The sequence below is a fragment of the Hemicordylus capensis genome, chromosome 6 (genome assembly GCF_027244095.1).
Source record: "Hemicordylus capensis ecotype Gifberg chromosome 6, rHemCap1.1.pri, whole genome shotgun sequence".
Classification (NCBI taxonomy): Eukaryota; Metazoa; Chordata; class Lepidosauria; order Squamata; family Cordylidae; genus Hemicordylus; species Hemicordylus capensis.
In genome coordinates, this window is record NC_069662.1 from 144,858,468 (window position 1) to 144,930,556 (window position 72,089).

Below are 72,089 nucleotides of genomic sequence, written 5' to 3' on the forward strand. Positions count from 1 at the left end.
ACATAAGAATTTCCTCCCCAATTTAAATATTAAAAAGCCTCCTAGCCAATAACCTGCTTTTTGTTGTCACAACATGTACTAATCCTCCTGGTGGAGTTGCAGGTCTTTCATGAGCCTCAGCCAGTAAGGAAATGCTCAGCTATGATTGATTTACATGACCACTAATCAGAAGCATCTGGAGGCAGGCACAGTTTTTGAATGGGGCTGGAGGGAAGCAGGAAGCCCTATTTCAAAACAAACAAACAAACCCAGAAAGAGCACATTGTGTTGGTATTCTTTTTTTGTTGTTGTTTAAATTTTTATTGATTTTAACAATATCTTAACATTCACATCACATTAACAAATATTGACTTCCCGCTCACACCTCCTCGTGAATTACCAACTATAGAATTAACCCTTGCTAGAATAATAATTCAAAACATATATCTTAAACCTTACAAACACATTGTGTTGGTGTTCTATCTTTTATGAAACGTGGTAGTATTTACAAAATGGGGGCACTTAGTTTGCAAGCAAATCAAGTTCAGTAAAGGTAGGAGCCTGAGTTGTCACTCTTTTACATATTTACTCTATGGGCAGCTTCATATGATCGCCAGCAAGTCAATAGGCCAGGAACATGTTAGGTAAATGTCTGGAAGAGGCAGCACGCACCATGTCTGAATCCAACCAAGCCCTCTTCCTGTGCCAGAGTCCCAAGATTCTCCTCCCTCTTGTCACCCACATTTGAAGTTAGGCGGAGAATCCTGGGAGAATGTGGAGTGAATCTCCGGACTCTAGCATGGGAACTGGACTTGAGCAGGTTCAGATATCATGTCGGCCAGGAGCACACGCAGCTGGTTCCAGACATTAACCTGATATGTTGCTGGCTTACTGACTTGTCAGCAGTTGTGTGAAGGTGCCCTTTGAAATACAGGAGCCCCAACTTCTGTGGAAAACACTCATTCCTGTTACTTCCAAGTTGAGCTCAGTAGAATTGCATCTGTATTATTCCCCCCAGAATCATCTGCTATTACATCCATCATTTTTATTGGTATAATATCGCTGCATTAGAAAGTCTGCTTATTTATAGTGGAACAAAACATTCTATTTAGTGGTCATTGGTTATAAAATGTGTGTGTGTGGGGGGGGGGCAACTTCTGTTGCTCTTGTTCTTCTGCTTGTTCTTGTTCTTCTGTTGTTCTTGTTCTTGTTCTTCTGCCAGAAATCTTTTTGGGTGATTCAGTTGCAAAGATCATGACATTTACTCAGAAATAAGTTATCACTGAGTTCAACAGAACTTCTGAGTATGGATGCTTTAGGATCATTGCAGCATTGGGTTCATTGTCGGAGTCAATGCCACAGTTCAGTGCTAACAACTGTCGTGTTGCCCAATTATCAAACTAGGACATGTTTACTAGCATATGGATTCATCGCCACAAAAGATGATGACCACTTGCTTAAGATAAAATACTGTACAAGATTCTTACTCGGTGGCTGCCAGGGTTACTGAGATGATTGATTGATTAAGAATATATACCATTTTTCAACAAAAGGTTTTCGGAACCCTGGAGGTTTTGGTCGGCATTGTATATAAAGTTGTCTTGGTCTCATATAGGGATCTCTTGGAAGTGGTGTTGGAGGGTTTTCAGTTCAAAGGGTTGCCTGCCTGATAGTATTCTGGCTGTTCGTTTGTATTTGTATTTCCACACGTTTCTATAGTGGTGTGCATGAATGGTTCAAAATAAACCAGTCTGCCACGAATTATCTGGCTCGATTGAGAACTGGACTGGCCCTCAAGAAATGCCATTGTTTCATGATTGAACCAAATTGAACCCAGTTTGATGCGAACTGGTTCGAAGGTTCAAGTGGCTATGGCAGCTGCCATTTTGACTGCTTGTTTATTTGTTTCTCACCCTTGCTGATTGGTTTTATGCCACTGCCTTCCAATTGGCTTGCTATCTCTTTTCCACTGGTTGGTTTGTTATCATTCCAAATCAAGTGATGTCATGGCAACTCTGGCCCCATTGGCTGGGGGGTGTGGAATGAGGGGGAGCAAAAAGGAGGGAGTTTCAAAGCATATTTAAAGCCCATGCAGACTTTAAGTGCCTGGCTTCAGTCTAATTTTGGTACTGGAGGAAGAGAGCTGACTGCCTTGCTGTGCCTGCTGTGCCTACTGGGACCAAGAGCAGACTCATCTTATCACCTGGACCATTGGAGAGATGATGGCTCTGGACAACCAGCCATTCCGGGTGGTGGAGAACTCTGGCTTATCTCAGCTGCTCTGACAGCTTGCACCCTACTAAAACATCCCCTCACACACTACCTTCAGCAGGCAGGTGGTGCCCTTCCTGTACAAGGCATGAGTTTGTGTCAGGGCTTCTGGAGTGCATGCTGACAACAGCATGCCCTTCACTATGAATCTATGAAGCAGACAGAGTGGGGTGCACACTTCTTTCCCTGTCCCTCAAGGCACACTGGTAGGGGCAGGAGAAGGAGGGGACATCTGCTGCTGGTGGCCTGGCCAGCCCATCCCATGCAGCAAAGATCAGGAGGGTTGTTCTGTATGTGGAACAGATGGACACTGACCACACAGCAGATGAACTGTCAGCAGTCATTAAACGCCAGGTGGAGGAACGGCTGTCCGGAAAACCAGACCTTTTCCAAAGGTTCCTGGTCACCAGCAATGGTGCCAACATGTTGAGGGCAGCCCGCCGGCTGCAGTTTGTGTCCATCTGTTGCATGGCACACCCTCTGCACCTGGCTGTCACAGATGCATTTGGCCTTAAGGAGGCTAAAGCCAGGCAACGTCAAGGCTTTCCCCTTGAAGGCCCTGCTCTTGCCATGGCTGCTCTTGTCGATAAGTGCTGGAAGATAGCAGCCCACTTCCACTGGAATGAAAAGGCTAGGTGGATGCTCAGGGAGAGGGAGCGTGAGAGGGAGCTCCACCTGCCTTAATACCAGATTCCTCAGGATGTTTTGATCCTGTGGAACTCCATCTTTCTCTTGTGGAGCAAGAGGCAGCCATCTGCACCTTGGCAAGGAAGCGTGGCTCGGGAGTGTGCGACTTGTCCAACGCAGACTGAAAACTCATTTCTGAGGTTGTCTTGACACTCCAACTGAGAAAGCAATAAGTCAGGCTTTGCCTACCACTCCACCTGGAGGAGACGATGGATGAGCTCCATACCTCGCTGACCACTAGGGAAGCACACACCCTGGCAGGTTGGCTGAGGACTGGAGTGGTGGAGTAGATCTGCATAGCAACACCTTGGGTAAATTGGCAGAGCATGTTTGGGCCTGCCTATTTGACTCAACGATCAAGGGAAACCCTGTCACCTCTGATGAGCTGCCCAGGTGGAGGGACCTCCTGGTTCAAGTCATTAGGCAGGCTGAGGAGAGGAGGCTGGGTCTGAACCAGGAGGAGGGTGCTGGAGTGCCTACTTCTAGTGTGGATTCCACCCCCAGCAGCAGTGTCACTGCCACTTCCCAGGCCAGCAGCAGTTTGGTGTCCCTGGCAGCACCAACACAGCCAGCAGTTCTGCCTGGGCGTCCCACCCAGTGGTTCAAGCGGGTACCTTGGTGTTTTGCCAGGGGTATGGGAGGAGCCCCGCAGCACTGCAGAGCAGTCTGTTCTGCAGTACCTGCAGGAGCCAGTGGCAAACCCAGAGATGGAATTGGTCCAGTTTAGGGCAATGCTTCCCCAAGTCCGGCCGGACTTGGCAGCTTTTGCCAGACGGTTCTTCTCATGCTTGCCAACCAGCATCCAGAGCAAGAGGGTGTTCTTCATGGCTGGGGATGTGGTGACACCCCATCACTCACACTTGGATGCTGGCTTGGGGGGGCAGCTGCTCTTCCTGAAGGCCAGCCTCCCCCAGTTGGGCTATCCTGAGCTGGACATGGGCAGTGCGTGACTCATGGTCACCAAAAGTGTGACACCACTGTCAGCTAGCCCCACCCTGGCCAACCCCCAAACCAGATGTCTCACAATCTGCCCGTTAGTTTTGCTGACACATGCAGACACCCACCACCATGGCCCGGGATGATGATGGATTGGTGCCCTGGGGCCCAGCACCAATCGGAGGCCATGGTGGAGCAGACAGGAGGTTTGATTTTGTGTGTTACTGTCAACTTTCCCCCCTAGCAGCACAGACACGCACGCATCCCCCCAACCATGGCCCGTGATGAGGTGGACTGGTGCCCTGACATGTGTCAGCCAGGCAGTCTGTCAGCCAAGGCCCAGCCAGTCTGAGGCCATGGCTTGGCTTATTATCCAGACATGAAGAGAAGAAAGAATTCTTCTCAAGGAAGTTTGTGGGTTGTTGTTTTCTTCCTATTTTCAGCAGTTGCCTGTGTGCTTGTTGCTTTAAGTTACTGTCTGGTTGTGCTGGATCTCAGATGAACAAAGGCAGAGCTTGAGTAGCCTCCCTGCCTTCCTTGAGTTGTTGAGGTTTGGTCTCTTTGTAAGATGATGTTGTGGCAAGAAATGGACAGTGGCAGATCAGCACTTTCTACTGTGTGTAATTTTTTTGGTGATTGCTGTGAGATGAACTCCATGTCTGTCCTTTAGACTAATTTGTGCTTCACTCAGTGCTCTGGTTTGCTCTGCATTTTGCATTGCAAGGTGTACTCAGTCAAAATGTGGCTTACATTGAACTTAAGTTGAATTTAGTTGAACTTATGGCTGTGCTTGCTAAGGGTGCATGCTGTCATTGCAATGGAGTCATCATAACTGTGTGTCAATGTGTGAGAAAGCAACTTGTGCCAATGATGTAGCACAGGCACCTGGCACTGTGGCTGACAGTGGATTCTGGGCCAGTGACTCTTGTTTGGACTGTTTTTGAAATGCACTGTGTGTTCTGTGCTGGGAGGGAGATTGAGATGATTCCCCCTTTGCACTATGTTTCAATACTTGTGTGGCAGTGCGCCGTTTCAGCCTTAGGGAATAATGGTGAACTCAAACCACACAATTATTCCACATGGGTAGCTCCTGGGGACACCAAAGTGGGTTGGGTGGTAGAGCATGATGTGTGCTACCTACCACCCAACCCACAAAGCAATCGGGCAATCAGGCAATTTTTAATAAATGTTTGGATTTTTTCTAGGTCAGTAGGTCAACCTACAAGGCTGCAATGAAGGCCTTGGAAAGGATATTTAGATACTACAACATGTCTATACCTACAAAGATTAGAATTCTTCATACAAAGGTTTTTACTGTGACACTCTATGCACGCGAAAGCTGAACTTTGAAGAAGCAGGACAGAAAAAGTATTGACGCTTTTGAACTTTGGTACTCGATATTTTTGAGGATACCATGGACAGCCAGGAAAACAAACAAATGGATCATAGAACAAATCAATCCAGAATTTCCACTTGAGGCACAAATGACAAGGCTCAAACTATCATACTTTGGACACATTATGTGAAGACCCAGCTCCCTTGAGAAGTCCATAATGCTGGGAAAAGTTGAAGGAAAGAGGATGACCAGCAGCAAGGTGGATAGACTCGATTATGACAACACCACTGAGAGACGTTAAAGGCCAAGTTGAAGACAGATCATCCTGGAGAGAATCTATGTGGTTGCTAAGAGCTGACACTGACCTGACGGCTCTTAATCAAGCAATCAGGTCAACCCTAACCCTAGTAGTGTTAGGGGTTGACCTACTGACCCAGAAAAAAAATATTTTAAAATCGCCTGATTGCCCAATTGCTTTGTGTGTTGGGTGATAGGTAGTACCCATCATGACCTACTGCCTAACCCTCTTTGGTGTCCCTAGGAACTAGCCATGGGGAATAATAGGATGGTTTCAGGCCTGCTCAATTTCAACCCTCCTGCAGATGTTGGCCTACAACTCCCATAATCCCTGGTTATTGGCCACTGTGGCTTGGGATTATGGCAATTATAGTCCAAAAACAATGACGGGGGGGGGAGCAAAATTGAGCTGGCCTGGTTCAGGTTCTTCATTACTCGCTATGGGCAAACCACTTCAAACCAGTTCCAGTTGGTCCATCAAATGGACCTGACCAGATGGTCAGTTTGACCAAACCAGTTCACAAACCTGCAGTCCGGTTCGCATTCAAACCAAACTTTGGAGAACGGATCGGTGCATACCCCTACTTCTCTAGCCCTTTTTGTAATCTGCAGAAGATCATCTTTCACTAGCACGATATATATTAGTAGTAATACTAAATAATAATAATATCATTGGCCCGACAAATTCATGGTCGATAGCGGGACCAATGGCTATTAGCCATAATATGTCGCGGAACGTCCATGTTCAGAAAGAAGCAGACCTCTAATTAACAGATGCGAACAACGGAGGATCGGTGGCGTGCAGTTTTCTTCCCACGCTATCCAGCTAGATGCAACTTTAGTCCGCAATCAAGTAGAACTTGCTGGATAGATAGACCAACCTGGTGGTAAATATTTCCAGTACGTTCTACGTGATTACTAACCAAAAGTTGCAGCTAGCTGGATAACGTGGGAGAAAAACTGCCGGAGCTTTGGTCTGAGACTGAGTGATTACCCGCCAAGATGTAACTAGATCCTTCTGAGAAGAGAGCGCTTCCTGCTTCCCGCGAACTAGAAGCCGCTCTTCCCCGACCCAACAACTGCTGCTGTAAAGACGAAGAAAAAGCGCTTACACTTCCCACGCAGCACCACCTGGGGCAGTTTGACCCTTGCGTGGCCTCGTTCGGTCTAGTTTGCGTCATTCGGCGCATGCGCGCAGCGCGCTCTTCCTGCAATGGCGGCCCCCATCGGAAGGTTGCCTCTGCTGCTCCAGTGCCGGTGGTTCCGCTTCCCTCGCTGGGCTGAGGCAAGGATGCGGCTAAAGGAGGCCCGATTCAGCTCCACGGAGGTCGTTGCAGCCGCAGCAGCCGCACTGGGAGAGCAGCAGGCCTCTAGCAGCGAGGAGGCGGCGGCACCATCCCTATTAGCGCCTGGTAAAAGAGGAGCTTTCTCTGCCCCCACTTCGGCCCATTCCACCCCTGACGCTCCTTCCTTGCCGGCGTCGCTCCGTCCCGTCACCGCGAGTTGAGAAATGTCCTGAGAAAATCCTGAGCTGGGTGGGCTGGAGGAGACACGGGAAGCGCCTGCGGAATATGAGCAAGGAGGGGAAGGGGAGGTTTGCATCTCTTCCCCTACCTTGCGAGGACAGAAAGAACACGTGCTGAAGGGCTGCTGTAACTTCCCGCACACCGCCGGTGCCTAGATTCGCGTATAACCCCAGGGGTTCTCAAATTTGGGTCACCAGATTACGTTGGACTACAACTCCCATCATCCAAGGCCTTTGTGGCCAAGGATGATAGGTATTGTAATCCATCAGCCTCTGGGGACCCACGTTTGAGAGCCTCTGTCCTACACTGGTGCTTGCTGTGCACACTGAGATCTCTGCCTCTGGCTGCCACCTGCTAAGCAGACTACGCGAAAGCAGGTGTTAGAAGACATTTTCACATCTCCATCTCTGTCCAGCGAACATATGTAGGGGAGCCGGTTGTATTTATTTATTTTATGTGTTTTATTTCTATACTGCCCTTCCAAAAATGGCTGAGGGCAGTTTACCCAGAGAAATAATAACTAAAGAAGATGTCCCCAAAGGGCTCACAGTCTAAGAACTGTGAGCCCTTTTGGTATCCTTGCGGCAGGCTTCCTCCCAGACTTACTTCCTGCACAACTTTGACCTTGATCGTTGGCTGCTGAGGATGAAAGGAGTTGTAGTTCAACAAAGCTGGAGTGGTGAAGTTGTGCAGCCCTGTAATAGAAATCTGTAGGAAACCTGCCTCTTACCATCTGTGCACATCCATTGTGCAGTGATCAATGCCTAAAAAGAGTTATGCATGAAGTATATGTAGGCTGAGGTCTACACATTCAGAAGGAAATGATAGAATGGACTGTATTGCATTAGGTAGCTTCTGTGTAAAACAAATTTCAACTTCCTGCTAATAGAAAACTAGCACAGCTGGGAGAGAGATTCTGGTCCCAGTCCTTTGCCAGCTGTGGTGGTTTTTGGTTTGTGGTGAATGTTTAGGGAACTATTCTCTTTTAAAATGAACACATTCACACAGAAACATGTTCAGGCTTGTGAAACATTTCTAAGCAAAGCATGAAGGCAACAGCCCTCCTCTGGTGCTTCTCCTCAAGACTGGTACTTGAAAGCTTGCCACCTCTGAACATGAAGGTTTTATTTGGCTATTGCGACTGCTAACCACTGATAGATATTCTCCATAAAGCCAATCTGTTTTAAGACCATCTAGGCTAGTGGATATCACCATATATTGTGGTCAACGCTGGTGAGCTGGCAAGTGGATTTGTAGGTGTGTGATGTCAGCTGGTGATTACCTTTCTGTTAAAAATGAAGTTTATTAGTAGGGCTTTGTTGCAGGAATCTGTTTAGGTGATCTAATGATCTATTTCATATAAATCTTTTCCTCCTCCTCCCTAGATACTGAAACTGCCACAAGGAAGAAGACCTTTGGTGAGGTGCAAGCAGAAAGACGGGAACAAGCACAAAGGACAGTGTTAATTAACTGCCCGACCAAAATCAACGAAAAAAAGTTTCTCAAATACTTGTCATCGCATGGAATTGTTAAAAATCACTTCTTCTATGAAAGTTATGTAAGTACTTGGAGCATTAGCAACAGGACTCTGAGTTGTGTGTAATTGAAGAATAATGAATCCCTAGTAGAAGGGCTTAGGAGAGCATGTATCTGCTGTCTGTTACCACGAGCTTGACTTTTAAGAGTTCACTTTTCAGTTGTTTTAGAGGCAGAATTCCTGAGCTGTTGACTTCGGAAGAAACTTACATCTGGAAATAGAGAGCTTGAGAGGATTGAAACTTGTTACACACAGATGTGATGGTTTTCTTAATGTCTTCAGAAGCTGTAATATCTCCTGAAGGTAACATTAGTGCCAGCTCAATCCCCATGCTGGGGCTGGAGATTACCTGTAGAAGCAAGGATTGTTTAGATAATTGCCACTGACAAAGACAGTGTAGTCGAAACACGTTAGGCAAAACCACAAGCTCAGAAATTGGTAAAATCAAGACTGGACACTTTTTCTCTCAATCAAAACACAACATTGTGACTACTTGGGAACAATTGTCAACACTTCTCCCATTCATAGATGGCATGATATTTTGGTCATGAATTATTGGATTCAGTCTTCCATTGGTTACCCAGAAACTATTTTAGTGAAATTTTATTGAGTATTTTTCATCAACTTTATTGTAGCATATAGCTATATTGTACTGATTTGGATCCATTATATTTAACATAGTCTGGATAATTATTAGTAATGAATCTGAATGGTTATTATATTAAAATGTTAGTATATAGCATGTGCTTTTCCTGGTGCCTAACCTTCAACAACCTTGCAGAACAGAAAAAGGAAGCCCCACCTTGCCAGAATGTCAGAGGCTGGGTGCCAAGTCTGACAGACAGACAGACAGACAGACACATACCCCGCTCTCCTCTTGACTGGAAAGATAGATGGGGAAAGTCCCTTACTGGTTTCCAAACTCCAATAGCATGGCAAGGCAAGGCTTCTGTCCTTTTCCCTGCTCTGCCAGGCTGTTGGAAGTTGGACCCAGGAAGATAATTACAGGTCCTATTGCTTGGAGAAATGGTAGGGAAATATCCCCTACTGACATCCAGGCTCAGAAATGAGATGCAACATTTTGTTGCAGGTCCCACTTGCACTAACAGCTGCCAAGCTGCCTCATCCTGGCATGTACTGCCCTGGTCCCTTTCCCTGCCAGTGATGTTTTCAGTATGATGCAAAAAATGAAGAACCCTTGAGGATATTCAGATACTTGGTCTGGTCTCTTGATGATAAGATACGGTAGCATGCAGTCTTTTCACTTCAAGTCCACATTGTCTAGTTTTTATGTAGATGGGCAATTGCTGTCCAGACTTATATGTACCTTAACTGTTATTCTCCAGATGTGGCTGAACTACAGCTCTCATCAACCTCAATTACAATTTATTGGCTGGGGATGATAGGAGTTGCAATTCAGAAACTGTATAGGCTACAGCAGGGATTCTCAGCCTTGGGTTCTCAGATGTTGCTACAGGACTACAACTCCCATCATCCCCAGCAGCTACAGGCTTCAGCAACTGATGATTTGGCAGTTGTAGGTTTGCCTTCACTGCAGCCTGGTGTAGCACAGATGTGAACAATGCCACTTAATCTGTTTGCACCTCCTTTCTCTCTGTCCATCGGCCTTTTAATTTTAAAATGTGTGCTGTGTTTATGTAGCCAGGAGTGCTTCCTGGCTAAAACCGTTTTCTAAGTTTGGTGATGGTGGCTGCTGCTTGTACTCTATTGAAGGCAAGTTTGCTTAATCTCCTGACGATAAATTTACCCATGTACAAAACTCCTACCAAAAGGAGGAATCTTCTCCAAAGCCACCCTTGTGAAGGATCTGTGCATCCTCATCACCACTATCAGACCCCTTTGGATACATGGGTACAAGTGATTTTGAAGTCAACCTGTCTCAGGGACTGCCTCTACCTAAACTACCTAAACTAATTTGTTTGTTGACAAATTCTATCATGCCCCCAAGCAATATAGAGAAGACCTGTGTAGTTCAATGGATAGATAGTATATTCCACTTGTACCAGAATACCTAAATGCAAAATCCCACTCAGTCGTGAAGCTTACTGGGTGACTGTGGGCCAATCATCATCTCTCACTTGCCCTAACTCAGAAGATTGTTGTGAGGATACATGGGAAATCTTCATGTACACTGCTCTGAGCTCTTTGTAGAAAAGATATGATGCAAAAGTGGTTGTTATTATTGTTAACATTTCCCATTGCTTCATCACTTCTACAGTTTAAAAAAATTCCTCCTAATATCCACTCTAAGGCTGCAATTCTTTGTACACTTATTTGGAAGTAAGCTCTATTTAACTGATAAGCTGATAAGTGGGACGTACTTCTGAATAAATATACGTAGGATTGTGCTACTTCTCTCAGTTGTGCACATCCTAGGTTTTCAGATATATGCTCAGTTACGTCTTGTATGTAACATGTAATTTTTACTATTTCTTCTTTCATGTTGCTTCAGGGTTTGTATGCGTTGGTAGAGTTTTCTGAAAGAGACAGTATAGCTTCACTGCAGGAGTCCACGGAGATCCCGCGGCTTCAAGATGATTGTCCTGTTCCATTTAAATCTAGAATTTTTACTTTAACATTGAAAAATTCACCAAGCCAAGCTTCAGAACCAATTCACTGCCATAAACAGTCCACCATTTCATTTGGAGAGCTGATAAAGAAACTTTGTAATGCTGACAGTGTAAGTTCATGTTTATAGTTATTTCTACTTTCTTTTTATAAGAAATAAACCCCCATATTTTTGTGTTGCAAATGTATCTGGAAAATGTACCTGTGGTTTGAGATTGCTGTATCAGCAGTAGTGAACTGTGTAATCAGAAGAATGACCGTAGGCATGTGTATTAGCATCCTCTGCTAACTGAGCAAAGAGGCACCTTTTTAAAAATGGTGATTTTCTTTATCTAGCAGGGGAAGAGCAACTGTCCATATCCTTCCCCAGCACAGCATCCTTCCAGTAGCTGTTGCTGGTGTCTTATCTTATGTTTCTTTTTTAGATTGTGAGCCCTTTGGGGACAGGGAGCCATCTTATTTATTTATTTCTCTATGTGAACCGCTTTTGAGGCTTGTGTGGAAAAGCGGTATATAAATATTCTTAGTGGTTGGTAGGTAGGTGGTATGTGTGTGTGTGTGTGTGTGTGTGTGTGTGTGTGTGTGTGTGTATGGCTGGCTTGATAATCCATAGGTCTGAGATTAGTGAAATACATTAAAATTTGTGATCTTTCTCAAAAATGCTGTATCTTTTAGTAGAACAAAGAAGGCTCTTTCTTTCTGATTACACACACTTTGCATTTCTACTATTATAAAGCTGAAAGAAGAAGAGAGAACTTGTATGAAAGTTTGTAGTTACTAATGATTGTATATCATGAGAAAAGTTAAATCCACATCAGTACAGCTATTTAGTTAGTTAGTTTTATTTAACACATTTGTATACTGCCCAAAACTTACATCTCTGAATACTAAACTTCAAAAAACTGTGCAAATGTGTTTCTAAGAGAAGCCGCAGTAATGGGAAGAGCAGAAGGTTCCAAGTTCCCTCCCTGGCGGCATTTCCAAGATAGGGCTGAGAGAGACTCCTGCCTGTAGTCTTGGAGAAGCCGCTGCCAGTCTCTGTAGACAATACTGAGCTAGATGGGCCAATGGTCTGACTTGGTATATGGCAGCTTCCTATGTAATTCAACTTGACAGTGATTTTGCAAGCTTAGAAAAGTAACACTTTCTGAAATCTGAATTTTGGCAGTTGTGTTGGAACTCTCCTTTAGGAAACCCCTTCTACATCGAATTGTCTGCTGAGGATCCCTTGCATTTGTGTCTGGGAAACAATCTGCACATAGCAGATTTTCTAGGGCGTACATTTGGTTCCATAGGGAGTGCTTGTCACAGAGCTATAGGGCTCTCTCCTATATTTGTGTCATGACTAATTCCCTTCAGTTGGCTCTAAAACCTAAAGGCCTTCTCTGCCCTGAGCACTGTCACTCCCAGGAAGAAACTATCAAAGCCTCCTCAGCACATGCAGTCAAAGAGAACATGCCTCCTTAAGCATGTTCATGTGAGATTCAAAGCTTTTCCAAACAGCTCTACAAATACCCACTGCCTCATATAGCCTAAATGTATAGCAACACACCCAACACCCCTCTGTGACTGCATGTTGCAGTAGAAAATTGGTAACAGTGGGCAAAGCTGTCTTTCAGGAAAGCTTGTTTGCCACTTCTTGTTTGCTCTTTTCACTCAGGAACTTCTGATGAGCTTCTGAGTGTTGACCTGGAGTGGGGGGCTTGCTGGTCTGTGGCTTACTAGGAATTTCGCCCAAATCTCTCAAGTTCTGTTGAGTTGCAGACTCCATCATGGAGTGCATAAGCAGTTGGCTCCTGAATCTGCCAGTGTTTACCAACCTTGAGTCCCCAGATGTTGTTGGCCTACAGCTCCCTTCACTAGGATCATAGGAAGCTGCCTTATACTGAGTCAGACCATTGGTCCAACTAGCTCAGTATTGTCTACACCAGGCGATTCCCAACTAGGGATGTGCACAAAATGTGATTCGGATGCTGAATCACAGCACATCCCTTTAACATGGAGAGATTACACATCCTCTTTAACATGGAGGAGAGCAGATCGATACCTGCTCCTCCACCGCTCACCACCACTTCCTTGATGGTGGCACCCCACGCAGCTCTTGTCCACCGGCAGCGCTCTCCTTCAGCTGCCCCTGCATGATGCCAGCACACATATGGCCTCCACACATATGTGGAGGCCATTTGTGTGGTCATCATGGTTGCTGACCATGCAAATGGCTGCCACTCATGCGCAGAGGCCATATGTGTGCCGGTGTCACGCAATGGCAGCTGGGGGAGAGCACTGCTGTCGTGCAATGATAGCAGTTAAGGGAACGGTGGCCAGTGGTGGAGGAGCAGGTATGGACCTGCTTTCTGTGTTAAAGGGGATGTGTAATCCCTCTACGTGCAACAGATGTGCTGCGACTCAGTGTCTGAATCACATTTTGTGCACATCCCTCTTCCCAACCTGTGGTACACCAGATATTGCTGAATTATAACTTCCCATCACCCCCATCTACAATTTATTTTTGTCTCAGGATTATGGGAGTTGTAGTTCAGCAACATTTGGAGTTTCGCAGGTTGGGAGCCCCTGGCCTTCATTCACTGGCAGGGCTCTCCAAGGTTTTAGGCAGGAGACTTTTTTAGCCTTACCTGGAGATGCTGGGGATTGAACCTGGAACCTTCTGCCTACGAGCAGATTCTCAAGAGGAATACCTTACAGCAGACAGTGCTCACAAGGCATCCATCCAAATACAAACCCAAGCAAACTCTGCTTAACAAAGGGGGAATTCCATGCTTACTACTGTAAGACTGGCTCTCCATCTATTCTTCATTGTGGCTGGAGATGATGGAGTTGTAGTCCAGCAACAGCTGTGGGCCCAAGGTTGGGTAACTCTGATCTATGCTGTGACTCAATTCTTCTCAATTGGCTCTAATGCCCAGAAACCACCTCTGCCCTGAGCACAGCCCCTCCTGGGAAGAAACCATCAAAGTCCCCTCAATTCATGGAATTGAGGAGGCAGCTTCTTAACTTGGCATGCTCTTTGTGATTCAAAGCTTTCTCAAACTGCTCTGTGACGCCCAGACCTTCCTGAATCAATCAGCAGAGGATCATCTTTTGTTCAAGATGTAGCCTTAAATGAGGCTTTGTTCTCTGTATATAGGTGTAAGTAATTTATATCAAGTTTCCTTTCCACAAAGCAATTTTAGTTCTGCCCTAGCTCTTGGAAATTTGAGCCGCCTTTCTATACCAGAAGGGCTGGACTGTATGCCACTCCCCGGTCAGGACAGCAGTCTTATCCAGAGTGCAGACAATACACTGACGCTGAGCTAGCTCCCTGCCTCATTTACACGGATCCTGATTTCCAAATTACCCCTTCCTTGTTCCTGGAGAGTATTTGCTGACTCCAAGCATTTAGTTTTTGGGTCCTAAGAAATATGCCAAGGAATCCTTGAGTCCCTTAGAACACAGGTTGAAAACAGCTGTTCCAGTGTGAGTTTGCCATATTTCATACATGGGCAGGTTCACATGTAATGGCATCATCTGAGGTTTGCGTGAGCACCTGCATCCCTGGGACCACCCTCTCCCTGCCCAGATTCCTGCATGAATCTCTACTTCCTGTCCAGGTTCCAATATATCAAGATTGGTGGGTTCAGACATCACGACCAATCTCGGCGTATCCTGCCCTACTTCCATCAGGGACCCCAACATCTGTAACTGAGATTTGACATATGTTACAGTTGTCAGTTTCCCTGTTAGAAGGAGGACAGAATGTGCCGAGATTGATCGTAACATCTGAACCCCCACCAATCTCGGCATTACAGAATCTGGACAGGGAGGCTCACACAGGGATGGAGGAGGCGAGCACATGCACCTGACACCACAGGTGCTCGCATGAACCTGTGATGCTACCATTACATGTGAACCTGCTCTAAGTTTCATCTTGCTTGTTTCCATGTCTGGGTTGTGCTTTTAAGTGCAAGTGTGTGTTGTGTCTCTGGTACAATCTGTACAAATGTTTGTACAATGTATTGATTTGTAGAATCTGATAACTATAGATGTCAATGCTGGAGACAACCTGAACACAGAGTTTTATTAAGGTGAAGGTGTCAGATGAGTCATCTCTTTGCTGTGCACTGTATTTTAAACTGTGTCAAACTGCAAGAAAAATAAAAGAATTATGACCAGCAGGATTACCCAGTAGTCTAGGGGTTCTCAAACTTTGGTCCCAAGATGTGTTTGGACTACAACTCCCATCATCCCAAGTCACAATGGCTGAAGGCCATTGTGGATGGGGATGATGGGAGTTGTATTCCAAAAACCCGATAGGGACCCAAGTTTGGGAACCCCTGCAGTGTTGGTTTTTAAATTGGATAAGTGGGAATTGCTGAGTTCAGAAATTTTGTTTGCAACTTGTCTGAATCCATTAATGTTTCACTGGGCCAAGATCCAGAGTTTCAGTACAGAGACAAAGAATATTGTAATTGGGCTGTTTCTAACTTTCCAGGTTTCCAAATGTGCTTTGAGAATGAATTTGGAAACAGAGGGTGCATGAAACAGTTGATCTCTACTTCCTTTATATAGTAAAGATGTATCTTGTGGACAAACAACTGCTTAACAGCTCTTTAAGAATATCTAAGTATGCTGGATGCTGGAAAGCCACATAATTTAAGTTTCTTCTCCTTTTTTTGCTGTCTAGATGAGTGACCAGTTGTATATGCTCACAGAAGCATATCAGCTGACCGAAGAAAACACTAGGCTCCGGTTTTTGACCTGTTCTTTAGTTCAAGACATTGCGGGTGCTTATTTTCCAGACTGCTCTGTGAAACCCTTTGGCTCTTCTGTGAACTCCTTTGGCAAACTGGGATGTGATTTAGACATGTTTTTGGATCTGGATAAAACTGCAAAAAGCACTATCAGGAGGGTAAGATCTTCCTCTAATAGCTTAAAAAAAATTAACCTAACTGATAAAAGTAATATTTCAGGAAAGCTTGTTTTCACACCGAATCATGTCACAGGGAAACTTCTGATGAGCTTCTGAGATTGTTGGCCTGTGGCTGCAGGGAACTACGGTCTCTGTGGTTTGCTAGGCATTTTTACCCAATGACTGTTAGAAGCTGCCAAGCACCTGAAAATTAGGATCATGGCAATAGTGTGATTCTCCTCTTCTACTGAAGAGTAGTTCTGTTGATCTTGTTTTCTAGGGCTTCCTACCCTCCCCACTCCAAATAGCTTGAACCTTATTTTTAATCATGTTATATACTGTATATTGTGTTCTAATTGTTCTGCATCTAGAATTCAAAAGAAGCAATTGCAGTCAGGAAGAGCAGAATAGCCTTAACTTGAATGGCTAAGATCTGAACTGCTCATGGCATGCTGGGCTTCTCTTGACTTTCCTTGCCCTGCAGCAGTCTCATGCCTTGCCCTAGAGGGCCCCCTAATCCTCAGAAGTGGCTTGGGAAGAACATGAAGGGCTACATTAAGAAGCAGGAGAGAGCTTGTGTGCAGTCCTTTGGATCCCACCAATGTGAATTATCTCTGGCCTTAGTTGACTTATTTCAGAAAATAACTTAAACATCACTACCTGCTGGAGAAGTGCTCTGATATCAACCTGAACACACACACATACACACAATCTCAAAAAGGAATAAATTTCTGGTGAAGTAAAAGGCAGCTTGGATGGAAGTTCATCTGCGCCACCGGTACTCTTGATTAGGAAAATTTCCTGAGCACAAAGGCTTAATGAAACTGAGCCAAATCTGTTGATACACAAATAACTGATCCAGTGAAAATTTGGGGTTTTCCACATTTGAAAGAGGAAATGGTTTTTAGCCTCTGTTTACACAGTTTGAATAATACAGCATTGGCTGGCCAGTGAAAGCACATAAAGGGAGGAAGTTACATATCTGTGGTTCCTTTGTGCTTATGTGGAACTTTAGTTAAATTGTCATAAGAAAATGTAAATGTAAACCACAAGACCACACTTTGCGTATGCTGCATTTTTGAGATAAGACTGAATTGTGTGGAAGAAATGTGCCACACTTTGTGGTTGCCTGGGTCTCAGCCTGTCTATCCCTGTGTGGATGCTGTTTAACCTTTTCTCTGCTTGTGCACAGTTTTGTGGTGGTGTTTTTAGAGGCGGGGTGGGGGGGGGAATGTGGCCAGTGACTGCAGTCTAGTGTATGGATTGCATTCTGTTTTCTGCAATAGAATGCAAAGATGCACAAGTGCAAACTGTTTCATAGTGGAGTTGAGAAAATCATTTGATCATAGCCAAAGGCTTAGATATAAAGAGACAGTGTATTCCTTCCCCCTGTATACGTAGGACTCTTCCAACTGTCAACTGGCTGACATACAGAGCAAGGATGCACTGGTGCAGTGGAGAGCAGCCTAACAGAACTTCCCAACTAACTGCACTGGGGAAATGGCAATTTCTGATGCCCACCCCTTCCCCAGAAGCCCTCCGTGCCACCTGAAAATATGTCCCTGAGGGCTGCACAGCCCTCGAGGACATAGTTTTGACTGGCACAGAGAGTTTTCTGCCGAAGGGGAGAGCTTCAGAAATTGCCACTTCTCTGCTGCACCAGTGCAGTTAGCTGAGAAGTTTTTAGGCTGCTCTCTCACTGTACCGATACATCCTTGCTCTGTATGCCAGCCAGCTATGTCTAAGCAAAGTGACCCTTATATTTGTGATGTGCCGTCTGCCATAGCTGCCACTGGGAGACTCACACACATGGATTTAAATTTTTAATCATGTTTTAATTCCCCAGTGCCCTTGCAGAGACCTGGATTGTGAATGAGCTTCTACAGTAGTGGTGTGCACGGAACTGCGCCTCCTCAGTCCGGCGCCGGGGGTGGTGGTGGTTCTTTAAGGGCAGGGGGTGCACTTTCCTCTCCCACCGCTCCTTTTTAAAAAACTTCTTGGGGCAGCAGCGTACCTCCCTGCCACCCCTGCCCCCGTTTTCAGCCAGAAGTACTGCCCGCCCGCACATGCACGATACTTCCGGCTGAAAACGGGGGCAGGGGCGGCAGGGAGGTACACTGCTGCCTCAAGAAGTTTTTTTTTTAAGGAGCGCCAGTGGGGGGAAAGTGGCTGGAGGGGTAAGTGCACCCCCCGCCCTTAAATAACGCCCCCCCCCAGCGCTGAACCTTCAAACTGCACCACATTCAAACCAGTTTGGAAGCCTCTACGATGGCCTCCGGACCGGTTCGTGCACATCCCTGTAATACAGCAGAAAGGACTAATGGTAGTAGGAGCCTGAAATGTTGGTCACACCATGCCTTTCCCTTGAGCTATGGCTAAGCTACTATCTCTTTTGTGTTAGAAAACAGGTCCTTTTAACCTAGAGTACCAAATGAAGAGAGTACCTTCTGAACGAATAGCAACACAGAAGATTCTTTATGTGATTGGGGAATTTATCGATAACTTTGGCCCTGGGTGTATAGGTGTGCAAAAGATACTGAATGCTCGCTGTCCACTGGTCAAATTTTCCCATCAGCCTTCAGGATTCCAATGTGACTTGACAGCTAACAATAGGTAAGTGTTCTCAAACATTTTAAACACACACACACACACACACTGATGTCTCACCTAGCAATGTAGGTGTTTTTCTATTTAAAATGTATTCAGTGGTAGGGATGTGCACAGAACTGGTCCGGAGGCCCTTTATGGGCCTCTGAACTGGTTCAAAGAACCGGTGGTTCCACTGGTCCGAGGCCAGGGGGGAAGGGTGGCTCCTTAAGGGCAGGGGAGGGTGCACTTATCCCTCCTGCTGCTTTTCCCCCTATGGTGCTCTGTTATTTCTCAAAATCCATGGGGCGGCAGCGTACCTCCCTGCCACCCCTTCCCCCATTGTTGGCCAGAAATGAGGAAGTATAGTCTACGCGTGCGCCTGCTGTTGCGCACGCCCGCCACACACGTCGCATGTCACGCATGCAATATGCAATGTGTGCGGTGGGCATGTGCGACAGCGGGCACAGACTATACTTCCTCATTTCCGGCCAACAACGGGGGAAGGGGCGGCAGGGAGGTATGCCGCCGCCCCATGGATTTTGGGAAATAACGGAGCACCGGTGGTGGGAGGGGTAAGTGCACCCTCTCCCGCCCTTAAGGAGCCACCCCCTCCCCTGGCGTCGGACCACAGCTCCGCGGTTCCGTGCACATCCCTATTCAGTGGTACATTATAATAGACGCTTCATAGGGGAGAAAGGAGAGACAGAGCAGAGGTATTCCAAGAGATCATCTAAAGGGCAGGATGTTCCCCAAATTCAGCTTTGTGCAGGAAGATCCATATATGATCTCCAGATGCATCTCTTTATGAAGATGATAGTAATTTGATCGTTCATATAATGCCAGGACAGAAAGATCTTCAGTCCACTACTGCATGGAGGTCTAGATGCTAAATGCCACCACCCTTTGCATACACCCCCTCCTCCCTCTTCCTCCATTTTTTTTGAAGTGGGGAACTGGAGGGTATCTTGCTGGTGCCCCAATATTCTGCTTCCATAGGTGATCACCTCACCTTGCCATATCGAAGGGCCACCCTGGTTCCACTCTGCCTGAAGAGAAGCCGGGTCATACCCACTTGCAGCCACTTAAGAATACATTTGGCTGGGACAGGTCCATAATATACCCTCCAAAATCAGAGGAGTCTTGGATGCACTGAATGCATTTTGACCAAGCCAAAATGAAATAGCCTTGTTTTAATTGTACACTTGTTTTAATTGTATATTACAATGAGCAGATATGGGCAAGTCAAAATTGCTGGCAGATTTATTAAAAAGGGTGAACATTGTGATCTGTATCCACAAGCTGTGCTAGGGTGAACATGCCTTTCCTGACCCAGCATTACCACAAGCATGCAGCCTGTAACTTTGAATGCCTGATTGTACCATAGAGATAGTCTATCACAAGCATAAGGCTCAAACCAGAACTTCCAGAATCACAAGCATGCAGCCTGTAACTCTGAATGCCTGATTGTACCATAGAGATAGTCTGTCACAAGCATAAGGCTCAAACCAGAACTTGCAAGCCAAGTCATCGGAGCATGTCCCTCTGAGACCAGCCAGAGTGGGGAAATGTGCAGCCAGTTTATTTAAGGATGGAAAGGGCCAGCTAGTTAAAGGCAGTGCAAAGGGCATTCTGGAACAGACCGGGGTTGAGTGGGTGGGAAGCAGCATTGGGCCACAATTTATGGGCATGGCTAAGAATATACATTTCACATTCTTGGCACTCTCGATGGAGTGGTCCCATCTGTAGCTTAGGCTGAGAGGTGATGGCAGAACCACCCAGTAACCTTCATGGCTGAGCAGAGATTTGGACCCCGGCTTCCCTTGCCACACCACACTGGCTTTGGACATGGCTGCGTATAGAGCTATAGCGCAAACGGTGCTTAATCTGCATCTGAAAACTCTTCTTGCCTCCTGGATCTTTGGCCTCCTTTTGTATCGATTTCCCCTTTCCTAACTCTCTTGACTGTAACCCTATGGCTGTTTCTTTTTGTTTGCTAGTTATTCTGTCATTCATCTTATACTGAGAGCTGTTAATAGGAGCATAGGGAGTTGCCTTATACCAAGTAAGACGAATGGTCCATCTAGCTTAGTAGCAGCAGCTCTTCAGCAGGAGCCTTTCCCAGCCCTATCTGGCCTGCAGCAGCTCTTCAGGCAGGAGCCTTTCCCAGCCCTATCTGGAGATGCCGGGGGTTGGACCTGGGGCCCTCTGCATGCAGTGCAGATGCTCTGCCACAGAGCAATGACCCCATCCCTGGAAAAGCTGCTTCTTAGCACGAGAGAGAGAGAAAAGGTCAGCAGGGTGCAGTGATGAAACTTCAGCATAAGAAATACAAAGTACGCACTAAAAGCTCTCTAGTGCTGTTTGTCTTCGTGCTAGACTAAAGACGCATCTGAGTAACTGCGACATAAAAAAAGTGGAGCAGCAACCACAATTAGATCAATGGTTTCTTCTGGCAGCCTTTGGTGCAACCCGAAAATCTGTTTTGGCACCTAGCAGGATCTAGTCTAATTGAGTCTGCCTAACACCCTCCTGCACTCTATCAAAAGTCTATTACAAACTGCAGTTTTGACATGCAGCCTGAAGAAGAGTTCTGGAGAACTCAGAAGTTCACAACTTTGTGAAACCTTTAGTTGGTTCTGGGAAAGGTGAGGTCCTGCTGTGTTTTTTGCCAGAGTGGCCAGTAGGGGGAGCAGGCTTCTTAGAAATAGGTTTTCTTGATACAGCCTCTTTGTCGTCCTGTTTTTGAAGAGTATATGAATTCTTTGTTGATGTTATAATGAGTCACAAAAGACACCTGCCTTGGTGTTTTGTTGAATATCTGTTCTGTCGGGAAAGGCCTACTCTAATTCGGGGGTTTTGTCATAGTGACTCTAAGAACCTCATAGTGAATCTCAAGTTTTGCCATAGTGAATCTCTGTGCCAGATGAAAAAGATGCCACTTTAGCCCTCTTCAGACCTAGCAGTGCTGATTGTTGCTGTCTTTCCATCTTCCCTGAAGCATCCTGTCATTCTTGCTACTTGTCCGATGGCCTTTGCAACTTCCCACTTTGAGCAAGAGTCTTCTGTGTTTGTGTCTAAGAGAAGAAATAGCTTCCCTTCCTAGGGTCACGGTTGGATCTGGAGAGCACAGTGCCCTGTTCGCTTTTTGAAGCTTGCTTCTTCCCTGACAATTCCCTGCCTTCTTAGAGGGCACCCCACTCCTGCGGTTTCGTGTTCTGGTTAGGCAGAGTGAGGGAGACTGTCTGACAGAACTGTGGGCTTCCATCCACTGTTGGGTGGAAGTAGCACTAGCAGCCACCATGGAACTTAATGCTTTGGTGTCCAAGGATTCTCATGCAAGCCTCGGTCCTTTGACTGTGTGTGAACCAGTAATGGCTTCCGTTGTGGATTCTTCCACCCCCTTGAAGCCGCTTTTTGACAATTGTTTAAAATACTGAACGGCTGCATCTTAGACATTTCACAAAAGTGACGCTTGTTGAAACAACGACCCAGAAATGAGTGCTGAATGTCTTCGCAGAACCAGCCTCCCCAGCCACAAGTGACCTTGGCTGCTTTGCCTGTGAGCCTCCCAACTTTGAACTGTAGGGAGGCAGCTGTAGGCATGAGAGCAGAACTTGCTGCCCTCCCGTACGTATTCTCTGCTTGGGCTCCCAGCAAGATTCCCAACAAGCGGCCCTTGTTTTTGTAGTATGCTTGGCTGACCCTTCCGTCTGCTCACATCAGCTGATTGTGAACAGTTCCTCAAGGATATTGAATCCATGCCAGATTGGAGGTGCTTGCTTCACAACTAGGCCACTGTGCAGCACTCACGCCCATGTCCTGTCACTATCCCTATCATAAAGGACAATAAGTGTTTGTATATATTTAATTTAGGAGCCAGACAATGGACATTTGACAAAACTACTGTACTTGGTGATGAATATTTGGGAGCGGGGTGGGAATAAATGGGCTCATCTTTATCCCTTTACAAGTAACCTACTTAGAACAGGAACAGGGGCAGCTGAGCCAAATATTTTACTAAATAACTCTACCTCTGAACATCCTAGCTTAAGTGCCATGGTTAAATTTCTTGGTACTACGGCTCCGTGGCAACAGGGATTTGTCAAGCTCTAATGTAGAGTCTGCTTGTAACTATCCATGAATGCCCTTCTGCTTTTGCTTGCAAATAGTTTTGACACAGAGCCATTGGAAAGCAACACCCAGCTCTGATCTCTTCGTATTTCTGTGGAAACGCTAAAATATTCCTTAGCCCATTTCAGTGTGTTGTGTTATCACAATAAGTCTCAGTTCCTGATGTTCTTTAATATTTCTCTCTTTTGACCCTCTTCCATTCCACCAGGATTGCCATGAGAAGTTCGGAGCTCCTCTATATCTACGGCAGCCTCGACCCACGTGTCAGAGCTCTTGTGCTGAGTGTGCGGTGCTGGGCACGAGCCCAAGGAATCACAAGTAGCATTCCTGGCGCATGGATTACAAATTTTGCTCTAACGCTGATGACTGTGTTTTTTCTGCAAAAGAGAAACCCTCCCATTGTTCCAACCTTGGATCAGTTGAAGGTGCTGGCTGGTAAGAGACCGTATGGGACCAGTTTATGCGTGTAGGTTAGTAGTTGTACACAAGCTCAATGAGTTAGGTTTTCCTTGGCTTTGGATACCAGAGCACCACATCTATAGCCTCTCATCAAGTCTAGAGCTGTGCGTGCATGTAAAATTGCAGACATTTCTTTCTTTTTTTTAAATTAAAATTTTTTTATTTAGAAAAGAAAGAAAAAACATGATTACATTGTTATCTCTTGAACTTCTAGATTACAATAGTTGTATAAAAAGTATTGCAAATAACAATCCAAAAACCCCTTCTACCCAATTACCCACCCTTACCCCTAACAAAATTAGAACAGACATACAAATGTAAGTAATCTACATCAAACATCATTATTAAGAAATTGCAGACATTATTAAAAAATAGCAGACATTATTAAGAAATTGCAGACATTTCTTAATTGGAAATGAGGTTCCTTTCTCAGTCCCCTCATTTTAGCCAAAACGACGAAAATGGCATAAACATCCTTACTGTTAACGGAGCAGTTGAAATTAGGACAGATGTTTGGGGATGTTGAGCTGTAGGTACAGAATCAAAAGAATGGCACATGCTTTGGGGGCAGGGACTGACTGCTTCCAGCATTTAATTCTTCATGGACTTGCAAAGAATTTGGCAACTGCAACTGATACAAAACGAGGGAGAAGCTCCTAATTCCTGCAGCTGGGCTCTGTTTTGTAGTGGCTCCACTCCTTCCTGCAGGGGGCAGGTTCCAGAAGTTGGTGCTTTGTCAAATTTTATATAACGTTTTAACTGTGTGCTGCTTTGGGACTGCCCAGCAGTTTATCGATGAATAAATGCCCCTTTATTGCTCCTGGTTTGTTCTCATATTGCAAAGTTCACAGTACAAGCACTTCCGTGAGTTGCAGGAGGGCGAACGTTTTCTGGTGTCCACGAAACAACTTTGGTCTAAAGGAGCTTTGCAAATAGCTTTGCATACATTGGGTGTGTAAAACTGTACTATGCTCACACATGCAAAATAGTTCAGAACAATTTGTTTTTGTTTCAGATGCAGAAGATAAGCATGTAATTGAAGGTTTTGACTGTACGTTTGTTAGTAACTTGAACAAAATTAAGCCTACAAGAAACACAGAATCATTGGGTAAGAGGGCCTTTTGTAAATATTTTTACAAATTACATATGAACTTTGGTCTCCTTTTCTCCGCCCCCTTACTTTACCACCTTTTTTTCTTTCAGATGTGCTCCTGGGGGACTTCTTTGAATACTTTGGGAATTTTGCTTTCAATAAGTATTCACTAAATATTCGGAAGGTAAAAATATTCAACTTGCATGCCCTGGGATTCATATTGATTCATCTCCAAGCTGCTACTGTTAATTTTCCAGTTATAATACGCTCCCCTGCCCTTCAGTAATAGCCTCAGTCCATGATGTGTATAATACATGGAAATATAGATAGGTTCGTCAAGGTTTTGTTTTGAGAAGAGGAAAAAGAACAGAGAGTAACAATGAATTGACTTGAAATGAGGAAGGAGAGAGTTCAGTACAAGTGCAAGAAGTTTAAGACAAGAGTTCTATATTCATGTGGCTAAATAGACATTTGCATGATTTCTACACAAGGTTTGCCTTGCCATGACACTACCAGGACAATTAGTGGCTTGGAGAGGCAAGAGTTAGACCCAGAATGGCAGCTTGGGAAGGCAGAATCCGTTGCAAAATAGCTAGGGGCACCATATTTTTAGCTTGAAAGATTTATTTTTATTTATTTATTTAACACATTTCTATACTGCCCTAACCCAAGGTCTCAGGGCGGTTCACAACAAAAAATACTAAAAACAATTTAAAACAAATAATAAACAATCAAAAGTTTAAAAATTTAAAAGTTAAAAAGTTAAAAAGCTTGGGTAAAAAGATGAGTCTTTAAATCCCTTTTAAAAGCCACTAGAGATGGGGAGACTCTTATTCTCACGGGAAGTGCGTTCCAAAGTCTCGGGGCGATGACAGAGAAGGCCCGTCCCTGGGTGGCCACCAAACGACATGAATGTAGCCACAGACGAGCCTCCCCTGATGAACGTAGTGGACGATGGGGATCATGCAGAAGAAGATGCTCTCTTAAATACCATGGGCCTAAGCTGTTTAGGGCTTTATAGGTTATAACCAGCACTTTGTATTTTGCCCGGAAACCTATCGGCAGCCAGTGCAACTCCTGTAATATAGGAGTAATATGGTCTCTTCGAGATGACCCGGAGACCAACCTGGCTGCCGCATTTTGTACTAATTGTAGTTTCCGGACTGCGTACAAAGGCAGCCCCACATAGAGCGCATTGCAGTAATCAAGTCTGGAGGTTACCAGCAAGTGTACTACTGTTTTGAGATCATGAACTTCAAGAAACGGACGCAGCTGGCGTATCAACCGAAGCTGATAGAAAGCGCTTCTGGCCACTGCCTCAACCTGGGAAACCAGGGAGAGGTGTGGATCCAGAAGCACTCCCAGACTGTGTACCTGTTCCTTCTGAGGAAGGGTGACCCCATCTAGAACAGGTAGATCAATATCGGTTCCCGAGTGACGACCGCGCACAATAAGTACCTCCATCTTGTCTGGATTCAGTCTCAGTTTGTTATCCCTCATCCATCCCATTACTGCTTCCAAGCAGGCATTCAGGGAGGATATGCCTTCTCCTGATGATGTTGACATGGAGAAATAGATTTGGGTGTCATCAGCATACTGATAACACCCAGCACCAAATCTCCGGATGATCTCTCCCAACGGTTTCATGTAGATATTAAAGAGCATTGGAGACAATATGGAGCCCTGAGGGACGCCATATAAAAGCTCAGATTTTGAAGAGCAACAGTCTCCAAGCGACACCATCTGGAATCTGCCAGAAAGGTAGGAGCGGAACCACTGCAAAGCAGTGCCTCCCACCCCCAACACTCTCAGACGTTCCAGAAGGATACTATGGTCGATAGTATCGAAAGCCACTGAGAGATCCAAAAGGACCAACAGAGTCACACTTCCTCTGTCCATTCCCAATTGGAGATCATCCATCAGGCCGACCAAGGCAGTCTCCACCCCATAGCCCGCCCGAAAACCAGTTTGAAATGGGTCTAGATAATCAGTTTCCTCCAAGACCGCCTGGAGCTGGGAGGCCACCACCTTCTCAATCACCTTGCCCAACCATGGGAGGTTGGAGATAGGCCTGTAGCTATTAAATTCTGAGGGGTCCAAGGCAGGCTTCTTAAGAATAGGTCTAATAATTACCTCCTTTAAACAAGGAGGCATCCTGCCCTCCCTCAGAGAGGCATTTATAATTGCCACCAGGCTCTCCACAACAACCCCCTTGCCAGATAGTATAAGCCACGTCAGGCAAGGATCAAGCAGACAGGTGGTAGAACGTACCATTCCGAGCAGCTTGTCCACATCCTCAGGAGTCACAAACTGAAATTGATCCAGTCTAACCACACAAGAGGAGTTGCTGGATACCTCTGCATCTGACACTGCGATAACTGTGGAGTCTAAATCGACCCGAATACAAGAGACTTTGTCCACAAAAAACTCATTAAAAGCATCACAGCGGGCAACTGATGGTTCCAAAGATGGATTCAGGAGAAAGATGAGGACATCTTTCTCACTGCCTTCAAAAAAAAAAAAAAAGTACGGAGTCCAGGTCTACCAGTAGACTTGCGTGGGGCAGCTGTGGGGGCAGCAGTAGACCTGGCCTCCAAAGCACTGGGTATCCAGTTCCACCCACTGTTTGGGGTGCAGCGGTGACCCATATCCCCTGTAGTCCTGGCCACTGGAGCAACAGAGGCCATGTCTACCCAGGGCTTCCTATGTGCAGTGGGTAGACCTGGCCTTGGGTGCCAGAATAGCCCAGGCCACGGCCACAAAGGCAGCAAGGGCTGCTTGCCAGCTCTCTTTCTTGGAGCCCTGGCCTCTGGGCAATAGTAGACCTGTCCACTGGCTTGAAGAGGGCCAGGCCTGCCAGGTAGCTCACATGCGGGAGTGGACAAATACTGGACAGGTGGCTTTTCCTCAAGGACATTCCTCTGTTTCATGGAAATGAGGCCATGTCCAGGGGAAATGAGGACGTATGGTCACACTAGAAATGGCAGCTTGTACAACAATCTGTGTCAACAGAATAAAGGGTTTTAACATGCGAATATGACCAATCTTTGTATACTGCTTTTCAACAAGAGTCCCCAAAGCGGTTTACATAGATATAAATCAATAAATAAAATGGCTCCCTATCCCCTGCAAGACAGGAGGGCAAGTAAGAGAAGCTGCTTTGTGTGTGGGGAAGAAACTGGAAAGAAAGGAACAGGAGAGAAAGTGAAACCAAGCCTGAGCATCCAAAGGGCGTGTGTGTGTAAAAATGGTGCAGGCATGCCCTACTCAGCCAGCCTGTCAGATGTTCCAGTATCGGTGGGCGGGAGAAGGGAGAGAGAACGGGAGCCCAAATGCCTGGAGAGCTACTTCAGATCAGCTCATGAGCTACCATTAGCCCCCAAACTATCTAATGCCTACCTAGCTTGCTGTCGAAAGCTTGTTAAATAAATGGGCTGCTGTTGCATATGTGCATTCAAAGAATGCCTGTGCTCTTTGGTTATTTCACATGTTAAGTTATTTTGTCCCCACCTTTGCAACCTGCAGGGGAAAGAGCAGAACAGGCCGGAAGCATCTGCACTCCATATACAGAATCCCTTTGAACAGAGCCTTAACGTCAGCAAGAATGTCAATGCAACCCAGCTGGAGAGATTTGTCACTTTGGCTCAAGAGAGCGCCTGGCTCTTGCAGCAGGAAGGCCGGGGTCCTCCTTCAAGCCGCTCTCAGTCCTGGGGCCTGGCAGCCCTCCTCCAGGCCACACATGGCAGCAGCAGCAACAAGGGCATCAGGAGGAAGCGCGGACCCGCCAGTGAACGGATCAGGAGCTTGCTGGACTCCTTAAAAGTGACTCACACCAATGGCGGGAAAAGGCCCCTTAGCACTCTGGTGCGGTAGCTGTGGCAGCATCCTGAGGACTCCCTCGGGGACTGGGTGGCTCAGCATCTCTGAAGCCTGTGTGGCAGTCAATGGAAACCAGGAGCCCCTTCTGGGCCGTCTTCAACTGGGAGGCGAATGGGTTTAACCTTGCTTTGCTTCCTTGGCGTTTGCAGCTGTCCTTTTGGATGGGAGACGTCCAGCTTTTTATGGACGTCCTTGTTTCATTCAAGTCAGAAAAGAAGGGAGAATTGACCCGAGAAGAGGACTTTAGGAATATTCTTATTTAAGAGGGGTGGGGCGAAGCAAAGCAGCCCAGCAGCCTCCCTCCAGGGAAGCTTTGTATCCGCCAACACACAGATGCACTGCAAACTGTTTTTTAAAATCAATATGCTTGTGTCTTTTTTTTTTTTTTTTTTGTAACGGTCCCATTTCTATAAATGCTGGAAGATAAAATAAAGTGAGCAGTGGTTGCATGTGTCTTGTGATCATGGGACCTCTCCATAGGTTATGCCAAGTGTTCTCAACCTTGATTCACCAGATGATGTTGGGACTGAAACAAGAATGATGAGAGTTGTGGTCCAACATCATCTGGGGAACCAAGGTTGAGAACACCTGATGTTAGGAAGTTGTGATACAGAAATACAGTCTGGACACAAGTTACTATTGCTATTACTTGTGTACCACTTTTCAACAAGTAAGTTCTCAAAGTGATTTACCCAGAAACAATAAATTAAAAAAAAAAGAAAGTTCCTTGTTCCCAAAGGTCTCACAGTCTAAAAAGACACACAGCGTAGACACCAGCAACAGCCATTGGAAAGATGTCGTGCAGGGGCTGAGTAGGGCCAGTTGCTCTCCCTTGCTGAGTAGAAGAGAATCACCGCTTTTGAAAGGTGCCTCTTTGTATTAACCCAGATTGAAATCTTGAGTGCAGACCGTAGCCACCTTCTTTCTGTGGAGTTTGGAGTATTTCCTATCCGTATGATCAGGGATTTGTGCTTCTACAAAGTGAAAGGGCTTCCCCATTGACTTCGGGTTTTGGGTGGGGCACATGTTTGTGGATGTTGCTGTCACCCTTGTGAACAGTAACTCCTCTGTCTCCCCTCTGGTTCAGCGGCTTCCTTATTTCTGACCTTCCCTCGCTGAATGCTGCATTCCTTTTCTTTCACTTTGGAGATCTGTCACTTTGCCTTTTGTCGTCCAAGCAGGAAGCCGTAGCAGGTCGTTGAGAAAGCAGTCGTTCTTGGCAGCCTGAAACTAATAGATGGTGACTGGCCTTCCTGATTCTAGGAGGCAGCATGTCTAGGGAATGATGGGAAATCCTGAATATGAAATAGTATGCAAAACACATTTTAACCCCTTTTGTAAAACAACTGCCTGGTATTGCTTCTGTTTAATGCTGCAGCACTACACTAGATAGCACATCATAACATGGGTCTAATGTGAGGTGAGGATATTTTGTAGTCACATTCTCGGCTTCAGAGTTACCTTATTTGTTTCCCAAACATTGTTGGGTTCCAATTCAGGCACTCAAGAGTCTATAAGAGCCTAATCAACCCTTCCAGGATGGCTACACTCTTTGGGCAGGGAAGAGGGAATTGGTTTATTCCTTGTTTCACTTGCCACCTAGTAACAGAGAAGCATACGGATTGTATTTTGTGATTCAATTTGAGCTTGAATCAAATTGCAAAATTCTCAAATTGATTCATTGAAATAGCGGCCATTGCGCCTCCCAGCGTACCCCGTACAGGGAAAGCACCACCTGCCTGCTGAAGGTGGTGAGTGAGGGGACGCTGTAGTTGGGGGCAACCAGCGTAAGCCAGTATTCTCCACCACCTGAAATGGTTGGTCATCCAAAGCAATCATCTTGGCAATAGCCCAGGTGACAAGATGAGATTCTAAGCAACCAGACTGCTTGACCACCCACTGTGCAGGCAAGGCCCCCTGCTTGGGAGCAGCTGCAGCTGCCTTGCCACTACTTGAGGGTATACCAGGTCTATGGCTGCCAGCAGGAGTATGGACCCTTGGGTGATGCCATCACAGGTGCTGCAGCATCCCCGTCATAAGATGCTTGGGGTCCTTCCCCCAGCTGACCTGTATCCCACAGTGGATGCAGATCACCACTCAATCCAGCGCTGAGAAGGTCCAGGAAGCAGAAGTAGTTCCTGCTCCTCAGTCTCAACTGGGGGGATCGCATCGCCATCGAGGACTGGGGGAGGATGAAGAGAGTGACAACACCTCCGCTGCCAGAGGAAGAGCTCCTTCCCTGACACACACACTCACACACACACTCCATTCTACCTCAGCTGCCATAGGCAGCTGTGCTGTGGAACCAGGCTCCTCTGGAAATGAGAGCCTGTGCATAACCACATCAGTGGGGATGGGGATGACTTGAGGAATAGGCCCCTCTCACCATCACCCACCACGACCAGCAGCATGGTGCACCCCTCCCTCTGCCTGCCACTCTGTTCTTGGTTCTGCTTTGCACCCTCCCAGACATCTTGGGGTTTTAAAAAATTTAAGCCCTAACTCTGATGGGGGGAGTCCTTTAGGGAGTGTGAGCTCAGGGGTGGTCTTTTTATGGTCTGTATGCCACACACAGAGCTATCCATAGCACTATGGTACATACACACAAGCTAGAAAAACCAATAATGAAGCAGGCTTTGGGGGGGGCTTTTCTCTGGAAGAGACTAAGCAACAGTGGGGCAAGTCGAAGAGAAGGCAAAGGGCATGGGATTGCTGTGGCCTCTATCCCAAGCCCACCCCTCTTGTCCTACAGCACGGCCAGTACCCACCCAATTCTTTCCCCAAACTAGGCCCTATTTAAAGAAGTCTAACCTGTTACATGACCAAGGTGGGGGTGGGGAGAGCTTGCCTATCTAGCGTCTTCAGCGGGGGGTGGGGTGTTCCATTTCAGTGTCTTGGGCTGGAGTCTACCAGGTGTTGCTGTTGGAGGAACTCTTGGGTTGAGCCTACACTGGGACTCAACAGCTGGGGAGAGGGCAGATGGGCACTAGTCAGGCACCCACCCACACAATCAAACCAACAACAAAATAAACCCCAGGAAAAGGAGACAGGGAGAGCCTGGCAGGCTGGGCACTAGACTAGACACACCAGTCTCCAAAAATAAAATAAAAAATGAATGAACCAGGCACGCAGCCAGCAGCAGCAAAGGTGTGGTTTCAGGCTGCAACAGAGAGAAAGAAAGGAAAAAAGGACAAGACCCCAGTTATTAAAGCCACTGGGGGCTACAAGCAAGAAGGGGAAAAATGCACAGAAGAAAATAAAATTTCAAAGCAGCACCCAGTTAAAGCCATTGGGGCTGGTACAATATTTTAAAATACAGAAAAAGAAAATAAAAGCAGTTTTTTGAGCTGCAAATTAAAGCAGGGGGTGGGGGAGACATGTATATAAGCCTAGCAGGCACACTCTGTCTCTGCACTCATTGGACCAGGCTGGCAAGCCAGCCCAGAGACCACCACCACTACCAGTCTCTTTCCTCAGTGCTGCTGCTGCTGCAGTCTCTTTCTGATCCTTCTCTCCTGAGGCACAAATGGTTCGCTGTCTCCCAGCAGCCCCTTAAATACATTTTAAAAATTTGTCCTTTGGCCTCCCCCCTCCCTGTTCCCTCCCCCCAGCCAATGGGGGCACAGTTGCCCATGACAACACTTGATTTGAATGATAACACACCAACCAAGAAGCAAGGAGATCTCAAACCAATCAGAAGTTAGTGCTAGAAAACTAATCGGCAAGGGTGGGTGGGGGTTGACTCAAATTCCCACTTGAACTGATTTGAGCTTGAATCAGGCCCTTTATTCTAGGGACAATTCAATTTGAGTTTGAATCACTCGAATCAACCCAATTCGAGCTCAGATCGATTCAATTTGAATCGATTTGCACATCTTTACTACTCACACAAGCAGGTTGCTGTTGTTCAGTAGCTAGTGAGGAATAAGTTAGGGAGATGATCAGCCCAGGCCCAGGATGACCCATCATACATAGAGTGTACTCCTGCTCTTGGCAGGAATAACTTGTATATGTGTGGTCTGGATTGTTGGAAGAGCTCAGGATGTTGTGGCTTAATGTGTTGAGCCACAATCACAATGGCAGCCTCCACACTCTGCTCTCTGTAAGGACAGGCTGGATTTTGGGTTGATGATCCCTTTTAGGTTTTCTACCTTTTACCTTTGTCTATCTTTCTTTTTCTTTTGCATCTTGTAACAGTTCATTGCAGAGTTTCGAGTTCCTAGCACGTCATTTGGTCAAATTAAGCATTTGTCTGTAATTTGATTCTTGTGAAGAACAGGGTTCCCAACTTTGCATTGTTGGATGACAAAATCTACCATTCCCAGCCACAATGGTCTTGGCTGGATGGGAACTCCTGATGCAGGTGGTAACTGCAGCACAAAATTGTTTGTGGTTTTTACTTCTGCATGGAAAGCTACTTCTGCAGCATAGTTTCCATTTCACACTCCATATCAGGAATTGGTTTCTCCTCCAATGACGCAGCAACTCATTTTCAGTTTACTTTGGGAATTACAGTTAGTGTGTGTAGTGTGTAACTGTAGTGTGTGTGAAATGCTACTTTCACAGACTTCCTGATTTAAAATACACTAGAAAGATGTCCATGCCTGGTTACATTTTTGCTGAGTAACTATTTACTATTTTTCTGAGTAACTATTTTAACCTCATTGCCCCCTGCGTCTTCACCTGGGGCATAGGAAAAAAGAAAAGAAATTTCAATTCTCTTCATTTTCATGTAAAGGGCTTGTCTATGTGACCCCTGGAAGCCAAGACTCTTCTTTCATCCTCTGTCCCCAAAGGTTTGATGGGGATATGTGCACTGGCTTCTGTAGCTGTCAAGGCACCAGTAATGATGCTAGTTTCTCCCTAAAGCGTTGTTTACCAACCTTGTACACAGCAAGTCAGGGCCAGCTCGAGCCATTGGCCTCGATAAGTGGCATCAAGGGTTAATGGGCATCAAAAAGAGCCAAGCACACCTCCATCATCTCACTCCACAACTAATCTTATCTGAAACAGGAGGAGATCGGGCCACTTTGCATCTCACCACCCAAAGGGGAGGAAATTAGAATACACTTTGAACTAGGACAGTATGAGTTTGCCCCCTCCCTCATGGCTTTAAAGCTAGAGGACAATGGCCTGGTCAGTGTTCACCCTTTTTCATTGGCAAACAGAGGCAGATTAACGTAGTAGCAAATGTAGCAATTACTACAGGCCCCCCGTGTTTTTGAGGGCCCTGCACGCCCGGCTTCCAACTGGGAATTAAAGTTAAAACTTTACCTGTTTTATTTGGTCCATGTTAGATAAAATATCCCTTTTCTGCTAAATGTGCCTTTTGAGAGAAGGCCCAGCACAGCATCTGTCCAGTGGCTGTTGCTGGTGCCTACCACGTTTTTCTTTTTAGCTTGTGAGCCCTTTGGAGACAGAGAATCATCTATCCACTCTTTATTTTTCTGTGTAAACTACTTTGAGAATTTTGATTGGAAAATGGTATATAAATGTTCACTGTTGTTGTCTTAAGTGTGAGTTTGTGCCTCGGTCTCCCATACTCCAAAATATAGCAAATGAAAAAACTGAATCACTTTACTATGCAAGTAAATAATTTATGTTTTAATATTTATGTGCATTTTTTTTTTACATTTAGGGCCCCTTTATAACATATGCTACAGGCCCCACACTAGCTTAATCCAGCCCTGTTGGCAAATGGATGTTCCACTGGGAGAAGCTGTAGAGATTAACACTCTCTCAGCCAAGGACCTTTCTACTGACAGACTAAGGTAAAGCTCAGTGCTAGTCAGTTAGTAAATGCTTTTTGTATTTTCTTTTGAATTCCTGTGTGCCTTTCTTTACTTCCAATTTCAACCTACTTTTTCCCAGTTCCTTATTCTGTGTGCAACCCTTGTTTCTTAATAAAGTTCATATGCTTAGAAGTGGTTTCAGTCTGATTCAAAAGGTTCTGGAGGCTTACTTGCAAAACTCTTCCCCATGTGCCTCATAAGATCATTTGCTACTGTTGAGTTGTTTTCAAAATAATATCTTGTTGTCTGTTGCTGGGTTGTGTGGACTCTGGCTGTCCAGTGCCTGTAAGTCCCAAGCCGGACAGTTCTAGGTTGTTGAAGCAGTATCTTAGCCTGGTCAGTGGCTTAGATCAATCTTCAACTGCTGGCAGCCTACCTCGAAGGAGCAGTGTGCTCCTAGATTTGGGATCAGAGCAATCTCTCTACCGAGGGTAGATCCCAGGAGTCACCCCCATTTGCTCGCAATTGGCTGGCAGCAGGCGGGATCGAAATTGAATTGTTTTGCAAAAACTTTGCTAGAAGCTGAGAGCCAGAACCAGGTTGCATAGAAAAGGTGGAAAGGAGTAAATAAACACACAGATGAATGTGATTTCTGTTCGGTTTTAGTAAGGGTATTAGGAGGATTCAGTAAGGTGTAGATCCCCACTGGGGCCCTTCCTGAGCAAGCCACCCCATCGGCTAGCCGGGCCCCAGAATCTACCCTGGCTTCAAATGAACTGAATAACCCCCAACAAGACTTCCTTGTGGGTGTTCACATCACAAATTCAAATGCCATTCCTGCTGAGCATCAGGAAAGCAAAATAATAAATGGGAAGGTGGAAAGGGGATGGAGAGATTCTGGCGCTGACATTACCTCCGTGCACGAAAGCCTTGTAAGACCAGAGATGATTGTGCCTGAGAGACGTTTGGCAGTCAAACCCTTTGAAAGTGCAGTGGTGCACCTCCTGCTTGCCAATATTTGCCTAAGGTACCGAGACTGGGAGGGTCCCTGGACAGTTACTGTGCACAAGGATTTTAAATATCCCATTTTGATTGGAAATTATCTGAGTAACCAGGTTGCCCGACATGCCTGTGTCAGTGTGGTCACATGCAGCCAGGCTTAAGCAAGCTCTAATGAGATGGCACCTAGGGATCCAGAAGCCCCACTCTCAGACCCACCAAACCTCATTGAGGACCAGCCACTTGCATCGCTCTCAAGTACCAGTGATGCCATGCAAAAGGACCAACCAGTGCCCAGGATTAACCCAGAGACCAATCCAGTAGTGGAACAAGAGGATCTTACTGTCCAGATCTTGCCGAATTGGGGAGCAGAGAAACTCAGTGCAGCCAGCCCAGAAAAAGCACATGACGTCTGCTTGTGGCAAAGGGGAGAGAGAAAGCGAAGGAATAATGTTTCCAAGCAAAATACAAAGTGCTGGTTATTACCGTTAAAGCCCTGAACGGCTTAGGCCCGAGTTACCTCAGAGAGCACCTTCTTCTGCGTGATCCCCACCGCACATTGTTAAGATCATCTGAGGAGGTTCGTCTCCAGTTACCACCAGTTCGTCTGGTGGCGACTCAGAGGCGGGCCTTCTCTGTAGCTGCTCTGGGCTGTGAAATGCACTCCCTGTGGAAATCCGTAATTTGAATTCTCTATTAGCCTTCAGGAGAGCCCTTAAAACGTATTTGTTCGGCCTGGCTTTCCAAGGTTTTTAAATCGGTTTTTAAATTTTAACCCGGTTTTAGGGTTTTTAATTACTGCAATTGTTTAATTGCTGTTTTAAAATGTTTTTTAAATTGTTAATTGTTGTTATATTGTTTTTAATTTTTGTTTTAGCTCTTTACTGTTTTAATGGTTTGTTTTAAATGTAAACCGCCCTGAGCCATTTTGGAAGGGCGGTATAAAAATCAAATCAATAAAATAATAATAAATAAAATAAATAAATAATGTATTGGATGAAGCACAGCCAGGGGTGCAGCTAGGTAATTTTGGAGCCTGGACCTAAAGGCCTTTGGAGGGCCCCTCACTGCAAGTTAAGCATCATTTTTTAACATGCAGGTTCTTGAGGGCACAAACCACAGCACCCAGGACAGACTATAGAGGATTTGGTGGCCCCCAGGGGATGTGGAGGCCCTGGGTAAGAGCATCTCTGAGCACAGCAGGATCAGTAGCCCAAGGTTTGTGAGGGTGAACAGGGACTGGGGTGGCCGCTGTTCTATCTCTAGCAGCAGCAGCACTGGCAGAGGGCAAATGCCCGGCCAGCAGCTCCCAACCTTCTCTCTCTCTCTGTACGATGAATATTTATATACCACTTTTCAACAGAAGTTCCCAAAGAGAAACCGCTTTGGGAACTTTTGTTGAAAAGTGGTATATAAATATTCATCATATTTGTACGTAGTGCACAGACTGGCTCTGCTGCAGGAGTGGCAATGGTACCATTGGGGGCGGGGCTTGGTGACATCAGGCATGGGGGCGTGGCTTGGGGCACCAGTGACTATTTTGGCCAAGGGAACCAAAACCCCTTGAGCCAGCCCAGTGCAAGGACCCCCTCCCTTCTGAAAAATATCTGTTTTCCAGGGGGGGGTTCTATTTACAGTAATGTGTGCCACATGCTGGAAGAAGGGCTGTGTCTATTTTATTTATTTTATTTTTTTATTTTTGCATTTATATACCGCCTTTCGTTAAAAAGATAACCCCAAGGCGGGTTATATAGGACCCTGATATGACAGAAGTCCAATCTACTGTGTGGGTAGAGTTGCTACCTTTTACACAGGGGTGCTCAACTCAAGCATGTACCTTAGCTATAGGTGATAGGAACATAGGAAGCTGCCATATACTGAGTCAGACCATTGGCCTATCTGGCTTAGTATTGTCTTCTACACAGACTGGCAGTGGCTTCTCCAAGCTTGCAGGCAGGAGTCTCTCTCAGCAGGGGCGTAGCAAGGTTGGAGTGGGCCCAGAGACAAGATTTTAAAATGCATATATACATATATATATATATATATATATATATATATATATATATATATATATATAATTCTAAATTTTTTAAAAGGTTTTGTAAATTGTGGACAATGCAAGTCATTTAATAATGGTACTAGAGAAAGACATGCTGTTTTGGTAGCTCCAGGTCTTAACACTCACATCAATTTTGGAGGATGAATACAACTGAAGGAAGCCCGGGTGGGTGCGCAGCTGGGGGAGTCAGTCATGTGACTTGCCTCTGCCCCCCCACAAGGCAGTGGGCCCCAGACAACTGTCTCCCCTTGCCCTATTATAGTTATGCCCCTATCTCTCAGCCTTATCTTGGAGATGCCACGGAGGGAACTTATGTCCTTCCCAGAGTAGGCCCATCTCCTAAGGGGGATATCTTACAGTGCTCACATGTAGTCTCCCATCCATATGCAACCAGGGCAGACCCTGCTTAGCAAAGGGGACAATCCATACTTGCTACCACAAGACCAGAGGTGGACCAAAACTAGGAAAGCTAAACTCAGTGCCATGCAAAGGACAGTACATGCCCAGTGATTGCTGGGTAAGATAAAAATAAAACAACAACTGGGTCAAGTGCCACACGTTGTGCAGCCTGCCAAACTTGTTGCCATTGTTTTGAGAGGATGGCAGAGAGGTGCGAAAGGAGAGCAAAACCAATACTAGCCGGTAAACAACAGCAAAGAGAAACAGGCTTTGTGCCCAGAGAGCCAATGAAGACACAGAGCCAAAGTGGGTGAAACGGGCCACAGCTTTATTGAATTCAGCAAGATAATGCAATGTGCAGAGAGGATGGGCTCTCCACCCCCACACGGCAGCATTCTTGTTGGAGATGGACTTCCAGTGCATTGACCTTTTACACCAACTATCCGAAAGACCTCTGGGGCATTGGGGGCAGAGATAGTGAGTAAGGGTCTCCCTAGCTGTTCTACCTGTCTCTACTCTATGACCTCTGATATGACTCTTCAGGTATTTCCTGTACGGAATCAAGAATCCTTTCCTTTCCTCTTAGAGAGCAGATGGAAACATCTCTCTCCCTCTCCCTACCTATTCATTATATAGTTGGTGGCTACTTGGGGATAGGCCTTCTCCGCTGCTGACCCAAGGCTTTGGAATGTGCTCCCTACTGAAATAAGAGCCTCCCCAGCTCTGGCAGCTTTTTAAAAGTCTTTAAAGACACATCTGTTCACCCAGGCTTTTAATTAATATTGTTTTAATGGTTTTAATGCTGTTTTAAAATATTATTTTAAATTTTTAAAATTGTTTTAATGTTTTAAACTTTTTGTTTTAACTAATGTTTTACTTTTTGTGTTTTTATTTTGTTGTAAACTGCCCCGAGACATGGATTTGGGGCGGTATAGAAATATGTCAAATAAATAAATAAATAAATAGTTCCATAGGTTAGGGTTAGGTCTTTCCTATCCAAAGTGTACTTCACCAATAAATGTTTACTATTTAGTTCTACAAGAATCTCCATGTGTCTTCTTTAATTAGCTGAAACAATGAAATGCTGCAACTACTCTGTAACTGGAGTGGGAAGCTTCTTTAGTGCTCTGCTAATTAATCTGAGGGGTACAAATTACAACCCTCAACAATTCTCTCTCCACCCTCTTGGCTGGCTTCTTTCCTCTCTCTTCACATCCCTATCCCCACCTGTCTCTCACACATACCACACCTTGAGAAACAATGTTCCGTAATGCCCTGTAACAATTGTGCCATGTACATCTAAGCACCAGTCACACACGTGCTTATCATTTGATGGTTTGCATTTGTGAAAGTTCCATTGCACTAAGATTGCACTTTCAGATTTCTTTAGACACATCACCTGTACTGAGTAGGCTCACACATTCATTTGTGTGAGTCAAGTATCAAGTATTCAAGTATTGAGGAATAAGTTGCTGTGTAAAATGCATTTGTGAGCTAGTTCTAAAAGACTGCATTTTCTCTCTTGCTTGTTAAATCTAAAATCAGGTGAGAGCAGCTTTTGGCTGTATCCTCTGTTGCCAACATATATTGGGAAAGTATGTTAGAAAAGCATTCTCAGCGAGTGCTGTTGTTTGGCCTGGTGACCTTTGGTGGGTGCAGATGAGGTGTTGGGTTTTTATTGGATGCTAACTCATATTGCGGTCCTAAACTTAATATTTGTTGAAGATCTGGATCTGCTTTCCTGCAGAAAGGGGATATGGTCTTGATATGGATATATCCTGATACGGTCCATGTGGACTTCAAAACAGTTACTACTGTTAATGCAATATGTTGGACGCTTTATACTTGAAGGTCCTGATTTGTTTTAAATATGCCGTTCGGAAAAGAATAGTTTTCCTTCATCAAGATAAACCATGCAAAATGATCATATCTTTGGATGTTCAAACATTATGATAAACATGTAATAGCAACATTATGGTAGATGCCTCAGCCTGACACACTTGATTCCGCCCCTCCCTTGTGACTGGCTGGCTGGTTAGTTAGGTGCTCAGGCTAAGCTCACCCCTCCCTCAGTCTGACTGACAGGCTCAAGAGCCAGGTAAATTCTGGCTGATGCTGCACAACGTCATTTCCTTGGCTCCTGAGCCTGTCAATCAGACTGAGAGAGGAGTGTGTTGAGCCTGAGCACTTTTCCTATCACAAGGAGAGGAGGAGGGAGGGATGCTGCCTGACACCTCTCCGCCTCCCTTCCTGGAGATGACTTGTATCAGGGAGGCGGGAGGGGCAGGACAAGAGCGAAGAGTGAGCCATTGCTCAGCCAGCAACCTCTCTCCTTCAGAGGCTCTGGGAGAAACTTCTCACCTTGTTCTGTCCAAACTACGCCCCTGGATTCTAGGGTGCTTGGCATTCCTTTGGATTACTAACTTAGATCACTGTAACTTTGAAACTATGGACTCCATACAGAAGATGTCATCCTGATATTGTTTACCTCTATGGTCACACATTCCAAGATGAAAAGGAGAAGAGTCCATGAGACGTATATGAACATATGATGCTGCCATATAAGAGTAGATTCATCTCGTTCAGACGGAGTTTTAACCCAGCCCTACCATATTTGCTAACTGGGCAAAGAGGCACCTTTTAACATGGTGGTTCTGTTTATTTAGCAGGGGGAGAGTTACTGGCCTTATCCACCCCCAGCCCAGTACCTCCAGTGGCTGTTGCTGGTGGCTGTTTCTTTTCCTTGTGCCCTTCGGGGACAAGGATCCATCTTATTTTTATTTATTATTTCTCTGTGTAAACCACCCTGAGCCATTTTTTGAAGGGTGGTATAGAAATTGAATGAATGAATGTGGGGTTTTCTGCGTGCAAAGCATATGTTCTACCACTGAGCTACAAAAAACTCCAACAGAGAGAAATGCTGTGTTTATGTAAGGTTTTACTGATATGGACACATGAAGTTGTCTTATCCAGAGTCAGACCATTGGTTCATCTATCCCAGTATTGGCTACACTGATCGACAGAAGCTCTCCAGGGTTTCAGAAAGAGGTCCCTTTGGGTAGGGCCCATAACTCAATAGAAGAGCAATCTGTTTTCATGTCGAAGGTCCCAGGTTCAATCCCGGGCATCTCCAGTTAGAGCTGAGGACAAACCTGGAGAATCATTGCCAGTCTGTGTAGACAATACTGAGCTAGATGGGCCAATGGTCTTTCTCAAGTTTGTGAGTAGAACCTGGAACTTTACATATGCAAAGCAGGTGCTCCATCCCTGCGATTTGACCCCTCCCCATTGCCACAGCTCTTAGCAGTGCTGGCTAACTTTCTCATTTGTTGAATGTCTTCAAACAATGCATTGAAATGCAAGTGGAGGTATCCCATAAGAAATTCTGGGCTACATTCAATCTCCACTTTGTCCAGTGCTCCTCTGCAACCTGAAAAGAGTGGAGAAAGAGGCACAGCCTCAGTCTTATGAGGCAGTTAGTTAGCATGATGATAGGCAGTGTGGCAGTGAACATTGTATTGGGCTTAAACCTGGGTTCAAATCAGCCACAAATGTACTCATTTATGATGGGCAAGTTGCCCTCTTTTAGCCTAACCAACCTAAGCTATCAACTTAATGTTGATGTTTCTAATGTATCCGTAGCTTATTAATAGTATTCATGTTTTATAGCAATGGAAATGAAGAAGAAAATGTATAACTAAAATTAGAACAAAAATGAAGACGTCATCCTTTTAGGTGGCACAAAACTACCAGGAAAAGAAAGAAACGTCAAGTAACTAAGTTATGTTGTTACAGTCCTGGGTCCTGGCAGAATTACTGAAAATCCAGCCTTCTGTGTGAAATCATCTAAGAAGATTATTATTATTATTATTATTATTATTATTATTATTATTATTATTATTTTAAGGGAAACAAGAGTTGGGAAAGAAGAGTTGTGGAGTAAGTTCTTGTGTGTTAACTTGGCAGAGTTAGTATCAGGACACAGTTGCTACTCAGGGACAATATTGTAGTCAAAATATCCCAGTAAGCAGCATCCCATATGCCATTAAACGTGTGCAAGGTACTGAAGGTGCTTTTCCTGCTTTGCTTTTTATTGTTACATGATTGCATGGGGGAAATCCTTGTTTGACCTAGTAGCCATTGCATCAATTTAAGATTGCAGCCTTAAGCAGCCCACCTATCTAGTTCTTCAGTCTAAGGGACTACATATGCTCTGTGCATGCAGCAATCTTCCCACCGGGTCCTTAGCAGGTGCCCCCCAACCCCACCATCACTTGATACTTATATATTTAGTGTTCCTAGTAGAGGGCAACAATCTGCAATCCTGAAATACTTTGTGCTGATCACTATAACATAGGGTTTCTCCAGGTTCCGCTCCTAACAGTTCGAAATTAAAAACCCATGTGCACTTCTAGTTTTGGGAATCATCCACATGTCTGGAAAACACACCATGTGAATAAATGAATGTCATGTGCTTCATCTTAACATAGATCTGCCTCTGAATGAGAACTGTGTGCTACTAATTTGTTCAGGAGGTTATTCTCTGGTTAACTGTTGCTTCCTCCTCCATCTGTAAGAACCATGGGAACATAGCAAACGACTGTATCGCAAGTTGGACCGCTGGTCCATCTAAGCTAGTACTGTATTACCGATTCTGACTAGCAGCAGCTCTCTAGAGAATCTCAGAATCTGGAAATCTGAGATCTAAACTGGAAATTCTGGCGATTGAACCTGGGAGCTTCGGCATGCATCGCTTATGCTCTGCCACTGTTACATAGACATTATCATAAAACAAAGTTCTGTTTCCGGCTGTGTAGTTACATGTTGGAATGTTTCTGCTAATGTATATCTGCACAAAGTGTCTTGCACATTTTTACATTCTTGTAAATTCAGTGGCTTAAATATTGGATCCTTTAGAGACAGAGGGGGGAGTGGATAAATATGTGGGACGGGAATATGTTAAGTTGCGTGTTGATATGTTTCTGCTCATGCATATTTGCATAAATACCCTTATTTTATATTATTACATTCTTGTGAGTTCAGTTGCTGTTTGTGTCCAAAAGAACCCACATGTTAAAAATAATGTTTGTGTCATGGTATGTGTGTGTGCGTGCATGAGTCAAATTAACAATGGTAGTGGCATCAGTGTTGATTCTCTGCCTCCTGTCATATTGTAAGATAATTTTCACTTCTTAGTCTGAATAAATGACCACATTTCCTAAATATCTCATCTTGACCAGGAATCAAAATACTACCAACGTACTTTGATTCAAGAAGGGCGACAATCGACAAAGAATCGAATAATCACAATTTGTGTATATAATAATTACAAAAAGTCATCCAAATTCCACAGATATCTAATGGCACCTCTAATATGAACCATTTAAAACTGTCACTTGAAAATCTAAAATATACAGTGCTGATCACTAAAACTTAGTAAACTACATAATAAAATATGCAAACCCCCTGGATGCGCCCCCCTGGTCATGCAAATACTAGCAAGGTACATCCAAGATCTAGTCTCGTCTTGACCAGGAACCCTTGTGTTGATATCCATTGTTGGTCCTATTGACTTGCAGGAGAAGGAAGAAACCAGCAGCTGTGTTTTGCAGTTTGCTGGAGTTCTCTTCTCCTTGCACAGGGTTACTCAGATGTGGCAGTTAGGCAGAAGTGATAGGATTTTATGCTCCAAATACTGGTAAAAGAGATGTTTCAGATCACATAGGCCAAAGCTGACTTGATTCAAAGGCACCTAGTCTCTCTCCATCTCCTGGATTGCTTAAAACTCTTCTATTTATTGCAGCACGAGCCCATAAATATTAACCAACGCCAGCTGTTAAGTGTACCGAGTTTTCACTCTGGCTGTATAACCTATTGCTAACATGGGCAAGACTTTTTCAGATTGAAAGGGAAAGTTCTTGAGTGTGTCCTTTAAATGCCAAATGGGTTTGAGGTTTCTCGAGCAAGCCGGCTGGCACCGCAGTCACTAAGTCCCAAGAGAAGGAAGTGTGCTTGTTTTTCACAGGTGCAAGGAATGCATGGAGTTTTGTGGCTAAGGTTAATGGGGATTTGTTCAAATTTTGGAAAGTTTCCAAAATAGCACATCAGGCTTTGGAACTGGGGCAAATCTCCAGCGAGCATCATGTTTTCTAACTACTGCATGCCCCATGTAACTATGAATCTGTCTACCTTCTCCGCCAGAGCTGCTCTTGACCTGCATGAGTGAGTCACTGGAAGACTAGGAGGAGCAGTTCACCAGTTTTTCACCAGTTCCACCACCACTACTCCACTAACTGAGCAAGGAGGCACCCTTTTAATGTGGTGGTTCTCTTCACTGAGCAAAGGGAGAGCAACTGGCCCTATCCAGCCCCAGCACAGCATCCCTCCAGTGACTGTTGCTGGTGTCTGTCTTACATTTCTTTTTTGATTGTGAGCCCTTTGGAGACAGGGATCCATCTCATTCATTCAATATTTCTCTATGTAAACTACTTTGGAAACTTTTGTTGAAAAGTGGTATATAAATATTTGTTGTTGTTTTTCCCAGTTTCACCAGGGTGCTTTCCAGACTAGCTGCTGGAACAGCAGCAAAATGCCTCCATTCAGGCAAGTTGCATTTGGGACGAAAACAGCAGGGGAGCAGTCTCGCAGCAACTAACAACCCCCCAAAACAGCAACTTTTTCACGCAGGATATACCATGTCCTTGCTCTATATCACAATGATTAGATTCGCAACAAGGCATTGGAAATGGGGACAGCTTCATCGACATCTGGAGGCCCACAGGTTGGGAACCCTTGGCATAAAGGCATATCTATTTCCTTTCCTATAGGGAGTGATTTATACCTGGGAGTACAAATCACTTGTATAGGGAGTGATTTGGAACACCAGCAGTCATTACACCAATCCCATCCACTTTCTCAAACCTATTTGCATATCTAGCAACCAACACACTTGTATTAAGGCAGGGGTCCATCTGGGGACCCAAGCAAAACAAAAGAATTAATGTCTGAAGCTAAAACTGGGTGTGCAAGCGTATGGGGACATGGATATCCTGGGATAAAATAATTACGACTCTGGCACCACTCCTTCATAGTCAGCTGCAGACTTTTGGGACACCCCTCATATTAAGAAAGGAAGGAGCAAAATGCTGCTTAATGGGCCAGGAAGTATAGAAATGAAGAATAAATGTAAGGGGTGGTGATCCATTTGTGGAGAAATGGAAGGTTGGCTTTTGTAAAGTGTGCCCTCTAAGGAAATGGTTACAGTTAAACAGCAATCACTAGGGCGTTCTTCACACAGCAGGCTTTACCGTGGGTTTACCGCAGAGCTTTACTGCGAACTCAAAGTTATCACACACACAAAAACCGACACAAAAAAGTAGATTTTAAAATCCCAGATATAAATCAGGCTATACTCTTGATGCACAGTGAAAAGCCTGAACCGTGTGTGAAGTGCTCCCCGATAGCTCACAGGGACTTCAGGGTAAATCTGCCTGATATGTGAACACACACCCTCCATTCCAGAGGAGATGTGAGCTCAAAGCCCTGTGTGGAAAACTCATGGGAGACTGATGAGGACTGGAATCGTAATACATGGGGAGAAGTAGGTTATCCTTTCCCATGACCAGCCAACGCACCTGCTAGCTACGTCCCCAGGTGGTTTTGAAATGTCTACAATCATGGAATCAAAGAAGCATAGAGCTGGATGGGGCCTTGGCAGTCTCCTAGACCAATCCTCTGCTGAGTGCAGGAAACTGCCTCAACATCCCGGACAGATGGCCATCCAGCTTCCATTAGAAAGCCTCTAGTGAAAGAGAACCCACCTCTGGGCAAGGCAGTCTGTTCCACCGGCAGACAACTCTTAAAGCTAGGAAATTCCTCTGAACATCTAGCCTGAATCTTCTTCCTTGTAATGTCAACTCTTTGGTTTGAGTTCACCCCTCAGGAGCAGCAGAGAACTTGTCTGCTCCTCCACCTTCTCGGGCAGCCCTATAGATATTTGAGGAAGGCAGTTGGATCTTCTCTTAGCCTTATTTTCTCCAAGCTGAACCTACTCAGCTCCTTAGCCATTCCTCAAAGGACTTGGCTTGTTTTAGCCTGTTTGTTTTAATTGCTGTTTGTTGTAGTATTTTACCTGTTGTGCACTGCCCAGGGCCTTTGGATGGGGCGGTAGAGAAGTGTAATTAATTAATTAATTAATTAAACTGTTTCATTAGCTGACCATAAGTTATGGTAAATATGGATGACAAAAGTGATAACACCAAAAGCACCCTCTCTGCCATTTCAGCCCTCTCTTTCCATTCCATGTTTCCCCCCCCCCCTTTTCCTGTTCTCTCAAGTTCTTTAGTTGAGACGGGAGCTTTCCTGTGTGGAGTTACACCCCAGCCTGTTTTTCTCTCTTGGGTGCAGTAAGTCCTTGTGGTAGGATGTGCTGTTGTGCCAGAATCCTGCTTTTCTTGGCAGGAATATGCTGAACTGGGTTTGATTCAGTGCCATCTTTTGGCAAGGTAAAATGTGGACTTCTTTGACTAACAGTTGGGTTTACACAAATCTTTCCTTGAATAGTTTGGCTTAGTTTTTATGAGGCAGTCCAAGGCCCATTCACATGACCCTGAAAGTAGAGCCCCATTCACATGCTATGTTCAACACTCATTTAGGTATATAGTGTACACTGGTACTGATCTGTACACAAGTGCAGTTATTCACATGTTGCACTGAATGCAGGTACGGCAGTACACTTCCTATCTGCATCCTGCATTTCAGCGGGTCTTTTAGAGTGAAGTTTTCAAATGAACTCAGGTATAATCAATAGCATAAACACATGTACATGTATACCGAAATCTGAAGGCAGGTACCACATAATGAGGTCATTCACACAATCAAAAACTGTGTTCTACCTGGGTTTGGGAGCTGTGCGTGCTCCCAATTTCCGGTTGTGTGGAAACAAGGTAAGAGGAAAACCTGGGTAAAAGTGACTGTATGGAACAGGGGCATAACAAGGTTGGAGTGGGGCCAGAGACAAAATTTTAAAATGCGCCCCCGTCACTACCTTCCTCTCCTCCTGGCCCGATGTCTCTGCCATCCCGTGCGGAGGGGGCTACCACCAGCACGGAGAACTTGCATCAGGCCATGCGGGCAGGGGGAGAAGCGAGCCGTGCGGGCAGGTGGGTGGGGAAGAAGCGAGATATCCAGCGGGGCTGCTGCCGGACTGAGTGGATTACTGTCTAGCAGGGTGGGCGTTCAGGCTGGCGGGGAGGGACTGAGAAGCAAGCAGGCCAAGTGGGCAGGAGGGAAAGAAGCGAGCCATGCGGTGGAGGCTGCTGGAGAACTTGCAGGGCGGGAAGTGAGGGAGAAGTGGGCCAGGCAGTCGGGCAGGGGAGAACCAGTCAGGGTCAGGGTGGGAGGAGGAGAACCACTAAAAGAAGAAGATGCCCCCAGCGAAAAGCTGCCTGCGGGCCCCGCCGCGTGCCTTTCCTCCCTGCTCCGTCCTTCCCACTCAGCTAACCTGACTCCTGCTAGTTCTCCATGAAGTTGTCGCTCAGTCTCCGCACTCCTAGCTTGTCTGTTGTCTGTCTCTCAGGCGGCAGGCAGGGCAGAGGGCTCACAGGCTCCCATGCCGGCGATCTAGACTCTGGCTTGCTCGGCGCGTGTTCCAGGAAGCAGCTGAGCAAGCTGATCATGCGCCTTCTCTAGATCACGCGCGTTGCAGCTGGCCAATGGATGGGGGAGGAGGAGGAGCTCAGCCCACGAGGCAAAAGGAAAGGAGGGGGGGAGGAGTCCTCCCGGAGGAGAGACTTGCGGCGGAAGGAGGATTTTAAAAAAATAAAATAAAAAATAATTCAAGGAAGCTTGGGCGGGCTCTGGGTGTGGGGGACATGTCTCTGGGGGCCCCCCGAGGCAGGTGGTCCTGAGACGACGGTCTCCCCTTGCCTTATTATGGTTACGCCCCTGGTATGGAAGCAAGGTAGGAGGAAAAGCTACCCAGGTTTTTCTTCTACCTTGCTTCCGCACAATCACTTCTAGCCAGGTTTTCCTCCTACCTTGCTTCCACACAACTGGAAATTGGGAGCACACACAGATCCCAAACCTGGGTATAACACAGTGAAGTCATTCACGCAATCAAAGACTGTGTTCTTGAAACAATCAAGAAACAAATGAAACGATCTTAATTTTTATTATGGTTCTTTCAGTTTCTTACCTCTTGGATCTCACCGGGAGCTTTCCCAAACAGCAGGCTTTACCACAGGTTTACCGCGAGTTCTAAGTTGCCCCCCCCCCACAAACCGGCACAAAACCACCACAAAAAGTGATTTTTTTAAAACCCTAGATATAAATCAGGCTACACTAACCCTAACACACAATGAAAAACCCAAATTATGTGTGAAGTGCACCTTGATAGCTCGCAGGGACTTGGGAGTAAATTTGTCCAAAATGTGAATGCACACTTCCATTCTGGAGGAGATGCGAGCTAAAAGCTGGGTGTGAAAAACTTCCAGCCACCCCTTGGAAACAGAAACACACACACCCCTTCATTTTAAATTCTGGGGAAATTACTGCTGCCATGAAACCAGGTAAGCCCCTTCCCGTGAACCTTATGTGGCCCACCAACACAGGATGGGGCCCATTGTTTGGGGGGTAATTACTTATATAGCAGAGTATTTCAGGAGCTAACTCACTCCCATCACAGCAGAAGTTAACAGGGTCTTGGGGCAACAGTGTGTAAACGATAAGCATGGAGATTTGTATAAGGTGAAACTAATCTTCTTTATTCAGAACTACATGATGCAGGCACGGAGGAAGCCAAGCGACTGCCCCCCCCGCCCCGCCCCTGCGTCTAATGAATGATGCAAGGCACATTTAGCCACACCCCCTGTGCTATACGTCAGGTGCAGGGGGTGTGGCTTCGCTCCCAAACAGGGCCACACAGCCCGGTTCGGGAGCGAAATCGGCCAGCACCGCGTTTGCAGCGTGGCCAGGAGCGGCTCTCCCTGCCTTTAAAAGGCAGGGAGAGTTGTTCTGGCTGTGCTGCGAACACAGCGCTGGCTGATTTCGCTCCTGAATGGGCCACGCGACCCCATTTGGGAGCGAAGCCACGGCCCCGCATCTGACGTCAGATGCGGGGAGCATGTCTGGGGCCGCGAGGCATTGCCCCTGATTAACGGTGGCCTGGTTTCTTTGAACCCATTCACCCAATGGTGGCTCTGCCCCAACATGATAGAAAAAGACCTATATCTAACTTCTGGCTACATGTTAGTAAGAGAGAGAGAAGCATCCTGGAAAGAAGGAGGGGCCAAGGGAGGAAGGGGAGGGGAGGGGGAAGTGGAAGAGGAAGTGGAAGTCGTCACTCTCTGGAAGTTCCTAAGTACATTCTATCAATAGATGGGTCATAGAGGGAGAGATAAACAGGAAAGAGGAGGAGGCCCTAAATATCTGTTTCTACTTCCAATGCCCCTAGTGGTCATTAGTGTTACTGGTGCAAAAGGTCAGTACCATCTGGCTTGGTCAGTCCATCTGACACCATCTCTTCAGTTGGGCAGTACTTGACTAGCTCCTTCTCTTGTGCATCTCGAACATAGTGGTGCTTTGTGTCAATGTGTAGGGGTGTGCATGGAACCAATTGGCCCGGTTCGGTCCAGCCCCCGTAGAACCCCACCCCAGTCCATGAATTTTTTGTTTTTTGTTTAACATTAAATAAAACAATAGGTACCTTTAGCCCCTTTGGGGGGCTTGCTGAGGCTTTGTGGGAGGGTCTGTGTGGGTTCCCTCTCCCCCCGCCAGGCGTCCTGATCATCACTGCAGCCCACCGCAGCTGCGGTGGTGATCAGGGCAGCCGGCGGGGCGAGAGGGAACCCGTGCAGACACACACACCCCCGTGGCCTCAGCAAGCCCCCGAAGGGGCTAAAGCTACCTATTGTTTTATTTAACATTTTTTTAAAAATTGTGGACCGGCCGGACCAGACCCAGTGGTCTGGGCCCGGTCCGAAGGAGCCGGGGTGGTGGTGGTTCGGTTCGACCCCGAACCCCCGAACCCCCGGACTGGAACGCCGGAACACTGGAACAGTTCGCACATCCTTATCAATGTGCTTTGTTTGGGATTTGACTTTCTCCATAAATGAGAGCCATTTGGAGCTGGATCTCCTACACATTGGAGGGCATTTGTTGCAAAGCCCCTTATATCTATATCTAGCCCAAATAGCTCTTCTGGGTTTCACATGAGGCCTTTCCTGTGACCTATTGCACAATCCTTTTAACTGGAGATACCTGGGACAGTCTGCACGTTAAACAAGTGCTCCATCACTAAGCGATTGCCCTGATTTTGAAATTCTGAGCTTTGCTCTATCCTCCAAGATTAGAGACATGAAAACATTTTCCAAAGCATTTTGAAGGTGGTTTGGAAAAAGCATTGCTGCTCATAATAGGTGCACAGCTTATTATGCTTCTGCTGGAGTTTTTCTGCACGAGGCTTTTACATCACCTTTGCATGATGGGGAGCATTCATACGAGAGTGGGATTTAGCCCAAATTCAGTACTGAGACAGCAAGGTACTGTTCATATCACAAGCAGAATTATTCAGGCTTTATTTTTACGGATGGGGCTTAATTCGGAGTATCTACATCCAAACATAGTTGCTCTTTCTAAAACATTTTCATGGGATACTCCATCATTCTGCGGAGTATGATTCTGATAAAGAGCCCCTGGTGGCGCAGTGGTAAAACTGCCGCCCTGTAACCAGAAGGTTACAAGTTCGATCCTGACCAGGGGCTCAAGGTTGACTCAGCCTTCCATCCTTCCGAGGTCGGTAAAATGAGTACCCAGAATGTTGGGGGCAATATGCTAAATCATTGTAAACCGCTTAGAGAGCTCTGGCTATAGAGCGGTATATAAATGTAAGTGCTATTGCTATTGCTATTGCTATATGTGGAGAGATCCCACAAATAAAGCAGATCCAGATGAGATGGAAGTGTGGCTTTGTGAGTGTCTGCTAGCATGATAGCACTCTGGGCAGACTTGTGCCCTGAAGCCAACTTCCATTCCTTCCTTCCTATTTTTTCTTTATTTATTTTTAATTCTCCCTTCCTGAAAAGCCTGACTCTTTTTTTAAAAAAAAAATTAATTTGCCGTGGATCTTGCACAATCTGCCACGGTTCTCTATAGCCAGTTACAAGGGTTTTTAAAACATAGAGTAAATGGAAAATTGGGGGGCGGGGATTGTAAGTTGAGAAGGGCTGGCCATGGAGCTCTGAAACCAGGCACAGGTATAGCATAGGATAGCAGGACTCTGTGTATTAAATTAGAAGGCAATGGGTCGATTCGATGATTTTAATACTTTTTTTAGATAGGGAGGGTATTTCACTTCTTTGTGTTTTTTTGTTTGTTTCTTCAATCAGCCACCAGATGGCAGGCTTGCACAAGAGCAATGGGAAACAAAACAAAACAAATGAACTATCCTCCCCGTCTAAAAAATATTTTAAATAATCCAATAGACCAATGAGCACATGGCTGGTTCGGCGGTGACAAGGGTTTACCCTTAAGTGCCCCCTCCTTATTCCCCAGCTGGCGTTTTGCCAAAAATCCAGTCTGACACTGACCAGGGTGGCAAATCGCTGCTGCTGCATGCCAGCAATTTTTGGCAAAGGGCTGACAAGGGAAACGTGGTGTGGGTTGTGGGGAAGGGTACCCTCCCTCCTGCTTACAAGGAGCACCCTCTCTCTGCCACAAAAATGGCCATACTGCCAGACCGGTCCGGAGGTCCAGAAAAGGACCTCCAAACCGGTTTGTGCACATCCCTACCTTGCGCAAGAACCATGGCTATCTATCTATCTATCTATCTATCTATCTATCTATCTATCTATCTATCAAAATGAGTCAAACTTGTATGGGTTTAAAAAAAAAATAGTAAAGGTTTAAAAGATTGCAGGGTATCCACCTCACATATCTGCTCCTTCTCGACCTGTGCACTTGAATAGAAAGGAGGAGGCAGGGTGCTCGCCTCACCTGAAACCCCATTAGCGAAAAATGGGCCAGAAGGACGACAGAGAGAGTATGCAGTATGAACAATCCCTGGTTGGTAAAAAACTAAGGCACCGTAGCCAAACTCCATAAGATTTCGGAATATGAACAGCCCCAGCTTTACTCCGAATTATGCCCGACAGTGTTTATTTCCATTCATTTCCACGTTGACTACTCTTGTCCCAAGTCATCCGATGTTACACCACTTCCTTCCACACTAAAGCTGGCAGGTCTGGCAGATTTTTATATTGTATCAGAAGCCTATTTGACTGGAGGTTACAGTGGGACAGGAAAAAATGTGTGACAGCATAGGAGGCAAAGCCTCTCGGAAGCCTTTGTCCCCAGCCCGAACGCGGCCGCCAAATTAATTCTCTCTCTGTTCATATGGATCATTTGTAATGGAAGGTTTTTGTCTTTCACACCCCCTGGCAAAGGCACATATTGCAATAATGCTGATGCTGCAAGACAAGAGAGAGCATGCTGAGAGATGTCTTTAGCCCACTTCTTTACAGTGGCTGGCATCCCGACTAACAGACCACTCCTGTACCGAGCCCAGGAACGCGTCGTTATGCTTAAAGCGTCGTTATGCTTAAAGAAGCCGGAACCACCGTTTTAAACGGAACTTTGGTGCCCTTGCGCAGTTTCATGCTGAAAACACTGTGCAATTGGCGCCATGTGAAACCAAGGAGATGTGCCACAGTTGCACGCTGCTGTGCAAGTATGCTTGCAGGAGCACTACACTAGGCTGGATCACAAGCTGCAGACTTTGCACCGGTAGCTAGTGCAACAGTTCTGTGCTGGCGTGACCGCCTCCTGAAAGAGAGATGGGAGGAGAGCTGGCCTTGTGGCAGCAAGCGTGAATGGTCCCCTTTGCTAAGCAGGGTATGGCCTGGTTTGCATTTGGATGGGAGTCTATACGTGAGCCCTGTAAGATATATTGGGGTTGGCGCAGCAGCAGGGAAATGACTTGATTAGCAAGCCAGGGGTTGCCAGTTCAAATCCCCGCTGGTATGTTTCCCAGACTATGGGAAACATACTATGACTATGGGACTATGTCATGTTTCCCAGACTATGGGAAAGACCAATATTGGGCAGCAGCGATATAGGAAGATGCTGAAAGGCATAATCTCATACTGCGTGGGAGATGGCAATGGTAAACCCCACCTGTATTCTACCAAAGACAACCAAAAGGCTCTGTGGCCACCAGGAGTCGACACCAACTCAACGGGAGAATTTACCTTTACCTGGGAAGAGCATCTGTATGCTTGCATGCGAAAGGGCCCAGATCCCCTCCCTGGCATCTCCAGACAGGGCTGGGAGAGACTCCCGCCTGTAATCTTGGAGAAGCCACTGCTAATCTGTGTAGATAATACTGAATTAGGAACATAGGAAGCTGCCGAATCATATATACCGAATCAGACCATTGGTCCATCTTGCTCATTTTTGTCTCCACAGACTGGCAGCGGCTTCTCCAAGGTTGCAGGCAGGAGTCTCCCTCAGCCCTATCTTGGAGATGCTGCCAGGGAGGGAACTTAGAACCTTCTGCATGCAAGCATGCAGGTGCTCTTCCCAGGGTGGCTCCATCCCCTAAGGGGAATACCTTACAGTGCTCACACTTGTAGATTCCCATTCAAATGCAAACCAGGGTGGATGCTGCTTAGCCAAGGGGACAATTCATGCTTGCTACCACAAGACTAGCTCAGCTCACAAATACAACAAAGGAATGGAGGAATGGACTGACTCGGTATAAGGCAACTCCAGATGGTCCTTAGAGCTCATTAATCAGGATGTCAGCCAGTAAGCTTAGGTTTTGAACCTGCCCTGGTCTTTGGTAGGGATGTGCACGATAAATTTTCGGCACAGCGGGGGTAGAGCTTTAAGGGCGGGGGAGAGTGTACTCACCACCACCCCGCCGCGTTTCCCCCACCAGCGCTCTCCAAATTTTAAGGCCCTCGGGGCGGCAGCGTTCGGGCGCACATGCCCTCAGGACTTCCAGCCACTTCCGGCCGACGGGGGGAACAGGGCGGCAGGGAAGAACGCTGCTGCCCCGAGAGGCTTAAAATTTGGAGAGCGCCGGCGGGGGAAACACGGCGGGGTGTGTGTGAGTACACTCTTCTCCGCCCTTAAAGCTCTACCCCCGCCGGCGCCGAATCGCCGAATCAGCCCCCACACCCGAAACGTTTTGGAGGCCTTTACAATGGCCTCCGAAACGTTTCGGGCACAAGCCTAGTCTTTGGTTGAGCTGGACTGCCCTGGATGGCCTGAAACCAAGCCTTAAAAGAGCAGTTTGTTTTTTAATCAGTTACAATGAAATATCAGGATTTGTGATGGCATCTTAGTCTTTGGATACCTTTTCCTAGGCCCAGTGATGCCCGGAAAGCCTTATCCTCATTCTAAATCTGTTTTAATTAGGAACATAGGCAGCTGCCATATACTGAGCCAAACTATAGGTCCATCTAGCTCAGTATTGTCTAAGACTGGCAGCGGTTTCTCCAAGGTTGCAGGCAGGAATCTCTCTTAGCCCTATCTTGGAGAAGCCAGGGAGGGAACTTGGAACCTTCTGCTCTTCCCAGAGCGGCTTCATCCCCTGAGGGGAATATCTTGCAGTGTTCACACATCAAGTCTCCCATTCATATGCAACCAGGGCAGACCCTGCTTAGCTAAGGGGACAAGTCATGCTTCCTACCACAAGACCAGCCCTCCCTGATGACATCAACACACAGCCAAATATGATTCTCTGTGTCAGGGTCGGACATCTTGGATCTCTGCCTGTTTTTGAACTAGAACTCCCATCATGCCCAGCGACCGTTGTGGCTGGGCATGATGGGAGTGCAGTTCAACAGCAGCCAGAGACCCAAGGTTGCCTACCTTTGAGCTACAGTATATGGTGTAGCGGTGTCATGTGGCCACTATGTGATTCCCGATTGGCTGGAAATAGGACGGTGGTGCGTTAAAGGGACCTTGGTCTCATCCAGCAAGGCAAGCCTGACATTCAGTCTACTGTCCCACACGGGCTCTTTCTTAGAACCTGCCGTAGACCTTACAAGTTGCAGGACTGCCATAGCTCCACCTAGCAAAATGAAATCCTCCCTTGAAAGGGATTGTTGAAAGACAGGGAGAACAGAAATAACAAAGAAGGACAAACAAAAGTTCAGAAGCATAAAATGGGAAAGGGTCTCCCTGGGGACCCTACACCAACAGCGGCTAGAGAGCTGGATTTTATTTATGCGCAGCCACTGGGGTGTGTGTCCTCCCCATGCCCTTACCCTTTTGGACATGTTTATGAGTAGGCCGAGTTGCACTTGGCAAGGATCCTGCTCTCCCAGGCAAAACAGAGGCAGGGCCAGCAAAATCGCCTCTTGCACACCCACAAACCCAAACAAACCCAAACAAACGGAGTAGCAACTCATCTGAAGCCAAACAGCCCAGAGGACTGAAAACTCTGCTTAACTGTATACCCTTTGTTGGGGTACGAATTTCATTTCATTTATTTTATTTATTTTTGATAAACACTTTGCACAGAATTCCTGCCCCCACCCCCAACCCCTTTTATGCCATGTTTGGGATATTACGAAGAAGGCAAAGAGTTCACTGTCTATGGGCTGGTTCTCATGATCGGATACAAGGTAGAGAAGCTCCCGGCAGCAATTCCTGAGCTGTGTGCGTGTTCCTGAAAATGGATCGTGTGGGTGGCGGACATTTTGGGCAGAGGGCCAGGACATAATCGTGCGCAAGAAGCAATCCCAGTTAGGTGGTGAGGGGCAGCGGATCTCTGCCACTCTAGGTTAGGGATGCCATATTCAAGCTTCCCAAATCCAGGTGGCCTAATTTGCATAATATGCAAATTGTTTGCATAATATGCAAATTATTTGCATATTATGCAAATTATGCAGCAATGAATTTGCAATTTATTTATTTATTTATTTATTTGACAGGTTTGTATACGTTCCCCTCCTTCTCTGCCCTCCCATGTGATTGGAGCCAGAGCAAAATCCGGGCAATCCGGGCAGCGCAATTGAAATCCATGTAAATCCAGGTGGAATTTAGCAGCTGGATGGAGGAGCCAAAATCCGGGGGCTACCCTAAATTCCATGGGACATGGCAAAGCTACTCTTGCCATTTAGGACCAGCAAACAGAAGTATATTAGGACCAGCAAATTAGGACTAGCAAATGGAAGTATTTTTTCACACAACACATAATCAACTTGTGGAATTCTCTGTCACAAGATGTGGTGACAGCCAGCAACCTGGATGGCTTTAAGAGGGGCTTGGATAACTTCATGGAGGAGAGGTCTATCAATGGCTACCTCAGGATGCCTCTGATTATCAGTTGCAGTGGAGTAACAGCAGGAGAGGAGGGCTCCCAGCGGCATCTGGTGGGCCACTGTGTGAAACAGGATGCTGGACTAGATGGGCCTTGGGCCTGATCCAACAGGGCTGTTCTTATGTTCTTATGTTCTGAGATCAAATCCCAGATTACTGCCCATGCTGCCCGAGTTGGATTGCTTCTCACAAACAATCACTTCCTGGTCCAATGCTTGACATTTCTGCTGCCCACACAATCTGTTTCCGGGGAGTGAAGCAGACACTTTGGAAACAGGGCCAGGAGACACTCCCCCTCGCATCTGATTGTGAGAACCAGCTGAACATAGCATAGTGTCTGAGCTATGAACCAAGATGTTCAAACCATGTCTCAGTCATGAACTCACAAGGCAGCCTTTGGTAAGCCACTGGCCTCTTGGTCACAGTCCTTGATCTGTAATATGAGGATCCTAATACTGACCTTATAGGGTTGTTACAAGGGTTATGGAAATAGTGGGTGTAAATCACTTTGAAAAGCTACATGGGAATGAAATAGGAGCATGTAGATTTCAGAGTCTTTCCCTCTAGAATTAGCCCACCTTAAATTTCTTAACGGATTCCTTAAAGGTTTTACGCTGAACATGGGAGTTTTAAAAGAGCTGCTAACTCAGAGCAGATATTGGGGCCATTTTATAGGCTTCTCCTTTTACAAGCGACTAAGCCCTGGGAAACGGAGAGTACAAAGCACAGAAGATCAAAGTCCTAACCTGCCTAATGACGTAGCCAGGCAAAACTGAGGCAGGCCCAAGAGGAATATCAGTAACCCTCATGGCAAACAACCCTACACAGCAAAGATGCAATTCCATCTGTTGGGAAAGGAAAGTAGACTATGAAGCATGACTGCTGGCAACCAGCATGATGACAGACGTGTTCATGGAGGCTTCTTCATGGAGGATGAGTCTCTCATAGGAAGCTACTCATCATGGTGGCCGTATGCTTTTTGTAAGCCACCCCGAGCCATCTCGGACAATTGAAGACAATTCTTTTCCGCCAGGTGTTTGCCTTTTAATTATTATTATTATTATTATTTAATCTCAGATGCTGTTCTTGCTTTGAACACCACCTTGAGTCTATGGACTGGGTGGTATATTAAATCTTTCAATAAATAAACCATAAATAAATAAATAAATCTCACACTGGAGGGGCAGGAGGATAGAAACTTTTAAAAGAGATAAATAATACATGGGACTTTTATGCACAGCAGGTTTTACCACGAGTTTACAGGGAGGCTTTACTGTGAACTCCAAGTTGTCCCCAAAAAACCACCACAAATAGGGGACTTTTTAACCCCCGATCAGGCTACACTCTAACGTGCAGTGAAAAACCTGAATTATGTGTGAACTGCTCCCTGATAACTCTCAGGAACTTTGGGGTAAATCTAGCCAATATGTGAACGCACCCCTTCCATTCCGGAGGAGATGCAAGTTAAAGGGCTTCAAAAGCCCGGTGTGAAAAGCTTCCTGCAGACTCAAAGGCAATATGCTCCTGAATGCCAGTTGCTAGGAAGCAATTGTGGGAGACGCTATTTGCCTACACGTCCCATTTCTGGGCTTCCCCGTTGCACAGTGGGCTACTGCAGGACACAGGATATCGGACTAGATGGACCTTTGCTTGGATCCGGCAGGGCTCTTCTTAATGTTATTACGTGGGTGAGTGGGAGAGAGGCCAAAGCAGATGATGCCAAAGTAGATTAAATGGGACTAACCTGTAGTAAAACTGTTTGCCTGCAGAACACATTTCGCAGCCAAAAATAACAGGCCTATCATGCCTGAACGATCTTCCTGCTCACCAACAAGGGGAGAGAAAGTGGCTCATGCTGACAAGGGCTTGGCAACCCAGGATCTGGGCGAGATCCATCGGAAATGGTGCATTGGAAGGGAAATGATAAGAATACGACAAATATTTATATAATGCTTTTCAACAAAAGTTCCCAAAGCAGTTTACATAGGTATAAATATATAAAATGGCTCCCTGTCCCCAAAGGGCTCACCATCTAAAAGAGAACCATAAGATGGACATCAGCAACAGTCACTGGAGGGATGCTGTGCTGGGGATGGATAGGGCCAGTTGCTCTCCCCCTGCTAAATAAAGAGAATCACCACTTTTAAAAAGTGCCTCTTTGTTCAGTTAGCAGGGGATGCTATCCACTGGAAATATCCAGGGCCAGCCCCTTCCATGTGGACCGGTGAGGTGGTTGCCTTAGGCTGCAAGTGCAGGGAGGAGCAAGAAAAGGTGGCCACCCAGGCCCTGCTGCTGCAGGTATCACTCCAGTTGCCTGCTCACCTCTTGTTACCGTCCAGGCCTGGTTTATATACTAAATATGCTCATTAGCTAGCACATAAAAATTAGGCCTGTCTCATAGTGTCACCAAGTGACCAAGTTCTTTTATATAGTGACCATGTAGGATCTGGGCGCAAGGAAGAGAGGAGATCAAACCAATCCTCAAAGATTCAGTGGGCTTTATTGAGTATAAAAGAGTAACAACATAATCTAGCAGAAAGTAGAACACTCTATCAATATTACTAACAGTATTTTAAACAGAACCTCCTAGCCACAACCAGTGTTCCTAACTACCATATGTGTGTGTATTAAATCTTCCTAGAGCCTAATACAATTCAGATACAGACGGAAAAGCGGGGGGGGGAGGAAGGCTGAGGGCTGGCATGGTTTGGGGAGATCAAGAATTAGTAGAGGAAAAGGATGGTGGGGAGGAGAAGGAGGGGAAAGGATGGGGGGGCCCCAAGGCTTGTAATGGAGCAGCATATTTACCAGGATCAGAGACTTGAGAGTGGAGATCTTTTCAGCTGAAGTAGCGTGGCGCTTGGCAGCAGACAGGAGCATTTGCAGTTGCTCAGATCACAGCTGAGAGCCAGAGCACCATGGCTGGGGAGTCTTGACTTCTCACTGCGCAGTAGAAGTCACAGACAGCTCCTGTCCATGGACAGAGTTCCTGCTTTGCCCCGCGGCTTAGCAGCAAACTCTGGGATCCTTGTTGAGCAGCTCTAGGCAAGAGATTGCCCATAGGCACAAGACTGCTTGTAGGAGACAGTTCCTGTCCATGGACAGAGTTCCTGCCTCTAGCCCCGTGGCTTAGCAGCAAACTATGGCATTGCTGTGAGCAAATCTTGCTGTAGGCACAAGATTGCTAATCTGCCATGTTCAGAGACTCCTTCTTATAGTAGTTCCATCCTTTGATGTTCATTTGAGTCTTCTGGATCACAAAAGGCGTCTATTCCTGCTATCCTCTGAATATTGTCTTTTAATTACCAAAATTAGCTCAGGATATTTGGTCAGTCCAGAGAGATCTCAATCTCATCTTCTGTTAGCTGCTATCTTGAGGAGGGGACATAGCCCAAAGCAAATCTGCATCTCTGAGCAAATGGGCCCCCAGATGTGCTAGCCTGGTCCCAAAAGGTGTTAAAAGTCAGGAGTTAGTGGGAGAGTTAGTTCTATTTTGTGTGAGACAGCAATTACATTATTTCTTGTGTACCTCTATCTAGTGTGTATTTAAAGTAACATCAAAAGGGGCACATGTGTGAGTTAATCAACACATTTGACTAGAAGCATCCTGTCAGTGAGGTAAGGGGATTACTGGACAGCAGGTTAATTTCAGCAGTGTGAGACTGGTAATTAAGCCTGACCCATTGTGTCTCAGTGAGTTTCCACAAACACTGATAAACAATGCTAGATTACCCCTGCCTCTACAAATCATTTACCAAGCATTACCCAGGCAGATCTACTTGAACTCTTAATATAAAATGAAATCAGACACAGGCCTATATTCCATATACTTCTGAGTCTATAACACTCTCAAGGCTACCTCAGGCCAGCCTCCCCCTGCCTTCGCCAGTCACCACCCTGCCTAGCAATGGTGCTGCCTCTGCTGCTGCCGCCACTGACCCCATTTGACCTGCCCCACTCCCTGCCTTTCCAAAAGACAAAATGTGGGGTAGCCAAGCACTCTGCTTGGAGAGGAGAGCTGGTCTTGTGGTAGCAAGCATGACTTGTCCCCTTAGCTAAGCAGGGTCCACCCTGGTTGCATATGAATGGGAGACCTGATTTGTGACCACTGTAAGATATTCCCCTCAGGGGATGGAGCCACTCTGGGAAGAGCATCTAGGTTCCAAGTTCCCTCCCTGGCGTCTACAAGATAGGGCTGAGAGAGACTCCTGCTTGCAACCTCGGAGAAGCTGCTGCCAGTCTGTAAAGACAATACTGAGCTAGATGGACCAAGGGTCTGACTCAGTATATAGCAGCTTCCTATGTTCTCCCCACTTCTGCTCCATTCTCATGGGATGGGGCAAGCAACCCCCCACCCCCTGTTTTCTTCCAGAGAGGTTTCATTTATTTTTGCTCCTGATGGCAAGGGAGCAGTGGCTGTTGTGGCATAGCTTCATTTCTGAAAGGACTTCTCAGGACACTTTCCTTATTCTTCCCGAAGTTCTGAGAAAGGCACAGAGTCTGTTGGGAAATATAGTTTGTTTAGAGGCTGCTGCCCTGATTTGGCCGTCGACGCTTCCCACATCCTGTGTATAAGTAGTTTAAAGAAATAATAAAGAGGTCATTCACACAATCAAAAACTGTGTTCAACCTGGGTTTGGGAGCTGTGTGTGCTCCCAAAACACACAGATTCATCGTGTGGGTGTGCGGCATGCACGTCTTCGGGGCTGTGAGCAGTCATCTGGGAGAAGGTAGGTTGAACCCTGCCTTCCACCCACCCAACCACACGCATGTACGGTCATGTGAACAGCCCCTAATCAATAATTCTACCCAGGTTTCCCATCTACTTTGCTTCCACACACAGCCAAAAACTGGGAGCACACACAGATCTCAAACCTGGGTAGAATACAGTTTTTGATTGTGTCCTGTAAATGACCTCAAAATGTGCCATTTTCCTTGACAACCCCCCTTCATAAAAACACACCCCACTCCACCCCACCAGCTTCCAAAATGTGTAGATCCCCACAGACACACTTTTTACATATTTATCCCAGCAATCCAATGCAGAAGAGTTGTCTTGCTAACGCGTTGAGGCTGGCAGCTTCTGCATAGATGCTGTGCTGTTCATATTGGATATGCCCAACTTTGATTTTTGTTGTCATTGCTATTTTAGCAGACATGTTTCCTCCTCATGTGGCAGACCCAAATCAATCTTTCCCTGTAACGATGACACCCTGGGGGATAAAGTGCAGGAAATCAAGAGCTGTTTCTTTGTATTTCTGACAGAAAACAAATGAAAGAGGCAAGCGTTTTTCCACCGTTAAAATCAAGAGCGACCAAAAAATAAATAAAAATGGGCCACACCCTGGCATGTCAGGATACCGGATGACAAAGCCATTTCCCAGTGGGGCACAGAGTGCAGGGTGGGGGGGAAGGACACTCTGTTTGCCTCTCCGTGCATCCTTCTGGCCTCAGGCTTGTCAGGAAGTTTACAGCAGCATCCGGTTGTCTTTCTGAAGAGGACTGAGGTGACTTGTCACTCACTACCGTGATTAAGGAAGGGACTAGAATAAAAAATAAAAATGTAAGGGCTCCTTGACACACAGTTTATTAAAGAGGCTGATAGGCAATGACAGCCACAGCAGTGCTGGTGATGATAGAGCGCATGGACCGCATGGTCAGCAACATTTTAAAGTAATCCAGGTATGAGGGGAAAGCTCAGTGTACAGTTTTCGGCCAATGAACACTCTTTTTGGAGGGTTTATAAAAATATATATATTCCAGAAGCATAGCTTTGCTAGAGCTGTAGCAAAGATTCAGAGAAGCCACATGATACAGTCCTCCTAGAACTGGGCGTTGGTGAGTGGCGGAATCCCATGTTTGAATGCTCCTCCAGGGGAAACTTTCTCTGCATGTGGAATACTAGCAGGTGAGGGAGGCAGGCTACAGTCATTGAGAAGCTAGCTTTTCTCACACGAGGAGGTTTTGCAGCAGGTTCTCATGTATTGTATTGAAACAAAACAGCATTTTTCATGTCTACATCAAATGTGTGGAACAAGGAATAGGAAGGATCATAGGAAGCTGCCGTGTACTGAGTTAGACCATTGCAGCGGCTTCTCCAAAGTTGCAGGCAGGAGTCTTTCTCAGCCCTATCTTGGAGATGCCAGGGAATGAACTTGGAACCTTCTCCATGCAAGCATAAAGATGCTCTTCCCAGAGCGGACCCATCCCCTAAGGGGAATATCTTACAGTGCTCACACAAGTCGTCTCCCATTCAAATGCAAACCAGGGTGGGCCCTGCTTAGCAAAGGGGACAATTCATGCTTGCTACCACAAGACCAACTCTTCTCCTCATACACATGCCATGCTTGCTCCTGACCTCCATGCATTCAGTTTAACAGATGCATGGATCATACACATGCCAGGGTTCTCATATGCATTGATGTTGTGCGAATAATGATCTGTGTGTAGGATCTATGTTCATGTTCACCTGAATATATGGAGGTCAGGGACAGGAATGGAGTGCACAATCCTTCATATGTTCGATATACATGTGAAAAATGAAAAAATAGTCATTTTTTCAGATAATACTGACTCACATGCTTTATTTTCAACAGTTTGATTCTGTATTTTTTTTCCTGCTTTATTTATATTAATCTGCAAGTCAAAATCAAATTGCCTACTAGAAAACAGAAGAAAACTCGAAAGAAAAATCATGGGACAGTTTAATTGCCCAGTTCATCAATGGAGAGAGCAAGAGCAAAAGAGAGAGAGAGAAAGAGAGAGAAAGAGAGAGAAAGAGAGAGAGAGAGAGAGAGAGATGTAATGCACATATGCACGCACGCACTCACACACACACACACACACACACAGACAGCTGCTGTGGATGTCTATCCTGATCTTGGTGCAGAATATGTGTGTGTGTGTGTGTGTGTGTGTGTGTGTGTGTGTGTGTGTGTGTGTGTGTGTGTGACCAGCATGCAGTTGGAGTTGGATCAGGGCCAAGACAAATTATTTATAAAAAGAACATGTACTTCTTTTCAAACAAAGCAACACATTTGCTTTGTTTTTTAATCTAAAATTCTCACTATGATAAATGTTGAGCCAGAAAGTAGATTCTGAATTTTAGGTTAAGCCCCAAATACAGCTGTGCTCATAGCTGCCTCTCTTTCCTATGCAGATTTATATCTTCTTGAAACCATAACTGTACTTGCAGTCTGAGTCACTTATGTGCCCTCTGCCTACTGGCTTTGTGCTGCTTCACTACAGATCACTGCATTTCATAAGATGTAGATCCCAACATAAATCTTTGCTATTGTATGGAGTGTATTAATCACAAACTGGCCTCTATCTTGTAGAGTCCGGTCGGTAGATTCAGCCTCTTTAATTAACTGCTCTTCAAACATTGTCTGCAGCAGTCAGGTGGCTTGAGTTTCAACTTTCGACAGCCGGAAAAACAATAGCCACAAGGTGACCTTCCTTACTGAGAACATCAACTTTCTCTAATGAGCCCAGAGAAACCCCGAGTACTTCAAAGCTGATTTAGATTTCAAATACAGTTTCAGAATTTTCACTCGTATCCCCCTCCGAGCTATTAGTATTTGTACTGTACTCAACACACACACACACACAAATCAAAGTCAAGAACTGAATTTTTGAAACTTTTAGCAGAGGCAAAGCTTCAACAAAGGAAAATGAATTCCACAAACTGAACTGAATCTAAATACCTTGAATGAAGAAGTTTTCTTTTTCTTTTTCTTCTAAGTTATCAGTCAGTTGCAAAACTTCCTCTACTCAAGGCTTTGACAAGTAGGGTCTTTGCTAGCTGCTAAACAAATGCATGAGGATCATGATAAACTGATCACCGTTGATATGGACACTATACATTGTAAATACACTGGAAATAACACTGCCAAAGAGTATTGAGTGCTGGAGGCATTGCTGTAAAATTCTAGTGAGGTGTGTTCAGCTCTGAAATTTTTGATTAGTGCTCAGGTACATGTCAAATAATAAAGAAAAGTGCTTCTGAACAGAGGACATTATTGCCTTTGGAATAAATGCAGTCCACCCCACACCACTGAGAATTAGGATATATTTACAGTACAGACTAAGGGTCTGTCCAGATGGCAATAAGAAGCACTACACGAGAAGCTGCCACGTAAGATCCAAGCATGAGTTTACTCACCCTCCATGCACTAGTGCTGGTTTCCATCTTCCATCCTAGGGCAAAGTCACGGAGTTAGGTTCTCATGCAGTTTCTGCAGCGCCACCTGCTGGCCAGCTCTTGCTTTCAGAGAAAAACTGATTATGGCTCCAAAGCAGGTATAATTGGGGAAGATGGAGGATGGTCCATTACAGCAAGAACCACTGAGCCATGGCCTCATCTCCTAAAGAGAATATATTACAGCCATCACAGAGGGGGTGGGGGTCTACCATCCAAATGCAAATCAAAGCAGACCCTGCTTAGTAAAAGGGACAGTTCATGCTTGCTACCACAAGACCAGCTCTCATCTGCATCAGAAGCTGCCTTATATTGAATCAGACCATTGATCCATCTAGCTCAGTATTGTCTACATTGACTGGCAGCAGCTCTTCAAGATTACAGGTAGGAATCTGTCCCAGCCTACCTGGAAATGCCAAGGAGTGAACTTGGGACATGCTGCATACAAGAATGCAGAGAAAGAGAATTCTTTTATTTCTGGAATGGAAAGGAAACTTTCCTCTCTACATTTTGGATATCACAAAGTAATGTGTCTCTAATTACAGAGCATTTTGTAACCACATTGATGGTATATCATTGGTTTACCTGTCACAGAATCTATACACAATCCAATAAGACTGATAGGAGTTGCTTGCAATATTATTGTTATTATACTTTGAATGTTTGTCTTTGAGTTGCAAATAATCAGTTCACAAATACCAAGAAATAAAAACACAATCCAGTCAAAGTTAAGCACATGTTGATGTTCAGTTTATTGCAGTGAAAGAGATATTTAGTTAGTTAGTTAGTTAGTACATCTATGCCTCCCCATACAAAAATGTCCCTGGGCAGTTCCCTGGTTTTTAATGGTTTTAAAAACCATTAAAACATGTACATCATTAAAACAATTTAAAAATACAAATGAAAATATTATTTATTTAGTACATAAAATACATAAATAGTTAAATACATAAGCATGTATTTAATTCTCTCATTCTGAAATCAATGGGAATTAAAAATGCTCAGCTTTTATAGATTATGCCCTAAATACAGTGAACAAATGCACAGCAGAAAAACCTACCAGTTATTTATGGTAAATTGAAAGTGTAAAGCAGAATTATTGAATCATGTACACAGGATTAAAGAATTAAGATAATTTTGCAAGCAATGAATCGTTTTAATGGTTGATGTACAGAAAATATTTGCCTGTTCTCCAAAATAGAATCTGTGTTCTACTACCACTGCTATGAATATTTATATACTACTTTTAAACAAAAGTTCCCAAAGCAGTATTAAAATTCCCAAAAGAAAAACTTCCCAAAAGAAAAATAAATAAATAAATAAAATTGTTCCATGTCCCAATCTAAATTGGATTGCTCACCATCTAAAAACGAAACATAAGATAGACACCAGCAACAGCCACTGGAAGGATGCTGTGCTGGGGATGGATAAGGCCAGTTGCTCTCTCCTGCTAAATAAAGAGTGTCAGGGCTTTAAAAAGGTGCCTTTTTGCTCAGTTAGCAGTTCTGATCTCATAGTTCTGGAGTGGGAGGTTAGCAGGTACGTAAGTAGTTCAAGGTAAAGGTAAAGTGTGCCGTCAGGTCGGTGTCAGCTCCTGGCGACCACAAAGCCCTGTGGTTGTCTTTGGTAGAATACAGGAGGGGTTTACCATTGCCACCTCCTGCACAGTATGAGATGATGCCTTTCAGCATCTTCCTATATCGCTGCCGCCCGATATAGGTGTTTCCTATAATCTGGGAAACGTGTTTCCCATAATCTGGGAAATTTACCAGCGGGGATTCGAACCGGCAACTTCTCGCTTGATAGTCAAGTCATTTCCCACTGCACCATTAGGTGGCTAATTAAGGAGCTAGTAAGTTCAAAACTGAACAGTTAACAAACATCAAAAAAGCTGAATGAAGTGACAGCACGAATTATAACTAGTCAGCCCTCACTAGAAAACAAGTACTGTCTGGAAATATGGCCGCAAGCACACACACACACACAGAGAATGTTCAAAAGGAAGACAAATACCTGCATGGAAAACAAAACCCTTCTTAGGCAGAAAACCGAAGCTATTCCCATTTGAACCAGAGAGACAGCCCCTGCTGTTCCTAAGGTGAGATGCATGACACAAGGTCATGACACAATGCATGGCATCTCTCCTTTAAGCTTGCCTATATTAAACGTACTAAGAGCAACATGTGTCAAAATCAGACCCACCAGGGGGCCACTGTGAGAAACAAGATGATGGACTAGACAGGCCTTGGGCCTGATCCAACCGGGCTGTTCTTACGTTAGGCCTGAAGACTTAAAAAAAAAAAAAAGCAATAAAAACAGACTGAAGCAGGTGCACTTTCCCTTGGTTTCTCTTCTTGCGTACTACTGAATGGCAAAGGTTCTCACCCTGCAAAACCAGGCGAGCCGGGAGCCAAGCAACACAGAGAGGCCTTTCGCACAACCTTACCGCTGCTGCTGGGTGCACTGTGAGGAAGAAAAGCAGGAACGGGCCCACCTTCCCCGGCAGATGAGCAGCAGCCATCCTCCACTGCTGTGCCGCACGCCAGTTGGAGATGGAGTTCCAGCGCACCGACCTTTTGCACCAACTATCCAAATGGCCACTAGAGGCACTAGGTAGCTATTGAGGGTCTCCTTACCTGTCCCTTGCTCACCTCTGCTCTATGACCCCTGATATGACTCTTCAGGTATTTCCTGTTGAGAGTCAGAATCCCTTCCTTTCCTCTTAGAGAGCAGATGGAAACATCTCTCTCTCTCTCCCTACTTATTCATTATGTAGTTCTTTAGATTAAGGATTAGGTCTTTCCTATCCAAAGGTGTACTTCCCCAATACATCTACTTAGTATTTTATTCTACAAGAATCTCCATGTATCTTCTCTAAATAGCTGCAACAACTAAACTCCTAAACAACTAAACTCCTAAACTGGAGTAGGTAGCTTCCTTAGTGCTCTGCCAACTAAGCTGGGGGTAAAAATTGCCTGGGCTAGGCTGGGGCAAGTTGTTTGCCCCACTGGGTGGCAGCGGACTCACAGCTGGTGAAGTCATTGCAACCCTGCTGTGCAGTTCATGCCCTCAGAGGGCATGAACTTGTGTGCAGCTGGTCCTCTTGTGGGCATGCAAATGATGAAGGAATAGAGAAGAAATGTTGGGAAGGTGGTTAGTTTGGAAAAGAACATCATCATCAATCATCATCATCATCATCATTTGTAGTTTTTGGACTACAGCTCCCCTCATCTCCAGCCACGGTGGCCAATAGGGCTGATGGGAGTTGTAGTCCAACAGCCGTAGGCAGGCCGAAGTTGTGCAGTCCTAGCTTCAGCATAGAACAGGTCTAGGCAACCTTGGCTCTGCAGCTGCTGTTGAACTACAACTCCCATCATCCCCCAGTTACAATAAATTGTGGCTGGGGGTGATGGGAGTTGTAGTTCGACAACAGCTGCAGAGCCAAGGTTGCCTACCCCAACACAGAATATGGGAGCCGTATGGGGGAGCACTCCTGGGCCAAAAAAATATATATAAAACACAAGGGGCAGCTCTGTAAATGGGGCAGGCGCAGGTTTGCTCAACAAGTGGGCAGCCATGTCACTGTTCTATGGAGCTGCTTATAAACCTGACGGCATAAGGAATGAAGTGAACAAAGGGTGCCCAGCGCAGCTGGATGATTCCTGGAAGGAAACCAGATCCACTAAAAACTCAGAAACAGCAACAGCTCTTGTTTCCTATCACTGGGATCGGCTTATGAATATGACTTCAGCATCATGACAACATTGGGGGGGGGGAGGAAAGGGGCCGCTTTCCCCGTGTCCCCCTCCCCTCCAAGTCTCTACAGGTTTTGTAAGCTAAACATAACCAAACTGCTGAGGGATTAACAAGGATCAGAAAGACTTTAATAGCTGTTGCTGGTTGAGGCCGATGTATTTATTCAGCTTTTCTCGTTGCCACTGAAAGGCTGCAGTGTGGCTGCGGGTAACAATAACAGGAATCCACAGAGCCCAGTTCAGATCCTATTTAAACTCAAGGATTTAGACTTAAGCAGATTTACCCCCATTGAAATCAAGGGGACTAAATCAGTTTAAAACGAAGCACCAGGACTTAACTGGGTTATGGATCCGAGCCAGGCAACTGGTATATCGCCTAAGTGTGAATTAAAGGGTTTTTTTAAAACAAACAAACAAACAAACAAACAAACAGGGTACAGGTCGTGCCCTGGAGTTTATAGCAACACATATATGAATTGCACATTCTGCTTTAATACAGTTCACAGGAAATGCTGTATAGCATATGATAACATTTAACTATCCAGAGGCCTGGACCAAATTCAAGGGCTGTCAATGAGGAGATCAAAGCCAATAATGTATATGGAGAAAACCTTTGCAAAAAGAAGGGGGGGGGGTGTGGAGTCAGCAAGCACATTTGAAGTCTAGCTGCAGGGAAGAACTACATTATGAATCTCTTGTAAAACAAAGGACAAAGCCATGCTATGGTTTTGTTTTTACTGGAAGTCTTGTTTACAGCAGCACATGTGTTAAGATACGGTTAGCAAAGGCTTGCATTCTTTGGGTGCATTTGCCTTCTTTGAAGCAAGGGATGAAATAGAAAAGAGATATTATTTTGAGCCAATATATTCTCAGTTGGTTACGGGTGCTTGAAACTAGCTCTTCAGCCACTTTGGAAGCTAGCTTGATCTCTAGATTAAATCTAAAAAGCCGGGGTCACGGCTAAGCTAAAGGGAATAGGTCTGAGTTTTTCACCTTGACAAGGATACGCTGGTTGCAGTGAGGTTGTGCCAGACATGAAGTTGATCATGTCAATCGTCATAAGGCAAGGAGAGTCAGAAGAGAGTTGTTTCATTCTCTGTCCTGTGTAAATTATCTGTCCTCTGCTAGTCAGTGCAAACAATACTGAGCTCAATGGACCAATGGTCTGATTCAGGATAAGGCAGTTTCCTATGTTCCTAGCCTTGAAAGTATTCTGTCCCCTCTGCTAACTGAGCAAAGGCACCTTTTCAAAGTGGTGATTCTCTTTCTGGAGCAGGGGGAGAGCAACTGGCCCTATCCGTCTCCAGCACAACTTCCCTCCAGTGGCTGTTGCTGGGGTCTGTCTTTTGTTTGTTTGTTTGTTTGTTTGTTTGTTTAGATTGGAGCCCTTTGGGGACAAGGAGCCATTTTACTTTATTCCATCTCATTTATATCTGTGTAAACTGCTTTGGGAACTGTGGTTGAAAAGTGGAATATAAATATTCGTCATATTCGTAGTTGTAGTTGTAGTAAATGGTGGCCATCCTCTCGTGTAAATATTTCTAATACAGGACACACTGAATAGGGCCTTTTATGGAAGTTCATACTAGCCTTGAACTGGGGTGGTCTTGCTGGGGTGGTCTTGAACTGGGGTGGTCTGGTCTTGCTTATCATGAATCGATCCCTTTGCTAAGCAGAGTCTGTCTTGGATGGGGGACAATACGTAAGCAAACAGTTTGCTGTGAGATATTAGGGGATGGGGCCGTACCCAGTGGCAGAGCATCTGCTTGCATGCAGAAGATCTCAGGTTCAATCCCTGGCATCTCCAGGTAAGACTGGGAAAGACTCCTGCTTGAAACCTTGGGGAGCTGCTGCCAGTCAGTGTAAACAATACTGAGCTCCATGGGCCAATGGTCTCACTTAGGATAAGGCTGTTTCCTATGGTCCTATGTCCCTAGCCTGTCCTGCCAGAGGGGCCCCAGACATGCCCCCCGCATCTGACGTCAGACAAGAGGGATGTGATTTCGGTGATTTCACTCCCATGCGGACCCGTTTGGGAGCGAAATCGGCCAGTGCCGTGTTCGCAGCGCAGCCGGAGCAACTCTCCTTGCCTTTTAAAGGCTGCTCCTGGCCATGCTGCAAACACAGTGCTGGCCGATTTCGCTCCCAAACGGGGGTGCGGGGCCCTATTTGGGACAGAAACCACGTCGCCGCATCTGATGTCATATGCAGGGGCGTGGCTAAATGCTCCCTGCATCTGATGTCAGACAGGGGCGGGGCTGGGGGTTGCCACGTCGGAGGCAGCACCCCATCCACTGCGGGTCTCCCTCCCTGTCTGAGTTCAAGTCTAGGTAGCAGCATAGGAAGCTGTCTCATAATAAGTCAGAGCTTTGGTCCATCTATGGCGGGCAGTGGCTCTCCAGGGCTACAGGCAGGAATCTTTCACAGCTGGTGGCAGCACCAGAGGAAAAAATTAAGACGGGGGGAACAGAAGGGGCAAAATGAACTCATGGGTGGGTGAGCCGTGTCCTCCGCGTTAGATTTCTGAAGCAGAAAGGGGGTGGGAGGGCATGCCACCCCAGAGGTGCCCTTGCCTACCTGGAGAGACTGGGGATTGAACCTGGGACCTTCTGCATGCTAAGCCGATAGCCTGCCACTGACCTATACTGGTTCACCTCCCCATGCTTGCTCTCATTACATTGCTCCCTGTGGTGGCTTGCTTTGTTTGGCACCAATTTCCAGGTACTCTTGAAAGCAGCTCTGGAGATTTTAGTGGCTTAATACTGTGGAAAATATTGGAAACAATATGCTGAATCAAAACATCTCCAGGAAAGTCTTTAGTCAGAGGTGGCAGACCTACCCCAGGCATGTCACCTCCACCTGCTGTTTGGTGCCCAATCTATACTGAAGGTGAGGAGATTTTCCAGTTATTTTCCCGGCTCTTCGGTATGGCTCTAGGAACACAGGAAGTTGCCTTATACAGAGTCAGACCATTGGTCCATCCAGCCCTGTATTGTCTGCACTGACTGGCAGTGGCTTCTCCAAGGTTTCAGGCAGGTGTCTCTCCCAACCCTACCTGGAGATGTTGCCAGGGAGTGAACCTGGGACCTTCTGCATACAACAAACAGATGTTCTACCACTAAGTTATGGCCCCGTCCCTCACTGACCTCACTGGACAAGCAATCTTGTTGGTCTCTTGGGTTGCATATTTTTCTATTTCATGAATGAAGCAGGAGCAGGAGCACAGGAACACAGAATGCTGCATTATACTGAGTCAGCCAGTTGGTCTATCTCGCTCAGTATTGTCTATTCCAGGGGTTCCCAACCTGTGGTATGCCAGATGTTGCTGAACTACAACTCCCATCATCCCCGGCCACAACAAATTGTAGCTGGGCATGATGGGAGTTGTAGTTTAGCAACTTCTGGAGTATCACAGGTTAGGAATGCCTGTACTAAGGGAAATATCTTACAGCAGACAGTGCTCACATATAGTCACCTATCCAAATGCAAACCAGGGCAAACCCTGCTTAGCAAAGGAGACAATTCATGCTTACTACCACAAGACCAGCTCTTCTCCATAGCTCAGCCTCCCCAGCTGCTTGCACTGCCTCAAACCACTTAGCCTGAGGCCACACAGCCTCCAAACAAGAGGATTAGGTCACTGCTGGGTATGGGGTCCCAGCAACCACAGCCATTTGGTCCCAGATATTATCCTGCACAGCCTCTCTCCCCCATTACTCAGCCACTTGGTAAGTCTGGGCTCCTTCCTCCTGACCGCTACAGTTCTCAGTGCATCCATTGAGTTGGAACATAGGAAGCTGCCGTATACTGAGTCAGACCCTTGGTCCATCTAGCTCAGTATTATCTACACAGACTGGCAGCTGCTCCTCCAAGGCTGCAGGCAGGAGTCAGCCCTATCTGGAGATGCCAAGGAGGGAACTTGGATCCTTCTATGGCCCCATGCCCTGAGGCAGCCCTGGATTAACCATAAGGCAAAACAAACATGTGCTTAAGGCATCGAGGGAAGTGGGGCACCACAGAGTTTCCCCACTAGCTATCATGCCCTTAACTCTTTCACTGAACATAAGAACAGCCCTGCTGGATCAGGTCCAAGGCCCATCTAGTCCAGCATCCTGTTTCACACAGTGGCCCACCGGATGCTTCTGGGAGCCACAGGCAGGAGTTGAGGGTATGCCTTCTCTCCTGCTGTTACTCCACTGCAACTGGAACTCAGAGGCATCCTGCCTTTGAGGCTGGAGGTGGCCTACAGCCCTCCAGCTAGTAGCCGTTGATAGACCTCTCCTCCATGAAGTTATCCAAATCCTTCTTAAAGCCATCCAGGTTGTTGACTGTCACCACATCTCATGGCAGAGAATTCCACAAGTTGATTATGCATTGTGTGAAAAAGTACTTCCGTTTGT

General features: G+C 45.9%; 1 protein-coding gene across 1 annotated transcript; it reads left to right on the forward strand.

The window, feature by feature from the left end:
• The first annotated feature begins 6,657 nt into the window (after positions 1-6,657).
• On the forward strand, positions 6,658-28,664 carry MTPAP (mitochondrial poly(A) polymerase). Its single transcript, XM_053266137.1, has 9 exons — positions 6,658-6,918; positions 8,418-8,590; positions 11,043-11,270; positions 15,840-16,064; positions 18,466-18,677; positions 22,993-23,219; positions 24,259-24,351; positions 24,447-24,520; positions 27,862-28,664. Exons 1-9 carry the CDS (start codon positions 6,720-6,722, stop codon positions 28,207-28,209), a joined length of 1,779 nt encoding a protein of 592 aa, XP_053122112.1. The 5' UTR covers positions 6,658-6,719; the 3' UTR covers positions 28,210-28,664.
• Positions 28,665-72,089: the final 43,425 nt, after the last annotated feature.

What these genes read in the sequence shown, in the direction of transcription:
- MTPAP (XM_053266137.1), top strand. Translation starts at nt 6,720, where the DNA reads ATGGCGGCCCCCATCGGAAGGTTGCCTCTGCTGCTCCAGTGCCGGTGG. An exon ending in ACCATCCCTATTAGCGCCTG is followed by an intron (nt 6,919 to 8,417) that starts GTAAAAGAGGAG and finishes CCTCCTCCCTAG; the next exon opens with ATACTGAAACTGCCACAAGG. An exon ending in TCAGTTGAAGGTGCTGGCTG is followed by an intron (nt 23,220 to 24,258) that starts GTAAGAGACCGT and finishes TTTTTGTTTCAG; the next exon opens with ATGCAGAAGATAAGCATGTA.